The sequence below is a fragment of the Musa acuminata genome, chromosome BXJ2-11, assembly GCF_036884655.1.
Source record: "Musa acuminata AAA Group cultivar baxijiao chromosome BXJ2-11, Cavendish_Baxijiao_AAA, whole genome shotgun sequence".
NCBI lineage: Eukaryota > Viridiplantae > Streptophyta > Magnoliopsida > Zingiberales > Musaceae > Musa > Musa acuminata.
The window spans coordinates 11915186-11987274 of NC_088348.1; the positions used below are offsets into that span (position 1 = coordinate 11915186).

At 39.8% G+C, this 72089-nt stretch overlaps 2 protein-coding genes and 1 long non-coding RNA gene across 7 annotated transcripts; 1 reads left to right on the forward strand and 2 right to left on the reverse strand.

The window, feature by feature from the left end:
- Positions 1-628: 628 nt before the first annotated feature.
- Positions 629-48006, reverse strand: LOC135581712 (uncharacterized). 3 transcript variants are annotated; one of them, XM_065131761.1, is made up of 12 exons: positions 47806-48006; positions 47659-47721; positions 47233-47367; positions 46284-46386; positions 44969-45039; positions 44791-44895; positions 12855-12888; positions 4588-4688; positions 3435-3494; positions 3102-3299; positions 2915-3007; positions 629-917 (listed from the first exon to the last, which is right to left on the reverse strand). In XM_065131761.1, the coding sequence occupies exons 1-11, from the start codon at positions 47923-47925 to the stop codon at positions 2918-2920; spliced, it is 1080 nt and encodes a 359-aa protein (XP_064987833.1). In that variant the 5' UTR covers positions 47926-48006; the 3' UTR covers positions 629-917; positions 2915-2917. The 3 variants fall into 3 exon arrangements, with proteins under 3 accessions (XP_064987833.1, XP_064987832.1, XP_064987834.1); XM_065131760.1 differs by lacking the exon at positions 629-917 and adding an exon at positions 1004-1783 and having other exon boundaries at positions 47806-48005; XM_065131762.1 differs by lacking the exons at positions 629-917; positions 3435-3494 and adding an exon at positions 1004-1783.
- A 1728-nt stretch (positions 48007-49734) lies between these two features.
- LOC135628023 (protein CHUP1, chloroplastic-like) lies at positions 49735-54442 on the forward strand. Of its 3 annotated transcripts, XM_065134554.1 has the most exons (10): positions 49735-49873; positions 49952-50098; positions 50181-50251; positions 50330-51097; positions 51866-53203; positions 53280-53411; positions 53485-53666; positions 53748-53859; positions 53968-54111; positions 54227-54442. In XM_065134554.1, the coding sequence occupies exons 2-10, from the start codon at positions 50002-50004 to the stop codon at positions 54323-54325; spliced, it is 2943 nt and encodes a 980-aa protein (XP_064990626.1). In that variant the 5' UTR covers positions 49735-49873; positions 49952-50001; the 3' UTR covers positions 54326-54442. The 3 variants fall into 3 exon arrangements, with proteins under 3 accessions (XP_064990626.1, XP_064990625.1, XP_064990627.1); XM_065134553.1 differs by lacking the exon at positions 49735-49873 and having other exon boundaries at positions 49885-50098; XM_065134555.1 differs by lacking the exon at positions 49735-49873 and having other exon boundaries at positions 49885-50098; positions 50333-51097.
- Positions 54443-57627: 3185 nt separating this feature from the next.
- LOC135628024 (uncharacterized) lies at positions 57628-59139 on the reverse strand. Its single transcript, XR_010492751.1, has 2 exons — positions 58823-59139; positions 57628-57830 (listed from the first exon to the last, which is right to left on the reverse strand). It is a non-coding gene; the product is annotated as an uncharacterized LOC135628024 (long non-coding RNA).
- Positions 59140-72089: the final 12950 nt, after the last annotated feature.

Here is a 72089-nt window from a genome sequence, read left to right on the forward strand (position 1 = left end):
CTCTGGGCTGATAAAGCCCACACCCCCCTTTAATATGAATTAGGATTAGATTAAGAGAGGGTAAGCTCTGGGCTGATAAAGCCTACCTTGGACTGAACGTGGGCAACATATATGACTAGTTAATGTTTAATATAGTTGTTTCTTAGGCGTCACAAAAACGGACTCAACCAGGCACAAACCTATAGCTCACTCGTGTCAGATGGATGGATGAAGAAACATGTAACTCGAATGTTCAACTTACAAGAAATAGCGTGGGGATTTCCGGGCAAGAGAACGTTCACATTCAACAAGATTGTTCTGATGCTCAAGTTATTCGATCGTCGAATAATCAGAGTCTAAATCTACCTTAGGAGCTCGTGTCATGATAGGGTCTTTCTTGCGCACATACTGCAAGCTTTACCAGTAAATAACAATTATTTGATATTATCATCGTATGGTCCAAGGTTGATGTATCAAGTCTACTTGCTCATACATTGACTAGGAGAAGCTCACATTCCTCCTCCACCACTGGACGAAGAAATGTCACATCGATTTGCTCGGAGATGAAGTGAGAAGAACATACACATGTTGAGAAGTAAATGTCTACGCAAGATGACAACCATAATAAATTTCCCGTTATTTCATCGCTCGGATCCATGATAGCCACTTCTTACACAATTGACATCAAGACTTAGCTATTCTCTTGTGTTCATGAACAAATAAAATCTTGCGTCTTGTTTTGCTTCTTTATATTTCAAACAAAAGATGAATGGTCTTCTAAACTTCCTCTACCATGAAACTTGTGGAAAGGTTTGTCATGTTTACTTATGACAAGAGTTGGTTTCCTTCTTTATATCTGAAACAAGAGATAAATGTAAACTTCCACTACCATGAAACTTCTGGAATGCTTGTCATGTTTAGTGTCCCATGGTGTCGACCTACAAAAGAAGGGATGTAATAGAGAGAGCAACTGAAGGCAGTTAAGAAGCAAGCATAAGAGCATTCAGTCTATAGCAACCATCAGTTTCTTATAATCTCATGTTATATAGAATATTCTAGCAATGTATTAGGCCACTCTTTTTCTTGAATCATGTTCTTGTTGTTCCTCACAGAATTGTGGTTAAATTAGGTAACATAATTAAGATTGAAGAAGACTTTATTCTAAACAATAAACATGGGATGGGGGAGAGTTTTCCACCTGCTCTGGTAAATTGTAGTTTTCCTTTTTGCAGAAAGCAAAAAACGAAAACATAGCAGACACCAAATGTGGAACTAATCATGGTAAAAACACCCACATGAAGAATTTGCCTCCAATCTCAAGTTCTCCAGGGGTTTTGGCCTCATGGAGCAGAGAATTGATTGCATGAACTGTGGGCAGGTGTTGAAGGTGCCAAGATAAGTGTGGCTTCTCATCCCAAGAGAACAACCATATTGCCTGTCTTCTCTTTCTGTAAGAATGATGGTAGGGAGTCCACAAATCATTATAACAAACTTCAATCAGTTCCATATTCTTACTTAGCACATGAAGGGGCCCAAGTTATGCTTGATCCAAAACAAGATGAGGAAAAGTCATCGAGGCTTCCCGCAACGTCGTCTCATTTCTTCTTCCCGCAAAGTCGTCGAGGCTCCACACGGATGAGGAAAAGTCGTCGCCTCAGACAAGGAGAAGGCAACATCTCATCTACGACGCCTGGCGGTAGAGGGCGACGACGGATCGATATCGTTGAGGGAGAGCGACGCCGAATCTCCATATTTTCCCTTTTCTTCTCCTTCTCCCTCTTCTTCCTTCTCCCTCGGTTAATACCTACGAGACAACGACGATCTCACTAATCAATTTCGTGTGGTAATAAGACGAAAACAATCCCAATCGACGGTATCACCAAGTAGCGAGCGGTCCGTATACTAGTCTACTGGCGAATCAATACGTACCGCTAGATACGAGCGATATGATTCGAAATTAAAAATCTTGAATGGAACAACCAATAGAAGATGGAAAACCAAACTACCATTAAAGATAAGATCTATATTTGATGTGTGCTTGTGAGCATATCTAATAAGGTTTTTAGTTTCAGGTATAGGCATACCATGTGTCAATGTACCAGTGCACGACGAGTTCAAAAAAAAACTGAAAAGAAACTGAAAAATTATAAAGTTACTATCTGATACAAGTCCTATACCGAGCGATGCAAATGCTGCACTGAGTGTATTGAACAGTAGAAGTCCCGTATCAGTTGGTACATGTCCTGTACAGAGCATACTATTTGGTTTATCCTGATTTACATGTCAGGAAGCTGTCAAACTGATAAAATCCTCCTATACCAAACCAGAGCGAACGGTTTTGTAAACCTTGACATACAACACCAAAATGAACTTGTTGTTTATACAAAATGCAGATAAAAATTTAGAGCAGGTAGACTGATAGTAGTTTCAAATTTAAAAGTAAAAGAGACCCTTGTGCTGGAAAGTCGTACCAATGTTGTGAACATTGAAGTGCTGAATAGATGTGAAGATCATAGAACAAGAGTATAACAGTTTTTTTTTCTTTTTTGTTTCAGCAACATAGAAAACATTGGTCCATCAAAAAGAAGAGAATTTGAAACATCGGATATCAAAAGCACAAGAACCATCGATAACATCTAAAAAAACTCCAGCTCTGCAGTCATGGAGGTTGAACTTTCTTCAGTAAAAGAATATGGAAGAGATGAATGAAATTTTGTTCAGATATGAAGCCTTCAACGAAGCCTCAAGCAAGGTTATTTTAACAAGCTAGGGACAATAACAAATTGGAACTTGGATATGAGGTCAGGCCATGTCATGAGAAGAGCTGCACATTTCTAATTTCTGACCAATGAAAACAACTGAAAATGCAGTTGGCCAACGGAAATAAAGAAAAAGTGAGAAACTTTTGCATGTAATAGCAAAGTTTTGGAATAACCTCCTACAGTAGCTTCAGCTTCTGACCCCGCAAGCCATTCCAAAAATCACGAGCGCTCATTGCCTTCTTTCCTGGAGGCTGGAGCTCCAGTATCTGGTAAAGTTAACAGCAAAAGGATCATCAGATAATGGTTTACCAAACAAAGGTTCAAATGTGAAGTGTGAACGTGTAATAGAGAGAGAGAGACCTCAAGCCAAGAATGTCCGGCACATGGAACCAACAATGCACTTCCAACAAAAGTTATCTCATCTCTGCTTTCCTTTGAGCCAGAAGCATCAGAAACCCTTGTGGTGATGATTTTTATCTCAAGATCATTGGGATGACCATTCATGTCAATGACTTGAAATTTGGCCCGAGTTCCTGGCCACCCTGCAAATGCCCGTACCTGGAGAAGTGTATCGTAGTCACTAATACAGATGTACTGAAACTCATCATATTTACCTTGCCATGTTTACCTGTGAATGAAATCCATGAGAAGTGGATTCATAATCACTTATAAATATGTACACATCAACTTTACCTTGTTATGTATCACTTTAGCTTCTTGGTCAAATGATAGCCATGATTCATCATTGCTTAACTATAAAAAGGAAATAAAGGATGAGGTATCACTGTGTGTAATGTAAGGACATTCTAAAATTACTAACTTCAATAGAGATACCTCAGCAAAGGTATTAAACAGAAACTAAAGAGTTAAGCCTTAAATTAATATCAAGCTTGACTATTTATTATATCAAAAGAGAGCCAAAAACTAATGTCAAACAGCTTTTGCATTTTTATTTCTTAAACTTCATAAATAACCAACCAAAGCTTTTTGAAAATTTATTTCAGATGATCTGAAGATAATATAAGGTAACCTAGATCTTTATAAAAATTAATTTATGGTTGCCAGCACAAAGTTGGTTTACTTGCTTCACCATACTGGGTAGTATCAACAGCTACTATCTATAACAGTTCCTTATACATTTATCTTTTAGCCTCTTCGTGGCTTGTTTGACTCTTTGACCTAATTGTATCTAACATAGAACCATGTTAACCAAGATGGATGATGATATCCACTTTTCGTGTCTTCTTCTTTATTTCATTCAAATACTTTCATCTCTTACCAATTATCCCCCTCAATTAAGCTTTCTGAACCTTAGATTCACTTATGGGAGCCTTCCTTACAGTCTTCTTTTTGCTGACAAAGCACCTTCAAACTTCTGACATTGCAGTTTTTGCATCTAAAAATGTCACAGTTTGGTATTTGTATTGGTCATAATCTGCTGCAGCTTTTGCATGTAATAATTCAGGAAAATGTCACTTTTATAAATTTGTATATCAACATTGATTTTAACACCAAGATTTGTATCTGAATGTATATATGGCTCCATAGATTTGCTGCACCTCCTCTATATTCAAATTATTGACCATGATGTTTACCCATCAACAGGGTTTTCTGATGTGCTATTTATCAGAAAAATTTTCTTCCCTGGAAACATCATTGATGAATATTACATGCAGATCCAAGCCTAATAAGCTGACCCAAAATGAACCTTTTGAAACAAAATCAACTTTCCATTTCCTATTCCAAAGGCTTGCTAAAAATCAACCAAAAATCAAATCTGAAACAAAATAAAAAAAAAGCAATTTGATTGCTTAAGCCATCAACTTTCATTTCCACCCTTCATTACCTTTGGAGCCATAGTAGCTTTAGTGTGATCTTGTGGTTGTGCTTTCAATCTTGCAGTTCCATCAAATATAGATGGAAGTTTGCGAAGAAGAATTGTTGAACCTATAAAAGCCAAGAAAATGCAAATGCCTTAAAATGTTGAAAAGGAATTACCAAGTTTGTAGAACTTAAATGCAAGCTGTTAAGCTTTCATGTGGTTTTTCATACTATGACTCGGTAGAAGTGCATCTATGCAAGAGAGAAGTTAAGATACAAGATTTAGTGTCACAAAACCAACTAAAACACAAAAGAAATTTGGATTTTAATCTGTTAGTAACAGCTTAAACATAATAATTTATGAAAGGAGACATTACAGACAAGAAATATAAAGCATGCTAGGACCTTTTCTTGTTGTCATTGAAGACTCCTTGCATGCATATTGTAGTGTTTGGGACTTATGGACAAAGATCCAATATTTTAGAGATAACAAAGCAGATCGTGTATAAAATAATAATAAATTACGGATCAATATAGAGTTTGACTTTAAGGTAGATGATGTCTCATCAGAACAACTATTGAAAAAAGGAACTGCTACTCAATCAGACATGATAAAGCATCTAAAACAAATTAAATAAGCAATGTTAACAGGACAAAGAAATAAGAAATGAAAAAATGGACAGGAAAGACGAGAGAGCATTTGAAGTTTTGCTATGTAGTGCAATCAACAATATCAGCGCAAGAGAAAGATAGTTACATTTAAAGAAAGCTATTATTAGTTTAGAAATTAGGCTATTCTAGACTCAAATGGCATCCCAGAACAATAAATCAGACACCATTTGGTAATATACCATTGACAGCTATTTTTTACATTTAAGATTTCAAGGCTCAAGGCCTTGAAATGCAGGATTTAAGGTTTGTCTCACAGGGATAAAGAAAAGGCAGGCTTCTCTCGAAGATTCTCAGTCCAAGACAACAAGAAACCAGACAGTGGGTATGCCTCTTTCCTACTCTACTTGGTTCCCCTTTTTTTAGAGGGTACTGAGTAGCATAGTACTGGTCAGTGCTAGTACCTATGATATTTGAATTATCCGATCACCCTATTGGACTCGTGTTCACACAATTGTACATGGGTGTTGGTAGGGGGAATGTATTGAACTCAGAAAAAATAGGCTGGGCTCAGATGATTTAAACTGGAATCAGCTAGTCCAGTGAAGAAGAGATGGAGAAGCTTCCATCCTGTTGATGCTAACCACCAGTTGCTTGTTATGCTGAGAGAGACCAAGAGAAAAGATGGGTATGAATACCCTTGATCTAGGATTTCATAACTAGATGGATCCTCTATTCCTCTGCACTAAATTACACCTTACGAGTACACATGAGGCATTAGCTAGTAAATAAAAGAAAGAGAAGAAAAGAAGATAGAAAGATTTTAGTTTTAATAACTTGTTTAGCTTTAGAAGATACAATAGACATGAGGCTGCTCTGTAAACGCACTAGAAAGAAGGAATATGAAATTTCTACATTTGCAAACAATTAGATATATTCCTGATAGAAGATAAAATGACAGAAAATTGTTCTAGTTGTAATAGATGTGTTCAAACAAAACCTATAAGTGTCATGAATAAATGAGATGAGTTGATTAAGACATGTTGAGAGAGATAGAGGTAAATTGAAAAAGAAAAAGAAAACAATAAGAATGTAATGAAAAAGAAAACAATAAGATAAAACGTCGGTTTCGTAAAATCTTCATACGATTTAAACCGATCTCGGAAGGTGTTTAACTTTAAAACGTTTGCAAGAATGTAATGAGCAAAGTAAGTAAATCAGTTTACAATATGAGAATTAAAAGCAGAACAAGAATGCAAACCGATTTATAGTGGTTCAGTTGTCATGACCTACATCCACTCCACTGATTCCTCTTCCGTCGAAGCCACCGGCATCCACTATCGGTCTTCCTTCAATAGGCGAAGACCAACCACCTTTTACACCCCTCTTCTCGTTTTCACAGGTTTAGGAGACAACCTTTACAAGCACTCACTCCTCCTAAACAGAATTCTAAACTTAAACTAGAGGACGGGATCTCTCAAGTAATTGCAACAGCGTTTTCCCACTTTTAAGCTCTCTGTGCACCAGGGATGAGAGGGATATTTATAGGCCTCAAGTTGATTCAAACTTAGAGCCTAAAAATGTCTCATCCCGGGTTTCCCGAGTCCTAGCGGTACCACCGCCTGTGCTGGGAGGTACCATCGCCTGCAGCACTGTCACTGGGCGATACCACCACCCAGTCCGGCGGTACCACCGCTTAGTAGACTATGTCTGGGCGATACCACCACCCAGATTGACGGTACCACCGCCTGACACAGTCTCGGAGACTGTGCCATGACGATGCCACCTGTTGGGTCACTATTTGGGCCTTTCATTGGGCCCAACACAATCCATACATGGGCCCAACTGGTCCTTAATTGGGTTGGCCCAATTCCAATCCTAATTATGTGCTAACTACGAAATTTAAGACATTTACTAAGCTAAACAAGTCCGTAAGTCTAGGTTTCTTCCTGCGAGCTTCCGGCGATCTTCCGGCGAACTTCCGACGATCTCTCGGCAATGTTCCAACGGACTCCCGGTAAGCTCCTGGACTTCACGATGATCTTCTTAGCGAGTTCCAACGAGTTTCTTTGGCAAGCTCCTGGACTTCTCGATCAATTCCGACAGAACTTCCGACGAATGTCCGGACTTCCAACGAACTCTCGAACTCCCAAGGAAATCTCGTTCTTGACTCCGGGACTTCATTTTGCTTTATGTCTTGCTATCGTAGTTAATCCTGCACACATAAAACCTACTTCGATCTAGACAATTATTATAAAGCAAATCAAGTGTTGTCCGGCATGTCATTGGTTTATCGGCGCTTCGTCCGAATCTTCGGCGTATCGCCCTCTCTTACGGCCTATTGCCCAATCGGCCAGTTGACCTCCGCAACTTCGATTTACTTAGCGTAATTTCCGCTCTTCTTGGCCCGATGCCCGAACTCATGGCCCAAAGCCTTCTGCAGATACGTCGACCGATCCTTCGGCTCGACGTCTAATCTTCTAACATATTTTTCTCCGGCCCAACATGATTCTTCCTGCTTTAATTGTCTCACCCTAATCGAAGCATCCTACGTCACTCAAAACGCAGATCAAATCATAAACACTATCAATTGGTTTCATTATCAAAATTCGAGATTCAACAATCTCTCCCTTTTTTATGATGACAACCAATTGATGACGGAGTTTAAACAAACTCCCCCTATCAATATGTCATATTGATAGAACTCTTGGATTCAAAAATCCAAGCAACATGTTATCATAAACTTATGCATAACATCATACTTCTCCCCCTTTGTCATCAACAAAAAGGAGAAATGCAACTATCAAGTTTTTAGACATACAAGTTCAAATCATTGTAAAATAAATATAATCTCCAATTTTATCATCATGCAAGCTAGTAATTTTCTTCTCTTTTGAGAAGTGCAATTTTTTGCTTCCTTGGCAAAGCGCAAGCTAGCAAAATTTTACATCATTTTACATGAAAGCTAGCAAAAATTTTGAGTTTTGCAAGTTTGTAAATTTTGCTAGATGTACAAGTTAGTATGTTTTGCTTCTTGAGATAGGTAAGATATCACTTCTTAGTGATGTTCAAGATAGTAAGTTCTACATCATGCAAGCTAGTGAATTTTACAATATTTTAGAACATGCAAACTAACAAATTTATATCATTTTAGATTATGCAAGCTAGCAATTTTACACATATGAAAGTTAGCAAAATTTTATATCTTTTAAGAAGCGAAAGATAGACTATTTTTACATCTTCTTGAAATGTGTAACTTAGCAAACATTATTTCTCTTGAGATTTACAAGATAGTACTTCTTGCTTTTCTTTTGAAATGAGCAGCAAGCTAGCAAGTTTGCCTCTTTTCATGATGTGCACGCTAGCAATTCTTTCTCCCCCTTTATCATTGGCAAAAAGAGGGGAATAATAATACAATAGTATAATTCATTTCCCTTTACTACAATCTTCAAATCATGACAAGGATAAATAACAAAGATGAAAAATCAAGTCATAAATGTCAAAACAATTTTTCATCATGAATATTTTATCATTGCATGCACAAATCATCATTCATAATTACATCAATTTTCCAATCATTATTTCAATCATAAAAAATAAGAGATCAAGTCCAAACTTCGAGAAATCAAGATCATGACCTAAAAAATGTATAAAAATAATTTATGCATTTGGGAGCTATAACATGCCTAAGTTTATCATTCAAGCTAGCAAATTTGATTCTCTTGAGATGCTAGCTATTTTCTTTCCCCCTTTTATCATTGTAAATAAGAAAAAAAAAGGGAAGAACATAATGGTGTAAATGTTTAAGTCATCATAAAAATACAAAGGTGTCACATGAAAATCATGACATGAAAGATATTAATATCAAATCATAAATATCACAAGGCATGATTTATTTCAACAAATCTCTTCCTTTTATAAATGGCAAAAAGAAACATAGGAGATCAAATGATATAATATCTTGATTCATGCATAAGAAATCTCAAGTTATAAATCTCTTAAAATCAAGATAAAGCTCATTCAAATTCAAATCGTTAAATCATCAAAATTACTTTTAAGATATTCAAAATAACATAAACAATTTTATCAATCTCTTAGTGAAAAATCGATAAGATAGAGAAAAAAAAAATTTCAAGAAAAATGCTTTTCTCTTTTTAGTTGTTTCAATTCATGTGATTTATTTTATAGAAGTATGTCTTTTTCATTTATGCCAAATAAAAACATGCATCAACGTTTAAAACCGAAAAGGAACTTTTATTACGGCAAAGATCGATAATCCATAAATCATAAAAATTATCATGCATAATTTCGAAATATAAACTTATTAAGCATGATCATTATACATCACTACTTTGGGCATGAAATCAAAACATGGTTTCAAGTTTTCAAGGTATAACATTCATAATTTCAAATTATAAACTCATTAAGCATGATATCATTAAACATGATTTCATAAAGTATTTTCAATCAAAATCAAAAATCATCAATTTAGATACACATTATTTTTTCTTAAAAACATACATAGGATTAGATTTAAATCTAATATTTTGTCGTATTTTCATAAAGCATGCAATTATCATTCTCATTTTCAAAATTAGCTAGAAAAGGAAAAGCATGATCCCCTTTTATTTATTTATTTATATTTTATATTTTATATACTAATTTAAAAGCAACATATGAAATGCATCAAGTAATTTCAAAATAAACTAAGGGGGTTTTGTTTGAGTATTTTACCTCATTGTCGAGAGTCACCAAAGCGAAGTTTGTTGTTTCGTCTTCATCGGTTTACTCCTCTTCTTCGGAGGTACTCGTTTCGTCCTAAAGTGCTTTCTTCTTCTTGCGTTCATAGCAAGTAGTTGCATTCTTTTTAAGTTTGTTTTTATTCTTTGATTCTTGTTTTAAGAGTTTTTTAAGATTTATTGTGAGAAGTTCAAGGTCATCATCATCATCACTTGAGTCATCACTCGAGTGGTATTCTATTGTTCGAAGTGTCAAATCCTTCCTGTTCTTTGGAAGGTGGTTCTCATGTTCGTCAAGTGCATCATGAGTTATTTCATAGGTCATGAAGGACCCGATAAATTCTTCAAGTGAAAATTTATTTAAATCCTTTATTCTTGTATTGCTGTTACTTTTGATTCCCAATTTTTAGAAAGAGATATTAAGATCTTATTAACGAGTTCAAAATTCGAAAAACTTTTACCAAGAGCTTTTAAACCATTGACGACATCCGTAAAATGGGTGTACATGTCAACAACGGTTTCGCTTGGCTTCATTCGAAAAAGTTCAAAATCATGCATTAACAGATTGACTTTAGACTCTTTAACTATATTCGTGCCTTCGTGTGTGATTTCAAGAGTGTGCCAAATATCAAAAGTCATTTCACACATAGAAATTCGATTAAATTCATTTTTGTCTAAAGTGCAAAATAAGACATTCATAGCCTTTGCATTTAAAGAAAAAGTCTTCTTCTCCAACTTATTCCAATCGTTCATTGGAAGAGAAGAATTTTGAAAACTAAATTTGTTTATATTCCATAAATCGAGATTCAACAAAGAAAGAAAACTCTCATTCGAGTTTTTCAATATTTGAAGTCCGTCTCATTGAACATGAGAGAACGAATGAGAGAGTGACCCTTTTAAAAACCGAAAAGAGTCATTTCTCTTTAGGTGTTAAACCAAACGAGAAAAACATGGCTCTGATACCAATTGTTAAGAACGATTCGGCACTAACAGGGGGGGTGAATTAGTGCAGCGGTAAAAACGTCGGTTTCATAAAATCTTCGTACGATTAAAATCGATCTCGGAAGGTGTTTAACTTTAAAACGTTTGCAAGAATGTAACGAGCAAAGTAAATCAATTTGCAATATGAGAATTAAAAACAGAACAAGAATGCAAACCGATTTATAGTGGTTCGGTCGTCGTGACCTACATCCACTCCACTGATTCCTCTTCCGTCGAAGCCACCGGCATCCACTATCAGTCTTCCTTCAATAGGCGAAGACCAACCACCTTTTACACCTCTCTTCCCCTTTTCACAAGTTTAGGAGACAACCTTTACAAGCACTCACTCCTCCTAAACAAAATTCTAAACTTAGACTAGAGGAGGGTATCTCTCAAGTGATTGCAACAGCGTTATCCCACTTTTAAGCTCTCTATGCTTGTGTAAGTTAACCAGGGATGAGAGGGATATTTATAGGCCTCAAGTTGATTCAAACTTGGAACCTAAAACTGTCTCATCCCGGGTTTCCCAGGTCCTAGCGGTACCACCGCCTGCAGCACTGTCGCTGGGCAGTACCATCGCCTAGGAGACTATGTCTGAGCGATACCACCGCCCAGACTGGTGATACCACCGCCTGACACAGTCTCGGAGACTGTGCCACGACGGTGCCACCTGTTGGGTCATTGTTTGGGCCTTTCATTGGGCCCAACACAGTCCATACATGAGCCCAACTGGTCCCTAATTGAGTTGGCCCAATTCCAATCCTAATTATGTGCTAACTACGAAATTTAAGACATTTACTAAGCTAAACAAGTCCGTAAGTCTAGGTTTCTTCCAGCGAGCTTCCGACAATCTTTCGGCGAACTTCCGACGATCTCTCGGCAATGTTCCAGCGGACTCCCGGCAAGCTCCTAGACTTCACGACGATCTTCTTGGCGAGTTCCAACAAGCTTTTTTGGCAAGCTCCTGGACTTCTCGGTCAATTCTAGCAGAACTTCCGACGAACTCTTGAACTCCCAAGGAAATCGCGTTCTTGACTCCGGGACTTCATTTTGCTTTATGTCTTTCTATCGTAGTTAATCCTGTACATATAAAACCTACTTCAATCTAGACAATTATTACAAAGCAAATCAAGTTTTGTCCAGCATGTCATTGGTTTATCGGCGCTTCGTCCGAATCTTCGGCGCATCGCCCTCTCTTGCAGCCTATTGCTCAATCAACCAGTTGACCTCCGCAACTCCAATTTACTTGGCGTAATTTTCACTCTTCTTGGCCCGATGCCCGAACTCATGGCTCGAAGCCTTCTGCCAATATGTCGACCGATCCTTCGGCTCGACGTCCAATCTTCTGACATGTTTTTCTCCGGCCCTACATGATTCTTCCTGTTTTAATTGTCTCACCCTGATCGAAGCATCCTGCGTCACTCAAAACGCAAATCAAATCATAAACACTATCAATTGGTTTCATCATCAAAATCCGAGATTCAACAATTTAAAATAAAAATATCTGGCTAAATCATGTAGATACAATTGGCTCGTACAAATGTTGATTAAAAAAGACATAGTTAACTTATACTTCTTACTCTTTATCCTTTGTATTAAACAACAAATGTGGTTCACGAATTCGTACTAGTACCTTCCATTTTCTTTAACATTAAATCGTCATCATTCTTTATTATGTTTAGTTATTAAACAAATGTAGTTTGGGATCGATAAGTTAGTGATGCTGCTTAATTACCATGAGTTCATGTTCTCTAAATGCAATTAAAACTCAAGAAGCCATTGCATCCTGATTTTCCAATTTCAGGATTTGCCAAATCGATGAGCTTGCATGCCATGACCATACAATAACACCGGATCTTCCAGACAAAGCAATTTTAATACGATAGAGTACAGAAATAACCAAAAGAAAGAAGTTCATATTAAATTCTGAAATGGAAACAAAAGTTAGGGCAGACATGTGTACCTATGTTAAATAACGTTGCAAGCAACTCTGGTGCCTACAGTCAAGACAAAATAACTTTGATTGAAATTTTGAAAAATTTCCATAAGAATTTCGACACTAGATACCCAATCAACATGATCTTGAATATAAATCTAAAGTATCTGAAACATGCATGTCATTAAATAATAATATTATGAACCAGCAGTGTTTCTGTGCATTGGTCCAATCAATTTTACAGATTGAAATAAAATATTATTCTGTTTTTCTTCCCAAGAATTTCTTCCTTAAATTGGATTTGTTATATCTCATAAATATAATGTTTCTTTTTTTTATAGACATGATGCCAACTTCCATATCATCTAAACACTTCTCCCCTAAATTCACATTGCCATCAACGACTACTGTTTATATACCTCATGTGAGAATTAAATTGACCGACTTTGACACCTAGCTTAATTCAACTTCTTAAAGGATTCACATGACAATTTAATCATCTCTTAACAGCTGTGCATAACTTTTGCTCTCCAATAACTCTTATATAGTATAAAAAGCTTGCATGATAACAGTCTTGTAGCAAGTCAGACCTACAGCATAAAAATGCACAAGATGGTAGAATGGATCATAGTATTATTTATTAGGATTTACAAGCACAAGCTTTATTATTTTATTTTAATCAACAGTTGCTTTTACTGAATCAGAAACTGCTTGTCATACTAGAATTATATTTGAGCAATAGGTTCCTTTTGAAACTAGCATTTCATTTGAGCAATAATGTCTTTCAACTTAATAAGACTATGCAAGTGCAAAACATTTGAGCAATAATTTCTTTAACTTAACGAATAATGACCCTTTGAGCTATAATTTCATATGACCCTTCTTATTTGAAAATACATCATTATTGTTAAGTTCTTCCTTTGAACATTGTCAAGGTCAATACTAAGAAGTCATGAGAAAAAAAATTTTGTTTATACCATGATCTTTTGTAAATCAAAGATCCCTAACTTCATAAACATTTGACTCAAACTGAAGTCATTGCTCATGGTTACTACCATAATCCACAGTAAAATGAAATCTGTACTCTCATAAGCCTTTGGCTCAAACTGTAGTCCTCCCTCATAACCCTTATATCTTTTGCACCTGCTATATTATCCAAATTAATCACAATGATGTTCTCAAATTGGTAAGATGCAACAACAGCACATCCCCAAGATAACAATATGTTAATTCACCACATACCAATTTAAATAAACCTCCTATGATAAATGATCATGACTTAAATTTGGCTGGCACATGCCATGCCAGTAACATGCTAGCTTAGTATAGCATTCTTCACATCAAGGTTTAAAATTTCGTACCGTACCAGTGTATCAAGCTTTGCTATGTATAGTACATCGTACCAAGTGGTACGCCAGGGTGTACCAAGCGGTACGCCTATATATCACATATTACAATACCGAATGATACCGTCTTGTCACGGACATAGCTAGAATTGCCTGAGTCGTGAGGCACCCTTTGGGCAAAGTCACGGACTTAGCTGGAGTTGCCTAAGTCGTAAAGCACCCTTGCGCCAACTCCTCGGACGTAGCTGATATTGCGTAAGTCATGAGACACTTTTGCAACATATACGTCCGTAAAGGGTCAGCTTAATTGCAACCTCGTACAAGTCCCAAAGGACCTGTAAAACAAAAAGATGATTAGTTTGAAAACGAGCGAGGGACAAGTCCCGACGTCTCGCGAAGAGGGAAGCTTTACAAGCAATTCAGCGAGCACCTTGAGTGCAAGAGAGAAAAGAGAGGAAGGAGAAAACAGGGACTATAGAGGGTTGCACGAACAGTTGCAAGTCCGCAAACAACTGCTCACCGGGTGTCGGGTACAAAGGTAAGTTCCCATTAAGTTAACGTGCGAACTTGTGAAGATTGTTTAACGCCCAACACTACCCCGAAGCCCCATTACCCCTGGTGCCACCCGGGGGTTTCCAGGGTGCTGAGATGGCTAACGTTTTGCGTGAGGGTGCGGTCTACAGAAAACAGGTCATGGAACGCGAAAACTAAGCCATTTTGGGGCAGTTTGGCCCGACGCGACGAGCGATCGCATTGTAGCACTACCTATCGTTGCTTACATTTTTCAAGCAAAACCAACGGTTCGTTGAACAAAGTTGTTGCGGGTGCGTGATGACCGTTCGTGACAATCTCCCTCACTTACTATCGATGCCCTCATCGACGCTTGTTGATAGTTTTTTATGACTACTGCTTCATGTCGTAGGGCATCTTCGAGCTCCCAACTGGCTTCGGTTCGGGGAAGCTTTCGCCACTTCACCAAGTACTCGATCTGCTCAACTCCATTTGGTAGCTTTATCTTGCGATCCGCTAAAATGGTTTCAATTCACTTCTCGTAGGAGGCTCTGGTTGGGGGTAGCCGAGTTGGAACACTTCGGGAAGCATCTTGCGGATCTGAATGAGAGACTTTTAAATTGCTAGCGTGAAAAACATTATGAATTTTGAGCCATGCCAGTAGTTGCAACTTATAGGAGATGTTGCCGACCCTACTGATAATTGGGAAGGGTCATTCATACTTGCGCACCAATCCTTTGTGTACTTTGTGCCTAAAGAATTGGAGTGATGCTGGTTGGAGCTTCACCAACACCAAATCGCCGACTTTGAACTCTTGCAGTCGCCTTTCTAAGTCTGCCAACTTCTTCAATTTTTTTGTCGCCTTCTCTAAGTAAGCCCACGCAATATCTGCATTTCGGTGCCATTATTTTGCAAAGTGATATGTTGATGGACTACTCCCAGTATACCCGATAGCCAAGGTGTGAGGAGTCGACGGTTGTCCTATAATGATCTCGAAGGGGCTCTTGTTGGACGTAGAGCTCCGCTACAAGTTGTAGGAGAATTGGACTATGTCCAACAGCTTCACCCAATCTCGTTGGTTGGCACTCACGTAGTGCCGAAGATATTGCTCAAGGAGCGAGTTTATCCTTTTAGTTTGGCCATCCGTTTGGGGGTTGAGGCTTGTGGAGAAGTATAACTTAGACCCCAATAATTTAAATAGCTCGGTCCAGAATCGTCCCAGGAACCGAGCGTCTCGATCACTGATGATATTGTGCGAGACTCCCCAATACTTTACCACATTCTTCACCATCAGTTTGGCCGCCTCCTCTACTGAATAGTGTAGAGGTGCAGCAATGAAAGTTGCATATTTTGAAAATCGATCGACCACCACGAGTATCGATCCGAGTCCCCCTACTACCGACAAGCTCGATATGAAGTCCAAGGAAATGCTCTCCCACGGCCTTTCTGATACGGGCAACAGCTCCAAAACTCCCACTAGCTTCCGCTGCTCCACCTTATCTAGTTGGCAAGTAAGGCATATTCGAACATATTCCTCCACATCGGTCCCCATCTTCGGCCAATAGAAGACCCTCTCCATGAGAGCCAATGTTCGATGAATGCCCGGATGTCCTGCCCAAAGGGAATCGTGACACTCTCTCAAGAGTTCACGCAAGGAACATAAACTCTATTCCCTTTTGTGTAGACGAGACCCTCCTGGACCCGAAATCGTCGTGTCTTGTCTTCTTTGATTAGGTGCATCAGGGTTTTTGCTTGGGGATCACTGTACAGTCCATCTCTGATCCTGGAAAGGAAGTTGCAGTGCAGCTGACTTGCTTGGCCTCCGCCCTCCAACTGCATGGCATTCACCGACTCTACTTTCTGGCTCAACGCATCGGCTACGACATTTGCTCTTCCGGGCTTGTACTCTATTGTCATATCAAATTCAGCTAGGAAGTCCTACTATCGTGCTTGCTTTGGGAAGAGTTTCTTTGAGTTTGGAAGCAACTTAAAGCGAAGTTCTCCGTCCTCAACACAAATCGTGATCTGAGAAGGTAGTGCCGCCAAACTCATAGACATTAGACTACCATTGTCATCTCCTTCTCATGCACTGGATACCGCCGCTCGGTCTCGTTGAGCTTGCGGCTCTCGTAGGCCACCGGGTGACCCTCCTGTATGAGTACTCCCCCAATAATGAAGTCTGAAGCATCTGTATGGACTTCAAAGGGCTCCCCATAGTCCGACAATTTGAGCATCAGTTTTTCTAACACAACCTTTAGATCTTGGAATGTCGCTTCACATTTGTTGAACCATCTCTAATGTTGCTCCTTCAATAACTCTGTCAGTGGAGCTGCGCGCTTTGAATACCCAACTATGAAGCACTAATAGTAGTTGACGAAACCAAGGAAGGATCTCAGCTCCAGCACCTTTAGAGTTCGTCATTCCACAACAGCTTGCACCTTTGATTTTGTCCATCCGAATGGAACCATCACTGATTCGATGCCCCAAAAATAAGATTTTCGCCTAAGTAGCACTTCTCCCTTTTCAAGAACAAAGTGTTCTCCATAAGAACCTTGAAATTTGTCTGAAGGTGCTTGATATGCTCCTCGAGCGTTTGGTTGTAGACGACAATATCGTCTAAGTAGACGACCACAAACTTGTCTAAATACTCCTTGAATAATTGATTCATAAGAGTGCAAAATGTAGCCTGAGCGTTGGTTAAGCCGAAAGGCATCACCAAGAACTTAAACGCTCCATACCTGGTCACGCAAGTAGTCTTCGCTTCGTCACCTTCAGCAATGCACACCTGCCAATACCCCGACCGAAGGTCGAGTTTAGATAAATATTTTGCTTTGCCTAGTTGGTCGAACAAGTCCACGATGAGCGGGATGGGATACTTGTTCTTCACCGTCACATTGTTGAGGGCTCAATAGTCGACGCATAGTCGGAGGCTCCCATCTTGTTTCTTTTGGAAGAGAACTAGAGCTCCGAATTGTCACGCACTTAGCTGGTTTTGCCTAAGTAGTGCGGCACCCTTGCATGTCCGTCCGCAAAGGTCAGCCTCCCTGAAACCTCCTATGATCCCTTAGACCTACAAAAGAGAAAACAGGTTAAAGAAAGTGTCTCACTCGGGATCGACAAGCAATCATTTCAGTAAACACTTCATAACTAATGCAAATTACAAACAGACTTCACAAGCTCTGAATGGTCGCACAACAAAGGATCCAAAATAGTTCACTACATATCGAAATCCCCGCAAATGCCCACATGACACAACCTTTGTTTGCAGCCACCAAAACCAAAGAAAATGGGGTTGTTAAGCCTATTGCCAACCCTTTACATGCTGTGCAAAGCATGAACAAAATTGAAAGACACGGACATACATGAGCATTACATCAAACACCTCATTTATAGTTTTGTCCGTGACATCTCCCACACTTATTCCTTCGATGTCCTCGTCGAAGCCTTTGCAGACGCTGCATCTCCTCGCCTTTGCTGAGTCTTCAATCTTCTGCTCTAGTTGCAATGCGCCTCTTGGCTCCCAACTGGACTCCGCCGTTGTTGTTGAGTAGTCGAACTTTGATCCGCCATGCTGCTTCAACTCGCCAATGACTTTGACTCTGGTGTAGGGTCGACTGAGTTATGTTGATCCCTATTGTTTCCTGCGGATCCCTCAAATGAAGGAAAAGACCATCCTTAGTACACGCTAGCCTCTCAAATGCTTCATGCCGCTTGAACTAGGTGGATGCTTGTTGGAGCTTTAACGAGCATCGCTTCGCAGACTTTAAAGTTTTTGGGTCCTTCCTCCATAAAATTTGCCCATCGATTCTTCTTCCACTTAGTCGTCACTTCCAAGTAGGTTCGCATCACTTCCACTTTCGATTAGCATTCTGTTGGGAAATGAAGCGAATAATCTACTCTCAGTAGCATTGATCACCATTGGTGAGGATTTGACAACTATTGTCTTTCATTCGGTTTCTTCGAAGGGCCTTTGAACCTGTGCGGAGCTCTTTTATTGGATAGATAAGAGAATTGGGGTTCTCGGTTTCGCCCATTCTCTTAAGAGTTGAGAAGGCAAAGGTTACTTGACTTCGCCTACTCTTTGCTCACACTTCTGAAGCACTTAAAGTGTTTACACTCCTTGCGTTGAATTAGCTACTGTGATTCACCTTCTCAATGCCATTGAACTTCTAGAATGCAAAAGTTTTCACCATAACTTGGAGCAAGTCTCTAATAGTTTTGGTCGCATCTGAGATTGTACCGTCTTCTCCATCATCTTTGCCGCCTACTTTGAGTTGTAAAGGTACAGCACCGCGTACTATCTACTTCGTTCCTTGGTCGAGCACTCTTGCATCGACCCGAGTCCTTCACTTTCGACTATCTTGATAAGAAATTCGTTGACACCGGTCTTATGAAGTTCTCTAGTCTCTGCCCTTCAACCTTGTCTCGGTACTTAGAATTTGCCTCTGCATTCTCCACCTTCTCGGCCCCTTTCACGACTAAGCGCTCTCCCTCCATGAGAGCAAGAGATTGATGAATTCACGGAAGTCCCGCCTTTGCGGTACCATGGCGCTGCCATGCCCATGGCCCTACTATCCGTCACCTCGCATCTGCGTCCCTTTCTTCGCAATCAGTAGATATGCCTCTGTAGCACTATGGCACTTCTCCGAGTCTACCTTCAATTTAACTGATGCTTGGTTTTGGGTAGCTAAGTCCCTCTAGACTCATCGTCGCTTCCTCACCCCTATCGACCCCCTACTTCAACACCTCTATGTTCTCTAAGTAATTCCCCTTGGTCGATGGAAAGACAGACTGCAACTCTTATACATGGCCTCCGCCATCATGTTGCAGGGTTCGCACCGATTCTGTTCTCCTTAGCTTCCTTGGTGGCAACGTTCACTTACTCGGCCTTGTCCTCTAACTTGCTAAGCTCCCTTAAGCGAATATGAGCTCTGAAGCAGTCTAACTCTCCAGCTGCTCTGATCATACCTCTGTATGATCAAATTCCCCCATGGGACTCGCTGGTTTTTTAGGTAGCTATGTCCCTCTGGACTCGTCATCGCTTCCTCGCCCCTTTCGACCCCCTACTTCAACAACTCTACGTTCTCCGAGCAGTTCCCCTTAGTCGATAGAAAGACAGACTGTAACTCCCATGCATGGCCTCCGCCATCATGTTGCAGGGTTCGCACCGATTCTGTTCTCCTTAGCTTCCTTGGCAGCAACGTTCGCTTACTCGACCTTGTCCTTTGACTTGTCGGGCTCCCTTAAGCGAATATGAGATCTAGAGCAGTCCAACTCTCCAACCGCTCCGTTTATACCTCTGCATGATCAAGTCTCCCCCCATGGGACTCACTGGTACTTGCATTCGATATTCTCCCACGGTGGTACACAACCCATATGCCGATAACCAAGGCTTTTATCCAATGTAAAATTTGATGCACGCACGGAAGACACGCCTCTACGATACCATGGCATGCACTCCTTGAATTCATAGCTTTTCTTACCGTCGTGTTGTTTACCAAAGTGGAGCTCCTAGTAGCTCCCGATCATACCTCTGTATGATCTAGTCTCTAGCGGGACTAGTTTCGTGTGTATCGCATTGCCACGAACTGTTCCACCACGATCCACTGCACCATGTCGCCTCTTGATGACATCTCTATTACATTATGATCCTTGTGGGATGAACTCAGATTGTGATTCCTTCATGTGTGGCCTCTACCAACACATCGCAGGGTCTCTTCCACTTTCGATTGTATTTGCTCCTTTAGCAATCGACCTTCGTCCACCCGCTCTCGAGTCACACCCAGACGAAGCACCGCTTTAGGACAATCATCGCCTAGTAGCTCCCGAAATCTACCGACTTCACTGAAAATAATACACTATTGTCTGGATCTTGGGCCTCTGCCCCCACCAACACAATCTCCGCTGTGCACCGTTTCCTTCATGACAACTTGAATGGCAGCACTGTAGCATATTCTTCAATAGCACCCACCTCTGCGTCCTCTTGCCCCGTGTCAAGGCCTTCCAAAGCCAACTTCGCCTCCGCAAGTTGAGTAGCCTTAGTTCCTCCGTCAAATGCTTCTCCGAAATAAGGTGCATGTGCCTCGAAGCTCCCTTCATCCTTGGCACCATGCAGGATGAGTCTGCTCCATTAGAATGAGGGACTCATGGAACGACATGATCCCACTCTTGTCTTTGCAAGAGTTCATGTCCTTGACCTTTGTCCAAAGAAAGCTTCGTGCCTCCGCTCCATATTCCATCTTCTATGGCAACTCCCTTAATGCGGCTTGGGTCCTTCACCACGTTGCACCCAAGTTGCTCCGCTCCTCGATTAGCATTGAGCTGATGGTGGCCCTCGCGCCCACCATTCCACGGGTCAGCCCTCCATTAAGTTTGATCTCCATAACGGCTCTAAGTGTGCCTTCAATTTGTGTTGCCTCGAGTTGCTCCCCTACTTGATCTCGCAATACATCCATCGATGCATTACCTCATGCAAGATCATGCGATAACTCCTTACCACTCACTCAGTTCGTTGAGCTTTGTGGGGTTGTTGTCTTGAGGTACTCCTCAACATGTGCGGTCCGTTGCACATGATTCTCTCTCTGGAGAACCGGGACTTATCCCTCCAAGGTATCTGTCCCATTGAAGCAACTTCTCTCTTCACATCCTTTCCTCTGGAAGTTTCGAAGACCACCATCCCCTTGGACTACTCCGTCTTGTTGAACAAACTGTGCATTGTTCTGCCCCTGCAAATGCACTTACTAGATTGGGACTCCTCGCCAATACAACCCTTGCTGCACCTCTCAAGACCTAGCAATATACTGAACTCACTACATACTTAAGCTTCATACGGATATATCCTTCTCATGCCGAAGAGAAAGTTTCAATACTCCATGGCACCGAGTTTCGGTCGCCTTAGGATGGCCACGAACATTTCATCGTTCGCATACAAGCCCTTGCATGAGTACCGAATTCTTCGAGTTAGCAATTCCCCTCACCTCTATAAGCTTTGCATAACTCTTTCGGTCGATGAATAACCTATTCCACCTTGCATGGTCTTATCCTTTACCAAGCACCTCGCTTGCCTTGAGCACTATCATGTATGTTTGCCAACGTCAAGCCATAGCTCGAACTCAGCCATCCCAACTTTTGTGCGCTACGCATTCTTCACAGCTTACTTGTCCTCGTGGTGCCTCTTGTGTGAAGGGTTGGCCATTCCTCTGAATGCCAATCTCAGATGCCCACTCCTCTAAGCGACTCCTTTTCCCTACATCTCCATGCTCGTTTCCCCCGAATGGTCGAGCATACTGGCTGCCTTCAACGCAACCCCGCTAGGTCTCCCACGTTTGCATGCCAAGTGTTTCTATGTGTGCTTGTCCCGCTCTGATATCATATGTCACACACTTAGCTAGTCTTGCCTAAGTCGTGCAGCACCCTTGCGTGTCCGTCCGTATAGGTCAACCTCCTCGAAACCTCCTATGGTCCCTTAAGACCTACAAAAGATAAAACGGGTTAGAGAAAGCGACTTACTCGGGATCCACAAGCCATCATTTCAATAAACACTTCATAACCAATGCAAATTACAAACAGACTTCATAAGCTCTGAACGGTCGTACAACAAATGGTCTAAAATGATCCACTACAGACCAAAATCCCCACAAGTACCCACATGACACAACCTTTGTTTGCAAGCCTAATACGACCACCAAAACCAAAGAAAATGGGGTAGCTAAGCCTACTACCAACCCTTTACATACTGTGCAATGCATGAACAAAATCGAAAGACACGGACATACATGAGCATTACATCAAACACCCCGTTTACAGTTTTGTCCGTGACAAAATAGTGCTTTGGAACTGCGGATAAGACCACCACTTAGCAGTTCATCTAACTGCTTTTTGAGCTCTGCCAACTTTGGAGGGGACATGCGGTATGGTGGTCTCGCTGGAGGCTTCACTCCCGGCTTCAGCTCAATATGATGATCCACGCCTTTACGTGGCGGTAGAGTTTTCGACAACTCAAGTGGCATAACATCTATGAACTCCTTCAGAACGTTCACCACCATAGTAGGTTCATGAATGGCCTCCCCATCAAGTGGCTTTAGCTTTACAGTAGTTATGAATGTTAATTCACCTTTTCGTACCCCTTTCTTCAATTGTAATGTCGATATTTTTTGGGGGTCCTTAGTTTCTCTCCGGAGATGGGAACCACACAGGGGTCGTCACCTCGCATCATATATAGGGAGTTTAGGAACGGCATTGGCACCAACTTCGCCGCGTGCATGAACTCCATTCCGAGAATCACTTAGAAGTCATCCAATGGCACCGCCATCATGTTTGTGCTCCCGTTCCATGTTTCAATCTTGATAGGGACTCCCTTTGCCAGCTCGGAGATCCTGTTGGCCTCCGAATTCACCGCCTTCATCCGACTTGGGTTCTTCTCCAAGATCAGCCCAAGTCACTTTGCTTCTCGGTCGGCAATAAAGTTATTGGTAGCACCCTGTCCACCATTGCACGGGTTGTTTGGCCATTGAGCTTAATGTCCACGTAATCAGCTCGCTACTCCCCGCTTTCTATGGCTTTGCCTTCAAGTTCTCCCCCACTTGACCCTGCAATGCATTCAACAAACGCATTGCTCCCATCCGAGGACCTTACGACTCCTCATCGTCGCAGCTGGATTCTGAACTATTTGAACTGAGGGCGACAGCCTTTGATACTAGGGGGTAATGCAGAATGGATTTCGGAAGAAAGTTGATATTAGGAAAGGAACGAACTCACAATAAAACTTTAAGAAGATCGAAAAGAAAGCTCACCACCAAGTTTAAAATCACAAAGGGATACAAAAAGATCACCTCCCCATAAATAATAAACAAGGATACAGAACTAAAAACAAAAGACTCACCACTCAAGGACACATCCAAGAGATACAGAGTTTAAAAGAGCACTCCAAGAGAGCTTTTGCCAATATCATCAATTTCTAAAGTTTTTTCTAACCCCTAAACACCAAAATAAGTACTAATGCATAAAACAACCCTTCATGCATAGGAAATTTCGAAATTAAGTGTTTTACAACTCGTAACTAACTTCTTTAATGCATTCCTTGGTCATGAATAAAAGCACCTTGAAACAGCTGTAACTTTATTCAAAGAATGTGCTCATGAGCTGTCATATCTGAGTGGGCTAAGTTGAAAACTATGAGGCAACATTGTGGGCTGAAAATATACCATAGCATCAACAAGGTCCATACGAGTATATTGTAGCAAATTAGGCACTCCTATGTCAATCTCCTCTGTTTGAAAAACACTTGTCCTCAAGTCCTTATTTGTTTCGTCAACATGATTATGAAAAGGACTTAAATCAGTCACATTAATTGTTGGGGACACTCCGTAATCTTCAGGTAGCTCGATCTCATAAGTATTTTTGTCAATTCTCTTAAGCACCTTGAATGGATCATCAACCTTTGGTTTCAATTTTCCAAATTTGCCCGATTAAAACCTCTCCCTCCTTAGACGAATCCAGACCAAATCAACTGCATTAAACTCCACATGTTTTCTATGTTTGTTGGCAGCTTGCATGTACCTCTCATTTTGCATTTCTATGGTTACTTTAACACCCTCATGTAGCTTCTTTATCTGCTTAAATCTCTTATCAACATCTTCACTAAATTGCTTAGTTGTCGAATAAGAGACCAAGTCCAAAGGACCAGTAGGATTAGCACCATAAACAACCTCAAAATGACTCTTACCAATACTATAATGCATGGAATGATTATAGGCAAACTCAATTTGTGGAAGAATGAGATCTCATTGCTTAATGTTCTTGCCAACATAGCTCCTAAGTTTCCCAAGCTTCTGTTCGTTACCTCAGTTTGTCCATCGGTTTCTAGATGATACGAGCTGCTGAAATTCAAATAAGTGTCCAGCTTCCTCCAAAGAGTTCTCTAAAAATGACTAAGAAATTTAGAGTCTCGATCAAACACCATAGTTCTTGGAATACCATGCAATTTAATAATTTTCTTAAAACATAAATCAGCAATATGAGATGCATCATTTAATTTATTGTAGGGAACAAAGTGATATATTTTTGAAAATCTGTCAACAACAACCATATAGAATCCTTGTTCCTTTGAGTTATTGGCAGTCTCAAAACGAAATCAAGTCTCACATCCTCCCATTGAGCATTTGGCACTAGTAATGGAGCGTACAAACCAGAATTTTGACTTCTTGTTTTTGACAAATGACACACTCGACATTGCTTTACATGTCTCTCAACATCTTTGAACATCTTAGGCTAATAGAAATTTGATTGAACAAGAGCTAGAGTCTTGTCCCAACCGAAATATCCTCCTAAAACACCTCCATGAGCTTCAGCTAGAATTACTTGTCTCAAAGAACAAGATGGAACACACAATGCATTAGCTCGAAAAAGAAAACCATCAAAGATAGAAAATTATTGAAAGGAACCTGATTTGCAATTATGTCATATTGAGCCAAAATCCACATCATTCTTATAAAGATCTTTGAATGTCTCAAATCCAACCACTTTAACTTCCATTGCTGATAATAAAAAATGCTTTCTGCTCAATGCATCAACAACTACGTTTTGAACACTATATTTGTGCTTGATTGTAAAATTATAAGATTGCAAGAACTCTACCCAAGCTGCATACCTCTTGTTTAGCTTATGTTGGTGATTAATGAACTTTAATATCTTATGATCAGAATATAGTACAAATGGTTTGGTAAGAAGATACCAACTCCAATGAGATAAAGCTCGATAAGCATAAAACTCCTTGTCATTAGTAGAATATTTTCTTCTTGTATCATTCAGCTTCTCGCTAAAAAAAAGCAATAGGCTTTCCATCTTGACTCAAAACAGCACCAATTCTCATATTAGATGCATCACATTTAACTTCAAACACCTTATCAAAATTAGGAAGTACTAAGATAGGAGCTTCGATCACTTTTCTTTTCAAAAGCTCAAGAGCATCATTAGCCTCACTAGTCCATTTAAATTTATCACATTTCAAGCATTCGGTGATTGGAGCGACAATAGAGCTAAAACCCTTAATGAATCTTCTGTAAAAGGAAGTTAAGTTATGGAAACTCCTCACATCATGCAATGAAGCAAGTGTTGGCCAATTGAGAATAGCTTCTGCCTTACTTTGATATTCCATTTTCTGAAACAACATACCCCAAAAACACCACACAATGACTAAAAAAATCACACTTTTTTTATATTAGCATAAAGCTTTTGATGTCTTAAAATAAAAAATATCTCTTTAAGATGATTTATATGCTCCTCTTCGCTCTTGCTGTACACCAATATATCGTCAAAGTAAACCACAATAAAAGTCTCAATGAAAGGCTTAAGTATGTGATTCATAAATCTCATAAAAGTGATATGAGCAATAGATAGCCCAAATAGTATAACCAACCATTCATATAAGTCTTCTCTAGTTTTAAATGTTGTTTTTCACTCATCTTCAGGCCTCATTCTTATTTGGTGATAGCCACTCCTCAAATCAATTTTAGAGAAAATAGAAGCACCACACAATTGATTAAGTAAATCATATAACCTTGGAATGGGAAAACGATAATCCACTGTAATTTTGTTGATGGTGCGGCTGTCTACACACATTCTCCAAGAACCATCCTTTTTAGGCACCAACAAGGCTGGAACCATACAAGGACTCGTGCTCTCCCGAATTAACCCTTTTTTCACCAATTCATCCACTTGCCTTTGAAGTTCTTCATGCTCCTTAGGACTCATTCTGTAGGCTGCCTTGTTAGGTAGAATAGCTCCCGGAATAAGATCAATATGATGTTGGATGCCTCTTAAAGGTGGAAGGTCATGTGGAATCTCTTTTGGTACATCATCTTGAAACTCCTCCAGGATTAGTTTCATGATTGTTGGTGTCTCCTTGTGTTGTTCGTTCTCCTCTACTACCACTAGAGTTAAAACATGACAACCCTTGTCTAATTCACCTTTGCATTTACCATAGGACATAAAAGCACTAACTTCCTTCTTTGGTGCACTGATTTCAGAAGATTACAATGGAGCTAAAATAATCTTCTTTTCATTCACCTTAAAAGAATAAGTATGTTTGTAGCCATCATACAACACTCTTCTATCATAATACCAAGGTCTACCCAACAGCAAATGACAAGCATCCATAGGAGCAACATCACACCATACTTCATCTTTATAATACTAGTCAATAGAAAGCGAAACTAAACATCTTTTAATTACCTTAATGTCATTTCCTTTTTGCAGCCAACATAATTCGTAAGGATGTCGATGAGGGATTGTGTCCAACTTTAGCTTCTGCACCATCTCCAAAGATACCACATTCTCAAAGCTGCCACTATCGATGATCACCAAGCACACCTTGTCATGAGAAGTGCATTTAATGTGAAACACATTCTTTCTCACCCAACTTTCATCCTCAACCATATAGGATACTTGTAAGCTATGTTGCAATACAATACAAACCATGATTAGCATAAGTAACCTCTTCCTCATCATCATCGTATTTTTGTTCGTCGTCGGCTTCATCTTCTCCTCCATCATCATGATCTTCAACCAAAGTAACAATTCTTCTATTTGGAGAATCTAAAGCAATATATCCAAAACTGACATTTGAAGCATTTTCGGCCACTTGGGGTAGAAAAATTAGGTGTTTTTTTACTGCCAACAGATTTTTCACCCTTGTCTTGCACCTTTGACATCACCTTGCTTTGGACAATAGGCTTGGAACTTCCTTCTTTTGTATAGTCTTCTTTTGAACCATACCGAGAACTCTTTTCAAACTTCTATTGCTTTTCAACTTTTAATGTCAACTTGCTCACATCATTTAAAGACCAATATGGCTACAGTTGAACTACTTTAGCAACTCATACTTTAGACCTCCTAAGTATCTTGCAATGGTTTGCTCTTCTGATTCCACAAGCTCTCCTTTTAACATGAGATTATCGAATTCTGTTGTGTACTCCTCCACACTAAGATTGTTTTGCTTGAAATCATGGATTTTGAGAAAGATCTCTTGCCTATAATTATCAGGTAAATATTTTCTCTTCAACTCCCTTTTCATTTTCTCTCATGTCACGATCTTATTCTTCCCCTCACGTTCTCTTTGTTTCTTCAGATTTTCCCACCAAAATGATGCATTTCGTTTGAGTTTGAGTGCCACAAGTTTTACCTTCTTTTGTTCTGGTGGTTCATGAAAATCGAAAATTCTTTCTACTGTATTAAGCCAATCAATAAATTCATCAACATTTATTTTACCTTCAAACTATGGAATATCCAATCTTGGGTTGTGTTTGTTCTACCACTCGTCTTGGACTCCATGTCTTGCCCGAAATCTTCTCGACTCCCTTGGATGCAAAGGTCTATCATCATCAGAAGTAAACTCATGGTCATCAATTTCATGCTGGTTGTTTCTATTTCGAAGTTCTTCAATTATTTCATTTTTTTCTTGTAGACTATGTAGCAATTTTCGTAGCTGCAGCCTCAACGACTCAACATCATTTTCATGGCCACTATCTTCACCAACTATATCTTTTCCATTCCATCTTACCATGATCTCTAAGCTTTAGCTCTGATACCAAACTGATATCGGGGGGTAATGCAGAATGGATTTCGGAAGAAAGCCGATAGTGGAAAGAAACAAACTCATAATAAAACTTTAATAAGATTGAAAAGAAAGCTCACTACCAAATTTAAAATCACAAAGGGATACAGAAAGATCACCACCCCAAGGATAATAAACAAAGATACAAAACTAAAAACAAAAAACTCACTACTTAAGGATGCATCCATACAGAGTTTAAGAGAGCACTCCAAGAAACCTTCTGCCAATATCATCAGTTTCTAAAGTTCTTTCTAACCCCTAAACACCAAAATAAGTACTAGTGCATGAAACAACCTTTCATAGGGAATTTTGAAATTAAATGTTTTATAGTTGGTAACTAACTTTTTTAATGCATTCCTTGGTCATAAAGTAAAGCAACTTAAAATAGCTGTAACTTTATCCAAAGAATGTGCTCATAAGCGGTCATACTTAAGTGGGCTGAGTTGAAAACTATGAGGTAACATTGTGAGCTGAAAAATATACCATAGCATCAACAAGGTCCATATGAGTAGATTGTAGTAAATTAGGCAATCCGGGGTCAGCCTTGCCCTTGTCTGATTTAGGGGGATAAATTGAAGTTGTTAAGGCATTGAGTGTATGTTTCTATAGGCACTCCCTCATCATGTGCGGCCCTCCACACAATAAGCATCCGCCAAGTTTTGGGGCCTTGCCTTTTGAGCTTGGCCCTTTATAGGAACTCTTCTTCCTTTGCTTACCCTCAGGCTCCTTCCCTCGAGAATATTTTGGAGGGTGATTTCCTGAAGATTATTTTCGTTTCCCTGAGTCCTCCGAGGAAACAAAGTCAGTGAGCATTTCTGTGGCCGCAACTGCCCTGATCACATCAGTGACATTCCTTCGATGCAGTTCCTATTGAGCCCATGGCTTCAGGCCATCGAGGAAGCTAAACAGCTTATCCTTCTCGGACATGTCCTGTATGTCCAGCATTAGTGCAGAAAATTACTTCATGTAATCTCGAATAAAAGTATGTTAGAACCCTTGCAGATTCTAAACTTGGGGTTGATCTCTTTAGGGGATCGGCCTCCTTGGAACTCTTTAGGGGTTCCTCCCTCCAAGTTGTTGCTCAAAGTCTGCAGAAAAGATTCATCTATTGCTTATCAAAAGAGGAGGAATACATGGCTATTTATAGGGCTTCTAAACCCTAACTCCTAATAGAACTCCTACTCAAGACTCCTACTTCTAATCAACTCCAAATAGGACTCTTACTCAAGACTCTTATTCCTTTACAACTTCTAATTATTCTCTAAGAAACAACCTCCTAACCCTAACCGGCCTCTTCACCTCTTTAATAGGGGTCGGCTTAGGTAGGTTTTACATGAATGCCCCTCTCTATTAGGACTCTCCTAGCTAGAGTCCTAACAGTCCCGCCCTCTTTAAATTAGACTTGTCTTCGAGGCTAAGATTCCATAAACTCTGGGAATTTAATCTTCAAGTCGTCATAGTTCTCCCAAGTGACACCTTCTGCTGGTAAGTTCGCCCACTGTATTAGCGCTTCAGTAGTGGGTCATCGTCGTCGGGTCACGATCCGTCGATCAATAATGGCTCTCGACTGGGTCTGGAGTTCTCCTTAGGTAGTCATATTTGGTGGATGGCTTTGGGTTGTCTCCAAGCACCTGTTCACCACTTCCGTCTGGCCATCGATTTGTGGGTGATACGCCGTACTCCTTTTCAATTTAGTGCCCTACATCTGGAATAACTCTGTCCAAAATCTGCTCGTGAAGATGCAAGTAGAATTTGGCACAAGCACAATGCATCCCTTATAGCGCAATTCTTTTGAATCCCAACTGTAATAAGCCACGAAGCTTGGTGCTTCCTCCAATTTTGTTATGATCTTACTAGTCTCCGGATCTTCTTGTCATTCCATCTTAATATCCTAAAGGAAGTCGCTAGTCGGAAGTGAAACGACCGAAAATTCAGCTTGCTCGGGTAGCCGCGAAAGCGTATCTGCAACAACATTCTCTTTCGTCTTTTTGTAAGTTATTTCATAATCATATCCAAGAAGCTTTCTTATCCATTTTTGCCGCTCGGGGGAAGATATCTTCTGCTTCAAGAAATATTTTAGGCTTTTATGGTCGGCCTTGATTTGAAAGCGTCGCCCGATCACACTTGGCCACCACATGCACAATCGCGAGCATTTCCTTGTCGTAAATAAGCATCTTGAGATAGGAAAGAGATAACGCCTTACTGGTGAGGGGGCGGCCATCTTGCATTAGTACAGCACCAATTCTAATACCGAGAAGGGTAAAATGCAGAATGGATTTCGAAAGAAAACCGATGTAATAGTTTCTCAGATAGAAAATGTCATAGTATACAAAGAACGAATTCTTGAAGAAAAGTCGCAGTACAGTTATATTTGCTAGAATGAGTGTTTTGAATAGAAAAAAACACGAACTCACGATAAAACTTAAAGAATATCAAAAAATAATTCACCACCAAGTTAAAATCACAAAGGGACATAGAAATTCACCACCCCAAGGATTACAACCGAGGATACAGAACAGAAATCAAAAGACTCACCACTCAAGGATGCATCCAAGAGATACAGAGTTTAAGGGAGTTCTCCAAGAGAGCTTCTACCAAGATATTATCAGTTTCTAAAGTTCTTTCTAAGTCCTAAACACCAAAATAAATACTAGTGCATGAAACAACCCTTCATGCATAGGGAATTTCGAAATTATGTGTTTACAACTGCTAACCAACTCCTTTAATGCATTCCTTGGTCATGAAGACATGTTCACAGCTGCTAACCAACTCCTTTAATGCATTCTTTTGTCATGAAGAAAAGTACCTTGAAACAGCTTTAACTTTGTGCAGGGAATATGCTGATGAACTGTCATATTTGAGTGGACTGAGTTAAAAATTATGAGGCATCATTGTTGGCTGAAAAAAATACTATATCATAATCAAGGAAGTCGCTAGTCGGAAGTGAAACGATCGAAAATTCAGCTTGCTCGGGTAGCCACGAAAGTGTATCTACAACAACATTCTCTTTCGCCTTTTTGTAAATTATATCATAATCATATCCAAAAAGCTTTATTATCCATTTTTGCCGCTCGGGGGAAGATATCTTCTGCTCCAAAAAATATTTTAGGCTTTAATGGTCGGCCTTGATTTAAAAGCGTCGCCCGATTAAGCACGGTCTCCACTTGGCCACCGCATGCACAATCGCGAGCATTTCCTTGTCGTAAATAAGTATCTTGAGATGGGAAGGAGATAACGTCTTACTGGTATAAGTGAGGGGGCGGCCATCTTGTATTAGTACAACACCAATTCTGATACCGGGGAGGGTAAAATGTAGAATGGATTTCGAAAGAAAACCAATGCAACGGTTTCTCAGATAGAAAATGTCACAGTATACAAAGAACGAACTCTTGAAGAAAAGTCGCAGTACAATTGTATTTGCTGGAATGAGTGTTTTAAATAGAAAAAGCACGAACTCACGATAAAACTTAAAGAAGATCAAAAAATAGTTCACCACCAAGTTAAAATCACAAAGGGATAAAGAAATTCACCACCCCAAGGATTATAAACGAGGATACAAAACAGAAATCAAAAGACTCACCACTCAAGGACGCATCCAAGAGATACAGAGTTTAAGGGAGTTCTCCAAAAGAGCTTCTGTCAAGATATTATCAGTTTCTAAAGTTCTTTCTAAGTCCTAAACACCAAAATAAATACTAGTGCATGAAACAACCATTCATGCATAGGAAATTTCGAAATTAAGTGTTTACAACTGCTAACCAACTCCTTTAATGCATTCCTTGGTCATTAAGGCATGTTCACAGCTGCTAACCAACTCTTTTAATGCATTCCTTTGTCATGAAGAAAAGCACCTTGAAACAGCTTTAACTTTGTGCAGGAAATATGCTGATGAGCTATCATATTTGAGTGGGCTGAGTTAAAGATTATGAGGCATCATTGTTGGCTGAAAAAAATATCATATCTTAATCAAGGTTCATATGATCAGATTGTACTAAATTAGACACTCTCATGTCAATCTCTCTAGGTTGAAAAAGACTTGTCCTCAAGTCCTTGTTTGATTCATCATCATGATTATAAAAAGGACTTAAATCATTCATATTAAATGTTGGGGATACTCCGTAATCTTCAAGTAGCTCAATTTCATAAGATTTTTTTACAATTCTCTTAAGCACCTTGAATGGACCATCAGCCTTTGGTTTTAGTTTTTCAAATTTGCCCGGTGGAAACCTCTCCTTCCTTAGATGAATCCAGACCAAATCACCTGCATTAAACTCCACATGTTTTCTGTGTTTGTTGGCAACATGCATGTACTTCTCATTTTGCTTCTCAATGGTTGCTTTCACACCCTCATGCAGCTTCTTTATCTGCTTAGCTCTTTCATCAACATCTCCACTAAATTGCTTTGTTATAGAATGAGAGATTAAGTCCAAACGACTAACAGGATTAGCACCATAAACAACCTCAAAAGGACTCTTACCGACACTATGATGGACAGAACGATTCTAGGCAAACTCAATTTGTGGAAGAATGACATCCCACTGCTTAATATTATTACCAACATAGCTTCTAAGCAAATTTCTCAAGCTTCTGTTAGTTACCTCAGTTTGCCCATCGGTTTGTGGATGATGAGAGCTGCTGAAATTCAAAGAAGTACCCAGCTTCCTCCAAAGAGTTCTCCAAAAATGACTAACAAATTTTGAATCTTGATCAGACACCATAGTTCTTAGAATACCATGCAATTTAACAATCTCCTTAAAATACAAATCAGCAATATAAGATGCATCATTCGATTTATTGTAAGGAACAAAGTGAGACATTTTTTAAAATATGTCAACAACAACCATGATAGAATCCTTGTTCCTTTGAGTTCTTGGCAATCCCAAAACGAAATCAAGACTCACTTCCTCCCATGGAGCATTTGGCACAGGCAATGGAGTGTACAATCTAGAATTTTGACTTCTTGTTTTTGCCAAATGACACACTCGACATTGCTTTACATGTCTTTCCACATCTCTAAACATCTTAGGCCAATAGAAGTTTGATTGAATAAGAGCTAAAGTCTTATCTCTACCGAAATGTCCACCCAAAACACCACCATGAGCTTCAGTTAGAATTACTTGTCTCAAAGAACAAGATGGAACACATAAAGCATTAGCTCGAAAAAGAAAACCATCAAGGATAAAAAATTATTGAAAGGAACCTGATTTGCAATTTTGCCATATTGAGCCGAAATCCACATCATTCTCATAGAGATCTTTGAACGTCTCAAATCCAACAACTTTGACTTCCATTGTTGATAATAAAGAATGCTTTCTGCTCAATGCGTCAGCAACCACATTTTGAACACTAAATTTGTGCTTATTTGTAAAGTTATAAGATTGCAAAAACTCCACCCAAGCTGCATGCCTCTTGTTTAGCTTGTGTTGGTGATTTATGAACTTTAATGCTTCATGATCTGAATATAGCACAAATGGCTTGGCATGAAGGTATTGACTCCAATGAGATAAAGCTCGATATATGGCATAGAACTCCTTATCATAGGTAGAATATTTCCTTCTTGTATCATTCAGCTTCTCACTAAAAAATGCAATCGACTTTCCGTCTTGACTTAAAACAGCACTAATTCCCACATTAGATGCATCACATTCAATCTCAAACACATTGTCAAAATTTGGTAGAACTAAAATAGGAGCTTCGGTCATCTTTCTTTTTAAAAGCTTAAAAACATCATTAGCCTCATTAGTCTATTTGAATTTATCACATTTCAGACATTCGGTGATTGGAGCGACAATAGAGCTGAAATTCTTGATGAATCTTTTGTAAAAAGAAGTTAAGCCATGGAAACTCCTCACATCATGCAATGAAGTAGGTGTTGGCCAATTGAGAATAGCTTTTACCTTACTTTGATCCATCATGATTCCATCTTTTGAAACAACATACCCTAAAACCACAACACTAGATGTAAAGAAATCACACTTCATTAGATTAGCATAAAGCTTTTGCTGCCTCAAAATAAGAAAGATTTCTTTCAAATGATTCATATGCTCCTCTTTGCTCTTACTATACATCAATATATCATCAAAGTAAACTACAACAAATATTCCAATGCATAGGTTAAGTATGTGATTCATAAATCTCATGAAAGTGCTAGGAGCATTAGATAGCCCAAATGGCATAACCAACCATTCATATAAGCCTTCTCTAGTTTTAAATGATGTTTTCCACTCATCTCCGAGATTCATTCTTATTTGGTGATAGTCATTCCTCAAATCAATTTTAGAGAAAATAAAAGCACCACATAATTGATCAAGTAAATCATCTAACCTTGGAATAGGAAAACGATAGTCCACTGTGATTTTGTTGATGGTGCGGCTGTCCACGCACATTCTCCAAGAACCATCCTTCTTAGGCACCAACAAGGTGGGAACTGCACAAGGACTCATGCTCTCCCATATTAACCCATTTTTCACTAATTCATCAACTTGCCTTTGAAGTTCTTCATGTTCCTTGGAACTCATTCTGTACGTAGCCTTGTTAGATAGAACAGCCCTCGGAAAAAGATCAATGTAATGTTGAATGTCTCTCAAAGGTAGAAGGCCATGTGGAATCTCTTCCGGTATAACATCTTGAAATTCCTCTATGATTGGTTGCATGATTTCCGATGTCTCCTTATGTTGTTCGTTCTCCTCTACTACCATTAGGGCCAAAACATGACCACCCTTGTCTAATTCACATTTGCATTCATTATAAGACATAAAAGCACTAACTTCCTTCTTTGGTGCACTGATTTCGGAAGGTTGTAATGGAGCTAAGATAATCTTCTTTTCATTCACCTTAAAAGAATAAGTATGTTTATAACCATCATACAACACCCTTCTATCATAATGCCAAGGTCTTTCCAACAGCAAATGACAAGCATCCATAGGAGCAACATCACACCACACTTTGTCTTTATAATACTTGCCAATAGAAAATGAAGCAAAACATCTTTTAGTTACCTTAATGTCATTTTCTTTTTGCAACCAACATAATTGATATGGATGTGGATGAGGGATTGTGTCCAACTTCAGCTTCTACACCATCTCCAAAGAAACCACGTTCTCAAAACTGCCGCTGTCGATGATCACCAAGCACACCTTAACAAGAGAAGTGCATTTAGTGTGAAACACATTTTTTTGCACCCAACTTTCATCATCGGCCACATAAGACACTTGCAAGCTACGTTGCAATACAATAGACAAACCATGATCTGCATAAGTAACCTCTTCCTCATCTTCATCATATTTTGGTTCGTCGTCAGCTTCGTCTTCTCCTCCGTCACTATGATCTTCAACCAAAGTTACAATCCTCCTATTTGGACAATTTGAAGCAATATGCCCAAAACCATGACATTTGAAGCATTTTCGGTCACTTGGGATAGAAGAATTAGGTGTTTTTTTGCTGCCAGCAGATTCTTCACCCTTTTCTTGCACCTTCGATATCACCTTGCTTTGGACAGTAGGCTTGGAACTTCCTCCTTTTGTATAGCCTTCTTTTGAGCCGTACCGAGAACTCTTTTCAAACTTCTGTTGCTTTTCAACTTTTAATGCTAGCTTGCTCACATAATTTAAAGACCAATATGGCTGCAGTTGAACAACTTTAGCAATCTCATACTTCAGACATCCTAAGTATCTTGCAATGGTTTACTCTTCCGATTCCACAAACTCTCTTTTTAATATCAGATTATCAAATTCTGCAGTGTACTCCTCCATACTAAGATCTTTTTGCTTGAAATCATGGATTTTGAGAAATATCTCCTGCCTATAACTGTGAGGTAAATATTTTCTCTTTAGCTCCCTTTTCATTTTTTTCCATGTCACGATTGTACTCTTCCCCTCACGTTCTCTTTGTTTTTTCATATTTTTCCATCAAAAAGATGCATTCCATCTGAGTTTAAGTGCCACAAGTTTGACCTTCTTTTGTTCTGGTGGTTCATGAAAATCAAAAATTCTTTCTACTATATTAAGTCAATCGATAAAGTCATCAACATTTATTTTACCTTCAAACTCTGGAATCTCCAATCTTGGGTTATATTTATTCTGCCACTCGTCTTGGATTTCATTTCTTGTTTGACATCTTCTCGACTCCCTTAGGAGAGGAGGTGTATCTTCATCAAAAGTATATTCATAGACATCATTTTTATGCTGGTTTTGTCTACTTTGAAGTTCTTCGATTATTTCATTTTTTTCTTGTAGACTACGCAGCAATCTTCGTAGCTGTAGTCTCAACGACTCAGCATCATTTTCATGGTCGCTACCTTCTCCAACTATATCTTTTCCATTCCGCCTTGGCATGATCTCTACCCTTTAGCTCTGATACCAAACTGATACCGGGGAGGGTAAAATGCAGAATGGATTTCGAAAGAAAACCAATGCAATAGTTTCTCAGATAGAAAATGTCATAGTATACTAAGAACGAACTCTTGAAAAAAAGTCGCAGTATAGTTATATTTGCTGGAATGAGTGTTTTGAATAGAAAAAAGCACGAACTCGCGATAAAACTTAAAGAATATCAAAAAATAGTTCACCACCAAGTTAAAATCACAAAGGGATACAAAAATTCACCATCCCAAGGATTATAAACGAGGATACAGAACTGAAATCAAAAGACTCACCACTCAAGGACGCATCCAAGAGATACAGAGTTTAAGGGAGTTCTCCAAGAGAGCTTCTGCCAAGATATTATCAATTTCTAAAGTTCTTTCTAGGTCTTAAACAACAAAATAAATACTAATGCATGAAACAACCCTTCATGCATAGGAAATTTCAAAATTAAGTGTTTACAACTGCTAACCAACTCCTTTAATGCATTCCTTGGTCATGAAGATATGTTCACAACTGCTAACCAACTCCTTTAATGCATTCCTTTGTCATGAAGGAAAGCACCTTGAAACAGTTTTAACTTTGTACAGGGAATATACTGATGAACTATCATATTTGAGTGGGCTGAGTTAAAGATTATGAGGCATCATTGTTGGCTGAAAAAAATACCATATCATAATCAAGGATCATATGATCATATTGTAGTAAATTAGACACTCCCGTGTCAAATTCCAACTCCAGAGGCACCAGCTTCAATAACAAAAATCTTGCCGAAGTCGGGCGCTGTTGTCATTGCGGCTTTAAGTTCGTCTAAGGCGGTGGTGGCTTTGTCCAACCATTGGAAAGCATCTTTTTCTAGCAAGGAAGTAAGTGGTGCACTGATCTTTCTATAGTTTTTCACGAACTTACGGTAGTAGCCTGTTAAACCCAGAAAGCCATGTGGCAATTTTATGTTCCTCGGGGTCGGTCAGTTCTGCATTGCTTCAATTATGAAGGGGTCCACTGCCACACCTTCTTCTGATATAATATGCCCAAGATATTCCACCTTCTGTTAAAGAAAGCAAAAATTCGTAGTGGTCGTTGTGTGTTTGAAAGGTGGTTTTCGGAATGTCTTCTTCGCACACTCGTATTTGATGATACCTGGATCGAAGGTCCAGCTTTGTGAAGATTCGTGTTCCCTTCCATCTAGCAATTCATATACTACTGGAATAGTGTATTTGTCATTGACGGTGATGTCATTTAAAGCTCGGTAGTCGATGCACATCCGCCAAGTTTCATCCTTCTTGCGTACAAGTAGCACCGGTGAGGAATAGGGGCTGCATCTTGACCGAACCACCCTGTTTCAAGCATCTCCTTTACGATCTTTTCAATTTCATCCTTCTGGAGGTGAGGATATCGGTACGACTGAGTGTTCGCTGGTGGCTTGCCTGAAAGGATTGGAATCCGATAGTCATGTTGCCGCGTAGGAGGAAGACCGCGCGACTCAGCAAAAATGTCGGCAAATTCAGCAAGCAATTGGGCAAGATTTTGATCTTCAATTTCTATTTTCTTCCCCTCTAGTTGATGCTGGAGATGCATCAAAAAGCCACCATTTACCTTGTGCAAAACTTTCTCCATTCGTTGGGTCGAAACGATGGTTACGTTGCTTCCGCACTTTCCGCGTAGGATGATTTGTTTGCCTTTGCAGTAGAATTTCATAATTAATTTGGAGAAGTTCCAAGAGACATCATCTAGCGTCGTCAGTCGTTCTATGTCAAGCACGGCCTCATAGTCACCAATTGGTAGGAGGCAGAAGTCGATGATAATTTCTTGGTCTTGCAGTAATAGTTTCACCTGCGGACATCTTTGGTCGCACTTTAGGATTCTTCCGTCGATGACCTTTACGTCGAACTTGCTGCAACCTTCGATGTGGAGCGCCATCCGAGCAGCAAGCTTACTATTTATGAAGTTATTAGTGCTGCCCGTGTCGATGAGAACGGTGATCGGTTGTTGTTTGAGAAGGCCTCCAACTTTCATCGTTTGCGGGTTTGAGTAGCCGGCTAGTGCGTGTACCGTAACGTCGATCGGTTGTGGATCTTCTTCCGCATCTTCTTCTTCATGTTCAAGGCTCTCTTCTAGATGTTCAATGACCTCTTCTTCTACTGGTTCAATCATAAGAAGTCTCCCTTTTCTACAACGATGCTTGCGGCTCCACGGCTCGTCGTAGTGCCAACATAACCCCTTCGCAGATCGCTCCCGAAGCTCTTCTATTGTCAACCTTTTTAGTGCAGGGACTTGGTTGACAGTAGGGGGGGCTGAGGGCTTTAGTATTGCTAGTCGAGGAGCAAACCTAGTCATCCGGGCTTCATGGTTCGATCGCTCCTCTTGAAATCGTGCGAAAGAGATGGCTGCCATAAGCGTGTACGGTTGTCGCGCTTTAACTTCTCCCCGAATCTCCGGCTTCAAGCCCTCAATGAAGATCCCCAATAGCTATTTTTCATACCAATCATGAGTTTGATTAGATAACCTTTCAAACCTGGTTTAGTACTCCTGAATGGTGGAGGTTTGTCAGATCTTTGCTAGTTGTCCGTTAGTGTTCTCGTAATCGGTTGGTCCGAAGCGGATCAGCAGTCCTTCTTTGAATTGTTGCCATGAGAGGACTCCATGAGTGTGTTTAAACCAGTCAAACCACTGTATGACATCCCCTTCAAAATGTATAGCCGCAATTTCCACCATAAATGCGTCCGTGGTTTTATGGTACCGAAAATATCGCTCTGCGCGCGAGATCCAACCAATCAGGTCTCCTTCCCATCTAGGGAAGTCCACCCTCATGCGTGGATAGTTGGGGTTGGTCATAGAGCCTCCCCTCTCTTGGAAGTCATCTCTTCGGGCTTAGTGCGATTGGGCAGAGCTCTCTCCTTGATATGATTTCTTCGGGCTTGGTGGTTGGCCCAATTTGAGTTCGGTAAAGAGCGTCTGAATCTTATCCTCCATTCGCACCTCGAAGGCTTCGAATTTAGTAATGATTGCCTCCTCAAATGCCATAGTATATGTCTCCAAATCTGTGATGTTAAGATCTCTCTTTTGTTGTCGGGTTAAAGGCATGTATAGGTTGAGAGAAGTGATGGTCGAAAGGGTTGGTGGATTGGTGGATGTAGGCTACGGTTTAGGCTTGTTTTGTGGTTGTTTTTGGTGTAGTTTGAGGGTATGGTTTGGTGGAGTTTTAGGGCTGCGATGATAGTGGATGAAGGTTAGGGAAAAAAGTTTTAGATCTATGGTAGATGACAGCAAAGGTTTGATAAAAATCAGTGGAAGTTGCTGCAGGTATGTGTTGTCTTGTAAGAGCAGAATTGTCGTCGAAAAAAAAACGGTTTCTCGATGAAATTTTCAAAAAAAACCGAGAGATTTAAGGAGGGAATTTACAACAAAATCTCAGTTTATATGACAGCAAGGATGACCAATTTAATCAAGAAAATTTCGGCAGTATAACGACAAGGAAATTGGTGCAAGTTGCGATAGCAGAATTCTCGTCGAAAAATTTTAGCGGTTTGCGATGAAAATTTGCAGCAACACAAGAACGGTTTTAGAGATGAATTCCTTAATAGATCAATCTTAGATGGAAGCCAAGATGATCTATGAAATGTATAAGAAATTTCGTTCAAAATGGATTGTAAATAGATTGGTTAAGGCAACAATATGCGGCTGCAATTTTCTGCGGCACAGATTTTCAAGTATAGCAGATTGGACGTAAAAGATCAGTAGTTTATATTGAGAATTTTTCGACGAAACCAAAGAGAAATCCGCTGTTAGGAAATGTCAAAGTTGTCATAAAAAATTTTGTAGGGATTTGGACAGAAAAAACACAGTAGCAAGATCAAACAGATTGTGCTATGCGGTTGGAATTCTGCAATGTATCTTTCGTCGTAGAAATGAAAACTTTGTGACAAAAAGTTTATACAGTAATATAGGAACAATTTTTTTTTTTTTCGAATAAGGATAACTAAATTGCAGCAGCAATAAGGTAGGAAACCAGAACCTGTTGCAATTCACGAGGAGATCAAAGGATGATCCGCGATGGTGGAGATGACGGCGGAATTCGGCAACGATCTTTTAAGCAATTATGGGAATTTCTTTGGGCGACTGTGGAGGGTTGATGGATGGATGTGGAAGGGCAATGAGACGCCAAGAATACTGCTCTGATACCAGGTGATAGAACCCTTGCAGATTCTAAATTTGGGGTTGATCTCTTTAGAGGATCGGCCTCCTTGGAACTCTTTAGGGGTTGCTCCCTCCAAGTTGCTGCTCAAAGTCTGCAGAAAAGATTCATCTATTGCTTATCAAAAGAGAAGGAATATATGGCTATTTATAGGGCTTCTAAACCCTAACTCCTAGTAGGACTTCTACTCAAGACTTCTACTTCTAACTAACTCCTAATATGACTCCTACTCAAGACTCATATTCCTTTACAACTCATAATTCTTCTCTAAGAAACAACCTCCTAACCCTAGCCGGCCTCTTCACCTCTTTAATAGGGGTCGGCTTACATAGGTTTTACATGAATGCCCCTCTCTATTAGGACTCTCCTAGCTAGAGTCCTAACAAAGTACTTTGGCGGAGTTATCTCAGCTTCCTCCTTGCGACGAACTCTGTGTTCTCAGGTAGGAACTGAGTTCTCAACTCCAGCTTCAAGTCCTCCCTTGTGTCCACTCGACACCAATCTTGTTGGATCTCCTCCCAACAGGTTCGCCACCAAAGTTTTGCATTCCCATTCGGATATATAGTTGTTATTAAAACTTTGGTATCTTCATAATCGAGCCTTGTAGCTCGAAAGTACTGTTCTATGTCAAACAAGAAATTCTCGAGCTCCTTTGTGTCCCTAGCACCTCCATAGCAATGAGGCTCAGGTGCCCTCAAGTTTTGTGGCGACGCAATGTGAGTGTTGCTCCCTCCCGCATTTAGTGCCCTTGTGAGCATTGTCACTCTAGAAGTGAGTTCTACCACGACTTCGTGCAGATGTTGCATAGTGTCTTTAGTGTCTTCCGTCAATCGATCGACTTGGGACTCGACCTTGTCGATTCGAGATTTCGCTTCTTGCGAGCTCTCCACCCCAAGAAGCCTTCTTTGGCCTTAGTAGAGTTCTTCCAAGCTAGCTTTAAGAACATCCAGGCAGATTTCCGCTGCCGTGAGTCTCTCCTCGTGGCTCGTTTTCCCGGTTGGCGCTCCAAATTGCGCCTCTTCCGCTCGCAGAGAGTAGTCAACTTCTCGCTCGTCATGTTCGCTACCACACTCCTCCAGAGCGGCTCCAACAACATGAGAGCGAGTTTGCACTTGCAGCCCACCTACGACTGCTTGGGGCAATGGTCAAGCTTGCCCCGTCTTACTCGATTTGTCACGATGCTTTGACATGGCGAGATTGCGATGTTTCTTCGTTGTTTGCTCGAATTGCTTGCCCGCTATGATACCACAATGTCACGGACTTAGCTGGAATTGCCTAAGTCGTGAGACACCCTTACGACAAAGTCACGAACTTAGCTGGAGTTGCCTAAGTCGTGAAGCACCCTTGCGCCAACTCCTCGGACTTAGCTGGGATTGCCTAAGTCATGAGGTACCCTTACGACATATACGTCCGCAAAGGGTCAGCCTAGTTGCAACCTCGTACAAGTCCCGAAGGACCTATAAAACAAAATGTTGATTAGTTTGAAAACGAGCGACGGACAAGTCCCGACGTCTCGCGAAGAGGGAAGCTTTACAAGCAATTCAGCGAGCACCTTGAGAGCAAGAGAGAAAAGAGAGGAAGGAGAAAACAAGGACTTTAGAGGGTTAAACGAACAGTTGCAAGTCCGCAAACAACTGCTCACCGGGTGTCGGGCACGAAGACAAGTTCCCGTCAAGTTAACGTGTGAACTTATGAAGATTGTTCAACGCCCGACACTACCCCGAAGCCCATCCCCTCTGGTGCCACCCGAGGGGTTCCAGAGTGCTGAGATGGCTGACGTTTTGCGTGAGGCTGCGGTCTGCAGAAAACAAGCTGTGACACGCGAAAACGGAGCCATTTTGGAGCAGTTTGGCCCGACACGATGAGCGATCGCACTACAGCGCTGCGAACTGTCATTGCTTACATTTTTCAAGTAAAAACACAAAACCAAGGCAAAACATGCACCATGTATCTGTACAAGCATGCAAAAGCAACGAACGGTTTGTTGAACAAAGTTGTTGCGGGTGCGCAATGATCGTTCATGACAGTCTGGTAGCGGGCGGTCCACGTACCAGTCTGTTGTGCCTATATATCAAACATTACAATACCGAATGATACCGCCCGGTATACCGTTGATCTAGCCCCATATCGAACGATACGAGGTTGTATCTAGCAGTAGCGGTCGATATTTCGACCGTTACCGACCTATTCGGTAACAGTCGATTTCGATCGTCGCCGCCCGCCACTAGGCGGTATCAGTCTAGCTGCAACGAGGGAAGAAGAAGCGTCGAGGGAGAAGAGGGAGAAGGCGCTCGAAGAATAGGGAGAATCGGGAGAACCTCGATGCTTTCCGATCCGGCGCCACCCGCCCTCGACGATCCCAATCCAGGAGGTAACGAAAAGGCGACAGCTCGACTTCTTCTTTGCCAAAGGTCAGAGATGTCTGCGACCTTCAATGTCTTCGTCGAATGCCATAGATGAGGAGAAGACACATTCTTCTCCTCGTCTAACTCAACAAGGAGAAGAAAAGGAGGTGACATCATGGAGGCAATGTACGCCTCCTTTTTTATATTATTTTTATATTTTATATAATAATTTTTATATTTTAATATATACGTACCGAGCGATACACTCGTACCATACTGTATCGAAGAAAGCTCAATATGCCAGTACGGTACAAAATTACGAACCTTGCTCTCTCTATATATATATAATATAAAAATTAATATATAAAAAAATAAAAAATATATATATATATATTATTAAAAATATTTTTAAAAAAAAGGCGTACACGGCCTCGACGGCATGGCCTCCTCCTCTTCTCCTCGTCGCCTTGTTTGCGGCATTCGACGAAGAAGGCGGCGAAGACGTCGATGGCCGCAAACGAGGCGATGAAGGAGACCACCTCTTCCACTACTCTAGCCGCCTCCTACCCTTATCCCCGTGCCTCCAGATCCTCATCTTTACAACTCTCCTTGTCGTTACCTCTTGGATTGGGATCGTCGAGGGAGGGCGACGACGAATGAGATCGAGAAAGGGCATGGAAACAAGTTCGCGTCGAGGTTCTCCCAATTCTCCCTCTTCATCAAACGCCCTCTCCTTCTTCCTTCTTCGACACTTCTCCCTCAACCTTTCTGCAGCCAAGTCGTATCGGGCGGATCGCCCGGTAGCGGGCAGTACAATTCGAAATCGCAAACCTTCCTTCACATGACTATAGATCCTTGTGGTATATCCAGCATAAATGAAAGCTCAAATCAATGAGTGTCTCGTTGTGGTACTAGCCATACAGAGGTTACATACTAGAGCACCTGGGTACACAATAGATTTCCATCATCAAAGGTCATGGACATCTCTGTTTCCTTGAGTCACTCACTTATTGACAAGAAGAGAAAGAGAGAGAACCTATTTAACAAACCATTTAACTCTCTTCTTATATCTTTAGGATTTCAAAGAAAACGCAAAAAATAAATAAGAGCATGAGGTTCCTGCCACCATAATGTTTAGAGAGGTTCAAAAGCCTTAACCTATGTTTCTGCATTTCCCCTTAAAATTTATCAAGACGGAAACCCAAGTATAGCTAAGTCACAAGTTCTTGAATTAAGTTAATTAACCAAGAACATGGTGTCTGCATCCTTAAAATATGGTGATGATCTAATGACAACTGCAAATTACAATCTGTTATGACTTAAAGGACAACCTACGTTGTTGCACTAGTTTGCCTATCACTGAAAAATTATCTTGAATTAAGTTAATTAACCAAGAACATGGTGTCTGCATCATTAAAATATGGTGATGATCTAATGACAACTGCAAATTACAATCTGTTATGACTTAAAGGACAACCTACGTTGTTGCACTAGTTCGCCTATCACTGAAAAAGTATCCAACTCCCAAAGAGGTCTTAAGAAAATTAAGACACCAACTGTGCAACTTAGATGACACATTTCAAAGAATATAGTACCTTAATAATGTCATCAACCACCACTCTTTCATAAGCAATGACTGGTCCAGAGTCCAATTCTCGAACAGTATATGCAAGTGATACTCCTGTTTCAGCGATACCATCCTGTCCGGACAATGAACATATTGGTACATGCAAAAATAAATGACAGCCAAAATCACATAGGGGACTAGTTAACCTGCAATGCTCTTTGAACAGGAGCAGCACCACGATAAAGGGGTAGCAGACTTGGGTGTATATTAACAGTACCTAACAAGTAAAACAGAAATCCATGAACATGAAAGTCAAAGACATCTAATCTTTAAGCACCTACCTAATTAGATTTCAAGAAGCAAAGGTACAGTAGAGGAAAGTGAACTCAAGCTAATTCTTTCCTTTTCATGAATGATAACTTCTAAAACTTTTGGTAAAAGAAGAATCTGCAGTTTTATTTATACCTATTTTAGAAGAACAACAGAATAAAACAGAAGGAGAACCTTTTATCCATACAGCCAAAATGTGGTATTTCTATCCATGAACTCATGCACAAGTCAAATGCTTTACTCTTCAATCATACTACTTCAATATCAAACAATATACAAAACATGAAGTATATAATTATAGAATTTTAAAAACTCCCAATATTTCACATTCTTGCAATTCGCATGTATAGCCATGCAAAACAGGTTCTCATATAACTGCTATGTATGGATTTGAGCCATTAACAAATAAAATCAGATAGATACATTATACCAGAAATGCACCCTAGATCCTCAGGCAGCTACCTACCTAACATTCAATTCAGCAGATCAAAACAGAAGTACCAACTAATATATGGTTGTGGATAAGCATTTTTTAAAATACTGGTCATTATGGTGCATACCAACCAGTGTTTACCTCTCTCCTGTGTCAATTCCACCACTCCCAAATCAAAGCATAGTCCTCTGATCTGTCACACTACCTTAAATTATATGTCCTCCTCACTTCCCAGTTCTTATTTCTATTCTATTCTGCTTCGCCACTTTGCTTGCTACTACTGCTGCTTTGTAGCTATATCATTTGTCATTGTCTCTGCTACTGCTATATATAGAGAAAATATATATATTTGTTTGGATACTGCTATGTGCTGCTTCTATTGCTGCTACACTGTAATATCTATTGAAGCAATACTGCTTCCACTAATATGAAGGCATTTTGGCTTGTTGTTATATTACTTCAACTAATATTACTACTTTTATAATTACTTGAAAATGCATAGTTTCTGGTTCTCAAATACAACTTAAAGACAACAGGCACACGCTCATGGAAAAGAAAGGTATATAAATTCACACACCATTATAAATTCACCACTTTCTATCAATGTTAAGTAACAAGAGATAGATCAATTATTCAATTTCAAATTCATAAATTTAGAATAAACTTGCAGGCATCATGAATATCACTAGACATTGGAAATATTCTTAAGAATATAAACTGAAACTCCACCCAATTCGTGACTCAAACTATTTGCGTACCACATGGTGGAATCTCCAGAAATTTGTTAGGTAATATATTTCCGTATGCTGCAGTAACACAAAGTTCAGGATTTAGAGCCCTTAAATCAGACAAGAAAGTCTCCTGCAGGAACGACAAAACTGTAAAGGACCTTCCATGTATACTATTCTTTTGTCATATGTAAATGTATGCATTTGGATTTGACAGCAGATAATTCAAACAATGATAAAATATTAAAGCACCACTTTCTAATACAGACAATGAAACACATCTAAAATGTAAATAGGTAAATCCATGTATAAAAGAAGTCCATTTAATATCATAACTCTGAAGAATCATAATGGAATGACAATTTTATTTAATATGAAAGTGAAGGAAATTGGTGCTTGACTAAATTTATCTGCACATATTCAAAATGAAATTGGTGCATTCTCGTCAAACTTTAAATACAGTAAAATATTCCTATCTCAAATGCATGACTGTGAAAAGCACCGGATTTGATATCAACACTATGTTGATTTACTTATTTTTCAATAGTCAAACAAATGATTGAGATGATTGTGGATTAAAAATGACTAAAATGATAAACCAAGATGGCCAAATGGGTTTACCAAATATTCAAGAAAAATATTACAGAATGATATATTCAGTTAAAATGATCAGATAAAATCTTTTACTTCCCAGTTTATATCTATGATAAGATATACCTGGGCAAAAATGCCCCTTTCAGCAAACATGTCCATGGTCCAACACAGTTTCTAATAGATTTGCCAAAAGCCATGATAGTTAAGGATCAGACAGTCAAACCAAAAAGTATTTCAAAATAAGGCAATGTCACGTGCATTATGCACAGAAGCACAAACACATGTATCGAAGTCAGTCCTAGACTGAGATAGCCAGACATGCAAATGACATAGCATGGATATTCTTTGCAACAGAACACAAACAATCATTCCAATCAGCCAATACCTCCCCAGCTCGTTCAGGTGTGAGTATGCGGTCTTGAGGGAATCCTCTGTCTATGGCATGTTGCGCGACAGGGGACGGCATCAACTTCCTCCCTCTACCCCTTCCAGACGGTGGTTGGGTGACAATTGCTGCGAGCTAAAAAAAAGGTTGTTTATCAATGATATTATCAACTAAAAAAAACCACTTTGAACAAAATTACAAATCGGCACTAAAAGGGGCATCTCTGAGAAGTTCAGAATCAAGAACTTCTGAGATTGGATCAAACAAACAATATTCAATACCATATTCGAGCACTACAACCAAACTGCACTAACAATAACCAGCTAAAATACCAAATGTGGCTACTTGGAAAGTCTGAACACAAGGAAATCACTACAGAGGTAATATACATTAATAGGTCGGGACTTGTTCGGGATTATCAAATACCTGAAAGATCGAATTGGGAGCTTGAGACGAGTCGAGTAACGCATCAAGAACGGAAGCAGACACCTGCGCAGCAGTAGATGCCAGTCAAACGAGATGCAAGCTATAGAATCCAAAGAAAGAAAAAAGAAGGCGTGAGGGGGAGGAGACCTGTGGGGAGCCCAGGAAGACGAGGTTCCTCTTGGTGGTGGTGACGGTGAAGGCGGCGGCGGCCTCAAGAGCGCTACAACAGCAGCAGAAGCGGCGAAGAGTGAGCGGAGGAGGCAGCATATCGATTCGCGTTTCTCACTTCTCTTCTCGCCCGTTGTTTACCCGTCGGTCGGATCGGGGTTTTGTAGGGATGTAGAGTGTCATCGAATATGATTCTAAAAGCTTCTAAATTAGTGGTCGAAGGTACTATTCCTATTTCTGAAAGAATGTAAATATTTTTTTGACCATGTGTCTCATCTATTATTTGATTCGTAATATTTTGCTTATCACATGGGCATTTAACCTAAACCACTGGATTATATGCTATATGTAAATACGGCTATTGGGGATTGTTTGATAACAAACTCGATCTGGTCATCATCGTTACATCATTCATATCGATCGACATATCGGATACGGTATATTATCTGCTACATATTTACTATCCACTTCGGTGTACTTTTACAGGCTTGATACTGTATGTATTATATAATTGAACATAGCAATTGAATAGTACGATTCTTAATATATGTTGTATCACTTATATATTTTATTGACGGAGCTAAGAGAATATTTAGGTCAACAATTTGTCTCAAATTTCAAAATATTTAAGAAAAATCACTCTATGTTATTAAAATGTTTTAAACGACTAAAAAATCTTAAATTCATAAACGAAAATATACATGGAGATGTAGCAGAGAATATATATGAACTCTATTTGTACTTAGTCTGTTTTCTTTTAGTCTAACATGTTTTCTTTGATTATATTGGACTGGAATTTTCATTTGAGGAATACAACGTTGTTTTCTTTGTTTTGTTGGACCGATATTTCTTCAGTTATACTGAATTTAAGATAATTTTATCTCTTTTGAGATATCTGAATAAGTTTATATATTATTACATAAGTCATAGATTTCACGTTGCACATATTAATGTCATGTTATTTGATGTAACAGAAGTTTATTTTATTTTTCTGAAAAAAATAACCAAAATAATTTTGTCGTGTAAAAAAAAAAAGGTTTTGCATCATAACCCTAATTGTGAAATGAGAAGATCAACTTCCGATAATGTGAGATCTACAAGATTGAATGTACATTTTCTTAATATCTACTGATTCGATATGGTCTTAGAATTGGACTATATATCTCATTAGGCTAAACCCTCCTAACTTAATTAGAAATATAATTTTGGACATGTGCAGAGTATAATTGAATTGATTATGTCTTAAAAAGAATTTGATAAGCATATTATTATTAAGATTGGATTAAATAATTTGGATCAGTGATTCATACTAAATAAATTATTTTATTATGATTAAATAATTTTATTAGGTTCGTCGACTCGGTATTAAATATAATATTATTAGGGTCATTGACTCGATATTAAAAGACTTGAGTAATATGAAGTCTCTAATAAGCTAAACCTCACGAAGCACTACTACGTAAGAATTTGATTATAGAAAGATCAATACCTCCAAATTTAATCAAAACATGAGTAGTGTGTAAATACCCCAAATTTTATCAGGGAGTGAGTAAAACTACTTATAAGGGATTAATGGGTATATCATTAATTGGAATTTAAGGATTTATCAATCAACCCATGAGATTGGTTCATTACTCTCTCTCTCTCTCTCTCTCTCAAACTAGTAACTGGCTGAGAATTAAAAGACAATTCCGACCTTTTATCACCTGCACAACTGTTCTATCTAACCGTGTGAAGGGGAACAGCCCACCTCCCCCATGCTTTTGTATAAGAAGCACCTATAGCCAAACAGTGCATCAAAGGCCTATCAAAACAGCGCATGATGGATTTTAACCTCCATCAAATATATTCTTTGTCTGTTCCCCAACTCTCTCTCCTTGGAAAAGCAATTCTCATGTCACACGCATCTGTGACCTTGAAGTAAATCTGGATAGAGAAAGGTAGCCACATGAACTGGTGGTGCTCCCTTGCTCCAACATGATGACTTCTGGTTGGCTATCCATCTGAACCGCTTCTATTTATCAGATATGTGCTGGTCGTTGGCTTGGTAAGAGCACATAGCTCTTCTTCTTCTTCTTCTTCTCATATTCAACTGAGTCTGGTCTGATGATTGCTGTATTAGCAGGCTGTGAGGAGGTGATGAATGAAGGAGAGGACTTCAGATAAGGATTCTTCATGCTTGCTAGACTTAGCTTCCTGGTTGCTGCCTCCGTTGCAGCGTATGCAGTCAAGCAGGCTAACACATCCAGACCTCCTCGCCTGAAGCCATCAGGTAGTACGTGCATCACCTGTGTTTTGATGGCCTATCATGAGAACTAACAATCTTGGACAACTGCCATGAACTGTGAGTTCAGAGAAAGCTGAGGAGACCACAAAGCATGACTCAGAAGAAGGAGATTACGACGCTACCGATAGAAAGATTCATGTTAGTTAATTTCCTTCTTTTTCTTTCTTTGATAGCTTTCATCTTCTTTTTGATGGTAGCATACTGTTCTTGCTGTAGCAGCATGAGGAGGAGGAGGAAGAAGAAGAGGAAGAGAAGGTTAAAACGATCAGCAGCGTGATAAGCCCGGCGCCGATCGCTCTTCCTCTCCATGACCTGGAAGATGAAGAGATCCTGCCAGAATTCGAAGACCTTCTATCTGGAGAGGTTGAGCTGCCATTAACCAGTGACAAATTCGACGTCAAGGATCGATCCCAGTACGACATCGACATGGAAATCAATGCCTCCGAGCTGGAGAGGCTTCGCAGACTGGTGAAGGAGTTGGAGGAGCGAGAGGTGAAGCTGGAAGGCGAATTGCTGGAGTACTACGGCCTCAAGGAGCAAGAATCGGACGTGGTCGAGCTGCAGAAGCAGTTCAAGATCAAGACAGTAGAGATCGACATGCTCAACATCACCATCAACTCTCTGCAAGCCGAGAGGAAGAAGCTCCAAGACGAGGTCGCGCAGGGCGTCTCGGCAAAGAAGGAACTGGAGGTGGCGAGGAGCAAGATCAGGGAACTGCAGCGGCAGATTCAGCAGGCTGCAAGCCAGACCAAGGGGCAGCTGCTGCTGCTGAAGCAGCAGGTGACCAGCCTCCAGGCGAAGGAGGAGGAGGCTGCGAAGAAGGAGGTGGAAGTGGAGAAGAGGCTCAAGGCTGTGAAGGATTTGGAGGTGGAGGTTCTGGAACTGAGGAGGAAGAACAAGGAACTGCAACATGAGAAGAGGGAGCTGGTCGTGAAGCTGGATGCAGCTGAAGCCAAAGCGGCTGCTCTTTCCAACATGACAGAGGTATGTTGGATTCAATGCTGGTTTCAAAAGATTGCTCTTTGTGCTCCTTCTTGTGTTCATGAGATGGAAGAAACGTTGTGGCTGTAGGAGTGCCATGCCTGTGGCTATGCTTTATCCACAATCTATGTTTTGCTACGACAAACTTATCTTGGATTTGTCTTTTGTAAGTGGGTCCTGGAACTATTATTTATACTTTCTGCTATTGATAAAGTTCAAAATCTTTACAATGAGCAAATAATAATGCAGGTGGCTGGTGTTGAAAGGTTATGATTTGTTAGGTTTGAAAAGCATCTTTTTATTTCTTAATTAGAATCAGGCTTTTTGGAGGAAATATATACAAATATAAAAAATATTTCTATATAAATGAAAGAAATATTTGAAAATTAAAGATTGGATGCTCTATAAAATAATTTAGGCATGTCAAGTTTTGTGTAGGAGGAGGATTTATATATCTGATTTAGAGAGACTAAAAGAGAAAATTATTATTATTTTTTTTTTTATAAAATGGTGTATAGAAAGTTTGTGCTTGGATTCAGGTTATCTAGAAGTTTTTTTATTAAATGGAGTCATATTAAAATACGCCAAAAACAAATCTTACATAATTATTCATGTTTAATTGTTGATTCTCTTGATTGTTCTTTTGATCTCAAAGTTTTATGAGTTGATATCACACTAGTATTTCTCAAAAGAAAGATTTATCAGAAGCAGATTATTTCAAGTCATGATATCCTCCTCAAACTATGATCATGTTGCCTCTTGCATGTGCAGACCGAACTGGTGGCTCAGGCCAGGCAGGAGATTAATAATCTAAGGCATGCGAATGAAGATTTATCCAAGCAAGTAGAAGGCCTACAGATGAGCAGGTTCAGTGAAGTGGAGGAGTTGGTCTACCTGAGGTGGGTCAATGCATGCCTGAGGTACGAGCTCCGGAACCACCAAACACCTTCCGGCAAAGTCTCAGCTCGAGATCTCAACAAGAGCCTCAGCCCCAAGTCTCAGGAGAAAGCCAAGCGGCTGCTGATGGAGTACGCCGGATCGGAGCGCGGACAAGGCGACACTGACATGGAGAGCGTCTCTTCCATGCCTTCTTCTCCGGGAAGTGAAGACTTCGACAACGCCTCGGTGGACAGCTTCTCCAGTAGGCTCAGCTCCGTGAGCAAGAAGCAAGGTCTGATCCAGAAGCTGAGGAGGTGGGGGAAGAGCAAGGATGACGCTAGCGTCTCCTCCTCCCCGACGCGCTCGCTGGGCGACCGCTCCCCGATGAGGAGCAGCCAGAGATCGAGAGGGCCATTGGAGACGCTCATGCTCAGAAACGCCGGAGATGGCGTCGCCATCACCACCTACGGGAAGAAGGAGCAGGACCCGAATGAGTTCTTGGAGGAAGCCAATCTTCCGCGCATTAGGACGCAGGTCTCCTCGGATGAGCAGCTGAACAATGTCGCTGCGTCCTTCCACTTGATGTCAAAGTCGGTGGAGGGAGTGGCTGAAGAGAAGTATCCTGCGTTCAAAGATCGGCATAAGCTGGCAATGGAAAGAGAGAAGCAAATCAAGGAGAAAGCCGAGCAAGCTCGAGCAGAACGTTTCAGCCACAACTCGGCTCTGAATCCATGCACAGAGTCGAGGACGAAGGCAGCATTGCCTCCAAAGCTTGCCCTGATAAAGGAGAAGGTACCTGCAGCCACTGAACCAGGTGAGCAACCTAACGGCAGCAAAATCGATAGCTCAGTGGTGAGCAAGATGCAGCTTGCACAGATCGAGAAGAGGGCGCCGAGGGTGCCCCGACCGCCTCCGAAGCCATCATCTGGTGGTGGTGCTCCGAGCTCCACCAACAGTTCAAGTGGTGTGCCACCACCTCCACCGTTGCCACCACGTCCTGGCGGGCCGCCTCCTCCACCGCGGCCTCCTCCTCCCCCCGGTGGGCTATCGAAGACGCCCGGCGGCGACAAGGTCCATCGAGCACCTGAGCTGGTTGAGTTCTACCAGTCTCTCATGAAACGCGAGGCCAAGAAGGAGCCATCAACAGTTTTCGCCACTGCATCCAACGTAGCAGATGCCAGGAACAACATGCTGGGCGAGATCGCCAACCGATCAACGTTCCTGTTGGCTGTAAGCACATCGATTCCCTTCGCTACTCACATCATCTGTTGGACTCAATGACGAGATCTACTTGGTGCTGATGCAGGTGAAAGCTGATGTCGAGACACAGGGCGACTTTGTTGAATCCTTGGCCGCCGAGGTCAGAGCTGCAAGGTTCACCAACATCGAGGATCTTGTTGCGTTCGTCAACTGGCTAGATGAAGAACTCTCCTTCTTGGTAGGCAACAGCCACTGAGCTCAAATACCTGACGCTGTTCATCTTCTGTTGTCATGATCGATTGGATTCGCAGGTGGACGAGCGAGCCGTTCTGAAGCACTTCGACTGGCCAGAGAGCAAAGCTGATGCTCTGAGAGAAGCAGCTTTCGAGTACCAAGACCTGATGAAGTTGGAGAAACAGGTTTCGTCCTTCGAAGACGACCCCAAACTGCCCTGCGAGGCTGCTGTCAAGAAGATGTACTCTCTGCTCGAGAAGTAAGTACATCGGGGTATGCAGAGTGGTTTAGGTGATACTTTTGGGCCGCCTTCTCAGAGCTTGTGACCTTGATGTTGCAGAATGGAGCAAAGTGTGTATGCACTGCTGCGAACTCGAGACATGGCAATTGCTCGTTACAGGGAGTTCGGGATTCCAACTGATTGGCTGCTGGACTCTGGTGTGGTGGGCAAGGTAGTGAACCATATAAAGATTAATCTAACAACATACTTTGTGCTTCAATTATGATCTTGAAGAGCTGGAAATAAGAATAAGCTCAAAGACATACGGATGTTTTGGCAGATCAAACTGTCAACAGTTCAGCTGGCAAGGAAGTACATGAAGAGGGTTTCTTCAGAGCTTGATGCTCTCAGTGGCAGCGACAAAGAGCCAAACAGAGAGTTTTTGGTTCTGCAAGGTGTAAGATTTGCATTCCGGGTCCATCAGGTAAAGTTCTCATGCTTGTCTCATGATAAAAACGTCAACTAGAAGAGCTGATAATTCACAAGGTAAAACACACCTGTTTCTTTCATGTCATGACCCATTTTGTGTGAACTTGCAGTTTGCTGGAGGATTTGATGCAGAAAGCATGCGTGCTTTTGAAGAACTCAGAAGCAGGGTCAACAAGCAAACAGAAGTGGCTGAGAAGTCTGATGCTTGAGGGGAGTTTTACATGTCTCTACTTTGTTGACTTCTCGTGCTGTAATATTATTCTGGAGATAATGATCTGAACAATGTCAATGGTCACTAAGAAAAACAAACATGATATTAAGGTCTATTTGTTTATGTAAATCACCAGTTCAGTCAATACATACTACAAAAACCTTCACAAAAAAGGAATTATCTACAGGATTATACTTGTTGCAATTGCAATTAAAGAAACAGCCATAAGCTGATACTGTTACTGATTCACAGAAAAATCATCTATGGGGAAGTACAATGCCGAGAAGTGGTTCTTTGAGCTCAACTCCACCTTCAAGTCGAGGACATAAACAAGAACCATCACATAACTATCTCAGGTTCAAGTTGATCAATTAAGATAGGACGGTATAAACAATAAGCAAAAAGTTTTTATTTCTTGGTAGGATTTGAGGCTATCAAGATTTAAAATTTTAACTAGTTGAGATAATCAATATTATACCCAACCAATCTTCCATAAAACAAGTCCATATTATGACTGGAAACAAAGCACAAGGAATATAAATACTGAAAATTTATGCTTAATACTTCAAGAGACAAGGAGCACATTAACGTTAGACATCAAAATGTTGGTAAAGAAAGACGATGAACAAAAATCCATCATGGTTATTCCAGTTACATGCTGCAAACATCAACAGATATCAAACTACAACAGACACTCTTATGTAAACAAAATTTTGCAGTGGGTTTCACCTTCAAGCTTCATGCTGTGCACATATGCAGGCCAGCAAAATGATGAGGTACTAGGACTTTGCCATTAACAATAATTTGTTCCACAAAATCAACATGAATATTGAATAGACTGGAAGTGACAGTGCTGATTCATATCAAACAAACTATCAGAGAACAGATAAGAATTGCTGCCAGAAGTGCATGCAATTTAATGTTATGTTAACAAATACAAGCTGAGGCTGAATGCAACAAGGATCTGCTCCCTTCTCGATATGAATAAGTCCTGCGTTATCCTACTATACAGGCTGTAGATGGTACAAGATCAGTTATGATAGTGATGAATCTTTAATAATACAAGTGGGGATCTAAAACCTACATGCACAAGCCACATTTTATTGAAGGAGATCAATGAATCAGTCTGTTCCAGTATCTTGGATATGACTTACCAAACCATGACAGAGAGATGCAACTTGTTGAAAATCTATAGAATAGGAATATCAAAATAGTAAATGAAGCAAAAAATAGTGGTCAAAACTCAAAAGGAACTTTGAACTAATATTTCCCATAACCAGTCTGAACTCAGAACTTAAAATTTAATCTAAAATCAGCAGTTCACTGAAATGCAAATAATCAATCATCAGATAGGTTAATTCATTTAGTATACAAGACATACAAATTCATTTGTCCTGTTGGATTAGCAAAGAAAGAAGCGACTTGAAAAACTGAGCATAGGGACATCAAGAATAAACAAAGGGAAGTGTCAAAAGCTAAACTAGAGAACCATAAGTGATGTGAGCAACGATAAACTGGTCCATCAACTTCATACACAATAACTTCAACTGGTGTCACTTTCAAGTGCATCTAACTGCAGTATACTTAGATTGCTAACATAATCACCATCTACATACTTGCTTAATCATAAAGCATGATCTATTCTATTAAAGCAAGCCTATCATATAAGGAGCCACATTAAAGTTACCAAGGGCGCAAGGAGTACTAAGGAGCTAAAAGCTCTACTGAAGACTAACTGCGATGCACGAGGGATGACACATGATGCATGAGGCACAAGGCAAATACCTTAGAGAAGTGACGGGTATTTGTTGTCATGTTTTATATAAAGGTAGTGTCAATCAATAAGAAGATTTACTACCCCTAAATAGTATTATCCAGTGTAAAAGCAGCTGCAGAAAACAGTCGTGTAAGAAGTGAAATAAGAAGAAAAAAAGGGAGGCGACAGTTAGAGAGTCAGTTAAAACTTTTAAAACAGCAGTAGTATAAAACTAAGAAGGAGGGACAACTAAACAAATGCTTACCATCACAGAAGCAAAGGAAAAAAGAAGAAAAGTGAAAAGGCAAAAACAGAAGTCAATTGAAAAAGGAAGAAAAAAGAAAAGAAAGAAAGGCAGAAACACAGAGAGATAAATAAAAATATGAAAATCAGTGACACAAACCACAACTAGAATAACAAAATATGAAGTGAAATTTGTATGTTTCGTATTACCGTTGGCTATAAACTTGTTTAATGCTAATCAGTTCCTACCAGTCTCTGTCATAGTCATGTCTTTTCATACCCACCATATTAAACATTTTGCACCATGATGGCAATTTGTAAATGTTAATGTGGACACTCAAATATAATCTCAATCATACTTCTTTTGTGAAAAAGAACTTACACTAAGAATTTCCATCTCGACATCCAGCATGTTTGATGCTTTCAACAATCAAGACTGTTTTATTCTCTGTATCTACATGTAATTGTATTGGACATTAATCCTCAAATAGATAGAGTAAAGATCTCTTAGCACAAACCTTAGCTAATATTTTGGAAAGAACTAAATAAATAAAACAAATATTCCATCATGCATAGTCTCGACAAAAATGGGGAGCATTTGACTACACAAATACTTACAGAATTGCTTTAAGTTTAGTATGATCTATGACGAACCAGATATTGGGTCATATGGCACAAACATGAGGATACAATCTAAATAAGGTAAGAACTCAAATCAAGGATCAAGAATTAAACGAAAGAAATTTTCAGGAAGTAGACGAGAAAAGCACCAACATAGAGACAAGCACAATTTGTATTGGATAGGTGTATTGGACATTATTTGACTTGTTATAACCCCAAAACTGGAACCATGGAGATCTTTAATTAAGAAGTCAAAACTTACAATACACATAGATTTGAAGTCAAAGTTCACATTACATATGAAATTTAGAAACTGAAGATATACCATGATTTACAAGTGACACATAATGTAGTAGACAAATTGAGTATCTTATTGTATTGTCTGTTTGGATATATATTTAATAAAATAATAAACTACCCAACTAGATTCAGATATTTGAGGCTTCTTAACTCGACTTCAAAAACTTCATGTTCCAATAATTTTCCAATAAAACATAATCTATTAAAGTCATGTTTCCCTTATCTGTCATAAATCTCCTTTTAGTAACTTTGTCATATGCTCATATTATGCAACATTGATTAGCATATTAAATTGCAAGTAAAATGTGCACAGACAGGATGATTTGCTTGCCTTGGGCCATACTTCCTTTGAGCATTAATAGTTGACAATGTTAGGGCTCTGCATGAAATGAGTTTGGTCTTGAATAAATATATACTGGAAGGCCAAGCTATTTGATTGAGTACTACGAACAATAGGAATTCAGCGACCTAGTGAATTATGTCTAGAGCCTGCACATCTTGCTTAGTGCTAAAGAAGAGCAGTTTTCTGCTGATGGAAAATCCCCTTTCTTCCCAATGCAATTGCCCAAGCATAACCAAGCATCTGCAAGAGATGGATTCAAAATAATGTGAAGCACACAACACAAATTTTACACAAAGCCTGACTTTTAAATTCATTATATCAACATGAAAATCTTCATTATTGCATAAAGCTTTCAACAAATGAGCTGCTGCTTCTTTTCTGTAGTCAGGAAAGACATCTAGTATTTTTCCCTTCAAATATTCATATTTTGTGGCTTGTGCAATGGTGACTTCCTCTTGTGTGTGTGATTTGAAGGAATGAAAGACATTATTATCAAAATGAAAATGGCATGCTGATCCAAATAGATGATAAAGCTTTCACTAAAACGCATTAGTAAATAATCACCTAAGATTTTTTTTTTCATGAGGAAGTCATATAGGAAAACAGAATTCCACAGACAATATTTTCCCATATGACCATATAGAACTACCACAATCATTGTAACATATTTCCAGATATACAAGGCAGGACCATGTGTTAAAATATGCACTGTAGTTAGTAGTCATGTTGGTTTCCTGTCGTTCCCTTCATAATACCAGGTAGAAGAATTACATCAACATAATAATACTATTTACCAAAATATGATAAGTTTCACATGCCAAATAAATCATTATTCAGGACTTACCCTCACAATGATAGCTGTCCAGAATGAGAAACTTGTGGACTAATAATCTTCATGTTCTTGAAGTACATATATGTCTAAAGATTACTACTTAATAATTTAACAACTTCTAGTCTAAAAACTTAAGTTCGAAGTTAAATTGAAATGTATTAAAATGTGACAATCTGCTTATATATTTCCCATTGCTCTTGTTACTGACACCTGCAGATTAAGAGCTGGTCCTGTGCGTCTTCACACACGTTATCAATACTAGGAAAAGTTCAATAAAGAAATCTTTCAAGCAAATCGCACCTAAGATCTTAATTACTAAAGTGGCAGTATGGACTAGAAGTGGATCATGTACAACATTCATGGCAATCTGTTAAATAGCAACCTCAAAACATTGATTTACCTCCATTTCAAGCGTGAAATTTCCAATTGTTCATTGAAACCGACACGAACGAGAATAGATCGACGTAGAGCGATGGGAGAAGGGTTATCATAGTCGAATAGAGTGAATCGACGAGGGCGAGAGCCGCGTCGGCTAGGGTCTTCAGCTTGGAGGTCTTCTCCTTCGGGTCTCGAAGTAAATAGGTGTCACGGAGGCGGTAGAGCTAGTCGGCCAGCGCCCAGGATCTTGCGGTCGCTTCTGTCTCTTTGCTCCCTGCCAGCGTCGTCTCTTCGGAACGGCCGAGAGCGAGAGCGGAACGAACGCAACGGACAACCCGCCTAAATAGTGATCTTCTAAAATACTTCTGCCGATTTGCCCTTCTACATATAATTTTTTCCCCATGCGACCTCTAGAATCGGATTTTTTTAAAAAGATATATTATCAAAATATTTACCAGCTAGGTTAATTAATATTTTTTAAATAATTTAATTCTTATGATTATTTTTTAAGAAAAATCTGATTTTCAAATAGTATCACTTGTTTTTCAAATTATCTATAAAATTTTATATTTTTAAAATGAAAAAAATATATTGATTGATATGCTTTCATTTTTTATTTTTTTGTGAAAATTTGAGTAGACCAATTAAATTGGTTCCATCAGATTTTTGTTATTTGAAGTCAAAGTTGACTGGTATATAACTTATCCCTTTTTGAAACAAATCTCAACCATAATTTCTTCGTTGATTGTTTGAATCTACTAGTCATAGATACCCTATAAGTCACTCGCGTGAGTGATGATATATGTGACATGATATATTTTTTCGTTGATTGTTTGAATCTACTAGTCATAGATACCCTATGACTACTAGTCATAGATACCCTATCATAGAGATTTGAAGTCAAACAAATCTCAACCATAATTTCTTCGTTGATTGTTTGAATCTACTAGTCATAGATACCCTATAAGTCACTCGCGTGAGTGATGATATATGTGACATGATATATTTTTTTATTATATTATTTAATATTTTATTATTTTATATTACTTGTTACATATATGCACATATATATTGTGATGTTCACTATAAGTCACTCACATGAGTGACGTTACATATGACATGATATATTTTTTTTCATTATATTATTTGATATTTTATCACTTTATATTACTTGTTACATATATGCATATATATATTGTGATGTTTATGGATCGGTGCAATGAGAATCGGATCGTAATGAGAACACGATAATGAGATTGATTCACCTTTAAACATAGACCCTAAATAATCCTGGTCATAGATTACTCAAGAAGAACATCGAGATAACCGGATAGACTGGTGTGTTATAAACCCGTCCTTATGATGGAGGCAGTTAGTCTCATAGTTGCTCGTGTGGGGACATTATAGCTACAGTGCAAGTGCTCATTGGAGAATGAGTTCACTGATTGATCCACTTACGGAATGCTAGATAGTTAATGATACATCATTGTTAGATAGTGATTCCGTTATCCCAATGATGTACCTGGTCCTTAGACTTGAGACACCAATGATGTCATGTATGAGAATTTCACTCTTTGATACCGAACTTATAAGCATAAACGTTCCAGATCTAGCACAGTCGGTCATCGGGAGTGACATCCAACCTTACGAGGGCTATTGAGTATCGATAGAGGATCATCCACTCTCGGTGTCATGAGAAGAATATCTCAAGTGTTCTTGCACATACAAACCCTTGGCTAGGGTCATTCGGATTGAGAGAGAAAGAGTTCTCCAAAAGAATCTGATTAGAGTGAGACTCGAGTAGAAACTATATGGGTCTGACAACACTATGCCCAGTATACGATCTCTAGGATATTAGATGGATGAGGTATAGAGAAATCTGGGGGGCGATGTCACATGCACAGTAGAAAAATATTAAAATAAAATCTTCAAAATTTCCAAAGATGTGTTCGTCATCGTGCGAAGATTGGTGCGTAAAATTCATAAAACTTAAAAGTCACGTGTGAGATAGATTGTGTTACCTAGGGAGATCGTATATCCCTAAATTATTATAGATTTGTAGGAGAGGATGAATGAAGTTAAACACCCTCCTCTCTAGCGGTGATCCACATAATAGGGCTGCGACGATGCTCCTCAAATCTTTAGACCTGCTATCTGAGGAGGAGAAGGGGAGGAGAATAGGAGATGATAACCCAAAGATGCTCTAGCCTATGAACATTTAGTTCCCTCATATTTATAGAGATCCCTTGTCAACTTAACCCTAATGGATCCTACCTTATTGGGTATTGGATCTCCATCCAACTACCCAAGCCTCTTAAATTAGTATATCTCTATCTAATAATCTCTTAATAGCCCTTATCAGATCTCATCCATAGGATCCAATAATTCATGAGCTTATTGGATATCTAATAAGATAAGGGCTCTGACGGATATCTCATATTCGAACCTCTACTCATTGCAATGCTAACCATATATGTGTGACTCTCTAGGTCCAATATCGAGCTGACCGTAAGTCATACTTGTCAGAACTCCTTCTAGTTTAGTGAATTATTATCTCTATAATAATTCACTCGACTCATCGACTGCGAACGTACTAGGCCACTACATCGTAGTTCCTAAACAATATAGGGGAATCCAATCCATTAAACATGTCTATCCTCAGTTATCGTATATCTATAGTCTCTTATCCATCTAATATCCTAAAGATCGTATACTATATATGGTGTTGTCAGACCATACGATTTCTACTCAAGTCTCGCTCTAATCAGATTCTCCCGAAGAACTCTTTCTCTCTCAATCCGAATGACCTTAGCTAAGGATTTGTCTGAGCAAGAATATATAGGATATTCCTTTTATGACACCGAGAGTGGATGATCCTCTATCGACACTCAATGGCCCTCGTAAGGTTGGCTACTACTCTCGATTGTTAGAATCAATATGACACTAAGAGGGGGGTGAATTAGTGCAGCGATAAAAATGATGGTTGTGATTCTAAATCTTTTCGAGTTGATAAAAATGTAATGAAGAAATTGTATCAAGAAGATGTCGACATGAAGTAAATATACAATGCAGACTGCAGCTAAGTAATGAAAGTAAGCAGTAAGGAAAGAACACACTAGATTTATAGTGGTTCAATCGTTGTGACCTACGTTCACTTTTGATTCCTCCTATGTCAAGGTCATCAGCATCCACCAATGGTCTTCCTTAAATGGATGAAGACCAACCACCCTCTTATAATACTTTTTCATTTTCACAGGTTTAGGAGAAAACTCTTACAAGCCTCGTACCTCACTTGAATGATCACAAGACTTAGAAAGGGAAAAGGAGGACACTTAGTACTTTTACAACACTTTCACACCCCAACACTTCAAGATTTTTGTTCACACTTTGTTACTCTTTTATGCAGGAAAGAGTGGGATATTTATAGGCCCCGATGACTTCAAAAATGGAGCCAAAAAGTGTCTCATCTCATGTTTCTATGGTAGTGGCGGTACTACCGTATGACACTCTGACACTAGACAGTACCACCGCCCAGTCTGACGGTACTATATCTTGATAGAGCCTCGAAGACTGGGCTCTGGTAGTACCATCGCTTGACAACCATTTTATGGCCGACGGTGCCACCGCCCAGACCACTTATGAGGTTGGGCCTTAGGCGGTTCCGCCGCCAGCTCTGGCGATACCATCGCTTGACTGGGCTCCAAGTCACATTTGGGCCATCAGTCCAGCCTAGGTCACTCAATTGGCCCCTAATTGAGTTAATGAGATTTCCTCCCAATCCTAACTCAATCTAAGTTCTAACTATGACAATTAATGCATTAACTAAGTAATCTTTGTCTAGTATGTCAATTGTTCTTCTGGCAAAATCTTGACTAACTTTCGGTGAACTCTCGGTAAGCTTTTGGCGAACTCTAGATGAATTATTGGTGAACTCCCGATGAACTCTTAGCAAACTCTAGACGAACTATCGGTGAGCTCTTGTGAACTCTTAGTGAGCTTCTGACATATTATCCAAATCTTTGATATATCGTCCGATCTTTGACTCTGGCCCAACATCTGTTTTATACCTTATTCATTATCGTAGTTAATCATGCAACACTCTTCTCAACATATGGATTAGATCAATAATTTATCAATTGATTTCGTCATCAAAATCCAAGATTCAACAATCTTTTCTTTTTTTTATGATGACAATCAATTGATGACGGAGTTAAGCTTAACTCTCCCTATCTATATGCTATATTGAGATAAAAGTAAACTTGAATTCAAAAGGAATCATGACCTTTGAATTCAAGTGAAATAATTTCGATCACTATGATCGAATGTAATAAATCAAATCAAAATTTTCATATGTTGTGCATCATTATAGTTTCAAATTATCAAAAATATAACATGCACAATTTCAAAACATTATATTTCATCATCACTTCATGCATGATACTAAAAATAAATCAACATCATTTTGGGCATAACACACATGATACTAAAGTATTCATGATACCAAAATCAACATCATTTGGACATACCTTACATGATGCTAAAGCATTCATGATACCAAAATTAACATTATTTTGGACATAACATACATAATGCTAATACATTAAAATTTTAAGCATTTATCACTTCATGCATGATACCAAAATTAAATTAACATTTTGGTCATGATACCATTAATTTATCATTTCTCTTCCTTTGTCATCAAAAAAAAAAAAGAATCATCTAATAATTTATATAAATATTTTAAATTATTCAAGTAAGTTTTACACTAATTTATGCAAGCTAGCAAATTTGTGAAATGAGAAGTTAAGCTTGTAAGATAACTTCTATTGTTTTTTGAAATGGGCAAGCTAGCATTATTGCTTTAGATATGCATATACTTTTTGGTTCTTCTTGAGATGTGTAAGTTTCTTTCTTCCTTTTATCAAAAAAATAAAAAAAAGAGGAAAAGAAGAAGAGAGGAATTCATTCATCATAAGAAACATCAAGTTATAAGAACCAAATTCATGAAAAATAAGTCTCATTGAATCAAGCTTCTACTATAGCAAAGAGAAAGGATTCATCAAAAAGATTAAAATGTGCATACCAAATCTCTTTTTTTGTAAATAGAAAGAAGAATAATTCATAGGAATTGATTATTGCATAAAAGATCAAGTTATTAATCCAAAGATCTATGAATCAAGGCTCTTCCTTCGCAAATAGAAGGAGGAATTGTTTGGAAATCTTGGGGGCGACATCATATGAGCAGCGGAAGAATAAGAAAACAAAATCCCCGATTCCCAAAGAGATGTTCGTCGTCGTGCGAAGATTGGTACGCAAAATCTGCGAAACTTAAAACTGCGTATAGAGTAGATTGTGTTACCTAGGGAGATCGTATATCTCTGTTTCCTTGCAGATCCTTAGGAGAGGGTGAAGGAGGTCAAGCATCCTCCTCTCTAGTGGTGATCCACATAGCAGGGTTGCAACGACGCTCCTCAAAACTCCAGGCCTGCTCTGAGGTGGAGAGGGAGAGGAGAATAGGAAAGGCAAGCAAAGACTCTAGCCTATGAGGCTCTGAATCCCTCCTATTTATAGAGGTCCCCTATCAAAACCCTAATGGGTCCTCCCCTAGTGGGTATTGGATCTGCATCCAATAAGACAAGGGCTCCGTCGGATATCTCATATCCGAACCTCTACTCATCGCAATGCCTACCATATGTGTATGACCCTCTAGGCCCAATATCGAGATGGCCGTGAGTCATACACGTCAGAACTCCTTCTAACTCAGTGAATTATTATCTCTGTAATAATTCACTTGACTCATCGACTACGGACGTACTAGGCCACTACGCCGTAGTCCTCAGACGATACAGGGGAATCCAATCCATTGGACCTGTCTGTCCTCAGTTACCGTGTACCTATAGTCCCTCATCCATCTAATATCCCAGAGACCGTATATCGAGCATGGTGCTGTCAGACCCATACGGTTTCTACTCGAGTCTCGCTCTAATCGGATTCTCCCGGAGAACTCTTTCTCTCTCAACCCGAATGACCCTGGCTAGGGATTTGTCTGAGCAAGAACACATAGGATATTCCTCTCATGACGCCGAGAGTGGATGATCCTCTATCGACACTTAATAGCCCTCGTAAGGTCGACTACCACTCCCAATGACCAGCTGTACTAGATCTGGGACAGCCAAACCTATAAGTCTGGTATCAAAGAGTGGAGCACTCATACAGGATATCCTTGGTGTCTCAAGTCTAAGGACCAGATACACCACTAGGACTACGGAATCGTTGTTTGACAATAAAGCATCATTAATCATCCAGCATTCCGTAAGCGTATCAATCTGTGAACGCATTCTCCAATGAGCACCTGTACTGTATCCCTATTGTCCCTACATTAGCAGCTATGAGACCAGCTACATCCATCATATGGATGGGTATACAACACACCAGTCTGTCCGATTATCACGATGTCCCTCTCGAGTAACCTATGACCGGGATTATTTAGGATATGTGTTTAAAGGTGAATCGATCTCATTATCGTGATCTCATCACGATCCGATTCCCATTGCACAAATCCAAGGACATCACAATATATATGCAAATATGCAATAGTTATAAAGTGATATACGCCAAAATATAATAAGCAAAAAGATTCTGTATCAAGTCACACGTGCCATCACTCACGTGATTGGCTTGCTGGGCACCTATGACTAGCAATCTCCCACTTGACCTAAAGCCAATCACCTATGTGTCTGATCCCCATCAGACCCCTGTGACGCTCAAAGACAATCTGAGACAACGACTTTGTCAGTGGATCTACAATGTTATCTTCGGATGGAACTCTTTCCACTACTACATCTCCTCGGGTTACGATCTCTTTGATAAGGTGGAACCTCCTCAGAACACTTCTGATGAGACCCGTTGTTGTCGCAATATAAGGAGATCGGCTCCTCGCTACCCGACACGACTCCCAAATCTGTGATGAACTTCTTCACCCAGACTCCCTCCTTTGCTGCATCTGGTGCAGCAATGTACTCCGCCTATGTGGTCGAGTCAGCAGTAGTATCTTGCTTGGAACTCTTCCAGCATACTGCTCCTCCATTCAAGGTGTACACATACCCTGAATTCGACTTGCTATCATCGATATCAGACTGAAAACTTGAGTCAGTGTAGCCTTCAACCTTAAGGCTATTACCTCCATATACTAGTAAAAGATTCTTAGTCCTTCTCAAGTACTTAAGGATACACTTTACAACTTTCTAGTGCTCCAAGCCTGGATCCGCCTGATACCTGCTCGTGACACTCAGAGCATGCGCTATATCAGGCCTAGTACATAGCATGACATATATGATAGACCCTATTGCTGAGACATAAGATATCATATTCATGTTCGCCCTTTCTTCTAGAGTCTTTGGGGACATACTCGTAGAAAGCGATATCCCATGTCTCATCGGTATGAGACCTCTCTTGGAATTTTCCATGCCAAACCTTTTGACAATGGTTTCTATGTACTTGGACTGGGACAAGCCAGGCATCCTTTTGGATCTATCTCTATAGATTCTAATCCCCAAGATATAGGATGCTTCCCCTAAGTCCTTTATGGAGAAGTGTCTAGATAACCAAGCCTTTACTGTGGATAGCATTCCTACATCGTTCCCAATGATGAGGATGTCATCCACATATAACACCAAAAAGGTAATAGCGCTTCCACTTACCTTTCTGTACACACAAGGCTCATATTCGTTCTTAACGAAGTCATAAGATCTGATTGCCTCATCAAATCTTATGTTCCAACTTCGGGAAGCTTGCTTTAGTCTATAAATGGATCTAAGCAACCTACACACCTTATCTGGGTAGTTCTTGGACACGAATCCCTCAGGTTGCATCATATACACCTCCTCCTCGAGGTTCCCATTGAGGAATGCGGTTTTCACATCCATCTACCAGATCTCATAATCATAGTGTGCTGCAATAGCCAATAGAATTCTGATGGATTTTAGCATTGCTACGGGTGAGAAGGTTTCGTCGTAGTTAACACCTTGCCTTTGACGATACCCCTTAGCCACTAGCCTTGCTTTATAGGTCTCTACCTTTCCATCTACTCCTATCTTTTTCTTAAAGATCCACTTGCAACCGATGGGTACAATACCTTCGGGCGCATCAACTAGGTTCCAAACCTTATTAGAGTACATAGAATCCATCTCAGAATTCATGGCTTCTTGCCACTTCCCGGAGTCTATACTCATAATAGCCTCCTCGTAGGTTTGAGGATCAATATCCTCAACATCCTCTCCTCTAATATGTCCCACATATCTCTCAGGAGGATGGGATACTCTATCAGACCTGCGTAAAGTTCAAACTTGTGTATTAGGTACCTGAACAAACTCGGGCTGTAGAGTGGTGCTTGAGCTTGGTTCTCCAACCTCGCTCAACTCTATCATGCTCCCACTATCTTTGCCAAGAATGTGTTCCTTCTTAAGGAACACTGCTCTCTTAGCTACAAAGATCTTTTGGTCCTCGAGATGATAGAAATAATACCCACCAGTTTCCTTGGGGTATCCCACAAATTTGCATCGCTCTGTCCTTGATTCTAACTTATCGGGATTGTGTCTTTTAACATGGGCAGGGCAGCCCCAAATCTTAACAATCTTAAGATCAGGCTTCTTCCCTTTCCATATCTCATATAGTGTAGACACTACCGACTTAGTTGGAACTCTGTTCATAAGGTAACCTGCGGTTTCTAGGGCATATCCCTAGAATAAAATGGGTAGGTCACCGAAACTCATCATGGACCGTACCATGTCTAATAGCGTACGATTTCTCCTTTCAGAGACACCATTGAGCTGAGGTGTATAAGGAGGTGTCCATTGGGATAATATCCCATGGTCCTTGAGGAACTGAGTAAACTCTATACTTAAGTACTCACCTCCTCGATCTGATCGAAGAGTTTTGATACTCTTTCCAGTCTGGTTCTCCACCTCATTCTTATACTCTCTGAATTTCTCAAAGGCCTCGGACTTGTACTTCATTAAGTACACATATCCATACCTTGAGAAATCATCAGTAAATGTAATGAAGTAGGAGTAACCACCAATGGCATGAGTTGACATGGGTCCACATACATCACTATGTATGAGTTCCAACAACTCAGTGGCTCTCTCTCCAGTTCCACTAAATGGAGAGTTGGTCAGTTTTCCACGAATGCAAGGCTCACAAGTTGCATATGACACATAGTCGAATGGATCTAGATATCCATCATTTAGTAACTTTTGAATCATTCTTTCATGGATGTGACCTAGCATACAATGCCGCAGGTATGCACTGTTCAACTCATCTCGTTTCCTTTTGGACACTTACATTCATGATATGTGGAGTAGTGTCTTGCATAAACAAACCTTTATGCAATATTCCTCTCGTCAATCTCCCCTCGGCTTTGCTAGAATTTACAATAAATTGTAGATGTAATAAGCAATACTGGTATCCAATACCAATGCACTATCACAAAAAATCTGCCAATTGGAGATTAATCATGAATGTACCTGAAGCTTCTCCAAGCTTCTATTTCGCCCTTTCTGCAAGGTACTCTTTGTAGTTCCTCTTCCAGTGCCCATTTTTACCACAGTGGAAGCACTGGCCTTTGTCCTTTGCTGGGTCTTTCTTAGCAACCTTTGCTTTACCTGGTTTGCCCTTGCCCTTTCCCTTCTTAAGGGACCTTTCTGTTTTCCTTTTCTTTTTGGTCTCACCAGTGTAGAGAACTAGCTTCTCTTTCTTAATAGTACTCTCTGCCTCCCTCAACATATTGAGGAGCTCTGGGAGAGTCACCTCAAGCTTGTTCATATTAAAATTCATTATGAACTGTGAAAAGGAATCTAGTAGGGACTGAAGCACAATGTCCACACACAAGTTATCCTCTAGGACCATTCCTAGACCTGTGAGTTTCTCTATCCACTCAATCATCTTTAGGACATGGTTCTGAACCGGTGTCTCCTTAGTCATCCTAGCGCGGAAGAGGCTCTTGGATATCTCATATCGCTGAGTCCTTCCCTGTTTCTCAAACAATTTGCGGACATGTAGGGGAATGGATCTGGCATCCATCTTTTCATGTTGTCTCTGTAACTCAGGAGTCATAGAGCCCAACATATAGCACTGAGCAAGAGTGGAGTCATCAATGTACTTCACGTAGCGAGCGATCTCATCCTCGTTTGCCCCTTCTTCGGGCGTAGGCATCACTGTATCAAGGACGTATACGATTTTCTCCGCTGTGAGAACAATTCTCAAGTTACAGAGCCAATCCGTATAATTTGGACCAGTGAGGCGATTGACATCAAGTATGCCATGTAAGGGATTTGAAAGCGACATTTTCTGAAAATAAAGATGCAGCAGAAATGAATAACATGCATATTTTGCAAGAAATAAACTATCAAGATATGGACTTCTATCTTAATATACTCCCACTATTTTACTAACGAGTCACGCGACACCCTCAGCATGTGAAACGGAAGTCTCCGGCAGACTTCTAGTGGGGATCAGGATCCAATCAGCGTCTTAGTGTAACCTCGAGGGACTCGACCAATCACACTAAGCCTAAAAGGTAGGCAACTCTTGCCGATCACAACTCCTTGTGATTCCCGTCCTGTTCGGCCTCCGAATCACCATGGCCTCGAGGGACTCGACTAACCATGATGCTCGGTTAAGTCAACACATTCGTTACAAGATGAGTCTGATTTGATGATATACCCTCGAGGGACTCGACCAAGCATACCATGCCCTCAGGTCACCGGTGACATCTCTATGTCGTAAGCAAGATAGCGAATCGCGATATAGGTGAGTCTCGAGGGACTCGACCAACTCAACCTACACCGGGAATCGGTTCCTACTTATAACGATGGAAGGCCACGTGGGTCAATCTAATTGCCTCACGTTTACCGACTTAATATTATCGAGAGATGTTTCTATGATTTGGTCTCCTAATATGACATGTCACACATATACATATTTAATATATATCTACATCGCATGCAAATATATATACATATCTAGTATGTGTATAAGCAATCACACCAGATGATCATGGACCACAACCTAATATGATTAGGCCCGAGCCAATAGGCCTAATCACTCACATCAAGATCTATGTGTGCAACGGTGCATCTCCATGCCCTGTGATCGTCCATCTTGTCCTCGTCGGTTCCGTCGACATCTTGATGCATCTTCATGCATCACAATCGTCCGTCTCGTAGGTCCCGCTATCGCATCCACGCTCCCGCTGTGCCTCCTCATGTGATTACAACCTAATCATAGGCACGCAGGCCCGACAATAAACGAGAAATATAATGGAGGCACGCAAACCTCAATAATAATAATCACAAGTACACACATCACACGATCCATGATCATCCGTCCACACATCATACATCACATGTATAAATAATCATCATCATGTAGGACTACTAGATAATAATAAAAATAATAATCAACTAAACCTTTTAATTAAATAATATTTTTTGAAATCAGGGACATGTAGGGAATTTCTCAATTCCTAAGGGTATTTTCGTAATTTGGATAAAAGACAGAAACTGGAATTTCTTAAATTCACAAGGGTAAAATTGTCTTTTTACCCAAAACCCTAATTCCCTCTTACTGTTGCCGCCGTCGCCACACTGCTGACGGCGGCCTATGCGGCGGGGTGAGGGTGTTGCCCTCGCCTGCAGGTGGCACGCCCGTTGGTGACGCTGCCGCTGCAGGTGGGCGCCCCCGCGGGCGGTTCTGCCAGTGGGGCAACGCCCGCAGGCGGTGCTGTCCCACCGGGCGGCCGCCCCTATGGAGGGGGGGGGTTTCGCCCGCGGGAGCAGCGGCGACAAGCGCCGCTGCCCTGTGGCGTCTCACCCCGCGGGCAGAGGCGCCCGATCTGCCCGCGGGCTGCCAGCCCCGCCGGACGCAAGGTGAATCGATCTCATTATAGGGCTGCGACGATGCTCATTATCGTGTTTAAAGGTGAATCGATCTCATTATCGTGATCTCATCACGATCCGATTCCCATTGCACAAATCCAAGGACATCACAATATATATATATATATATATATATATATATATATATATATATATATATGCAAATATGTAATAGTTATAAAGTGATATACGCCAAAATATAATAAGCAAAAAGATTCCGTATCAAGTCACACGTGCCATCACTCACGTGATTGGCTTGCTGGGCACCTATGACTAGCAGGAATGACTCATGATCATCACATGAAAAATAAGGAATCAAGTTGTGAATACCAAAAGTCCATGAATCGAATCTTTTCTTTTGTAAATAGCAAGAGGAAGGATTTATAGGTAACGATCTCGATTTAAAAGGAAAATTCAAGTTATGAAAAAATGAGTAATTTAAAAAATTATAAAGGAATTCATGCATTCGAAAGATTTAATATACCTAATTCTCTTCTAATAAAATCAAATTATTCCTCATTTAAAGGTTTTATAAAAATATCAGCTAATTAATATTTTGTATCAATAAATTCTAAAGATATGTCATGGTTATTAACATGATCTCTTATAAAATGATGCATAATATCAATATGTTTAATTTTAGAGTATTGAATGAGATTTTTTATTAAACATATTGCACTAGTGTTATCACATTTAATAAGTATGTTTTTCAAGTGAATTCTATAATCTTATAAAGTATTTTTCATCCAGATAACTTATGCATAATATGCACCTGTTGCTATATACTCAACTTCGGTTGTAGATAATGTAACCGAGTTTTATTTCTTGGAAGACCAAGAAACAAGTACATGACCTAAGAGTTTTTAGAATCAACAAGTGTTTTTTCTATCTATTTGACAAATAATAAAATCAATATCAACTTAAGCAAGTAACTCAAAGTTTTTAGAATTTAGATATCATAGTCCTGGATTAGAAGTTCCTTTTAGATATCTAAAAAATCCTTTTAACAGCTTTTAAGTGAGATTGCTTATGATTAGATTGAAATCTAGTACATAGTCCAACACTAAACATGATATCAGATCTAGTTGCTATGAGGTATAATAAACTACATATCATACCCCTATAAGTCTTTTGATTAATACATTCTCCATTAGTATCCATATCTAGTTTTGTAGAAGTATTCATTGGTATATTAATAACTTTAGTACTATCCATATTAAATCATTTTAATAGATGTAAAGAATACTTAGTCTGACTAATAAAAATTCAATCACTTAGTTGCTTAATTTGTAATCCTAAAAAAAAAGTTAATTCGCCTATTAAACTAATTTCAAACTCTTGACTTATACTTTT

What these genes read in the sequence shown, in the direction of transcription:
- LOC135581712 (XM_065131761.1), bottom strand. Translation starts at nt 47,925, where the DNA reads ATGCTGCCTCCTCCGCTCACTCTTCGCCGCTTCTGCTGCTGTTGTAGC. An exon ending in CTCCCAATTCGATCTTTCAG is followed by an intron (nt 47,368 to 47,658) that starts GTATTTGATAAT and finishes CCTTTTTTTTAG; the next exon opens with CTCGCAGCAATTGTCACCCA. An exon ending in CACCTGAACGAGCTGGGGAG is followed by an intron (nt 46,387 to 47,232) that starts GTATTGGCTGAT and finishes TCGTTCCTGCAG; the next exon opens with GAGACTTTCTTGTCTGATTT.
- LOC135628023 (XM_065134554.1), top strand. Translation starts at nt 50,002, where the DNA reads ATGCTTGCTAGACTTAGCTTCCTGGTTGCTGCCTCCGTTGCAGCGTAT. An exon ending in ATGAAGAACTCTCCTTCTTG is followed by an intron (nt 53,412 to 53,484) that starts GTAGGCAACAGC and finishes TTGGATTCGCAG; the next exon opens with GTGGACGAGCGAGCCGTTCT. An exon ending in TTGCATTCCGGGTCCATCAG is followed by an intron (nt 54,112 to 54,226) that starts GTAAAGTTCTCA and finishes GTGAACTTGCAG; the next exon opens with TTTGCTGGAGGATTTGATGC.